The 68,725-nt window shown below is 46.2% G+C and overlaps 2 protein-coding genes across 4 annotated transcripts; one reads left to right on the plus strand and one right to left on the minus strand.

Moving 5' to 3' along the window:
• The first annotated feature begins 8,311 nt into the window (after positions 1 to 8,311).
• On the plus strand, positions 8,312 to 36,650 carry CCR6 (C-C motif chemokine receptor 6). Of its 3 annotated transcripts, XM_054493119.2 has the most exons (4): positions 8,312 to 8,683; positions 20,106 to 20,190; positions 33,541 to 33,646; positions 33,743 to 36,650. In XM_054493119.2, exons 3-4 carry the CDS (start codon positions 33,638 to 33,640, stop codon positions 34,856 to 34,858), a joined length of 1,125 nt encoding a protein of 374 aa, XP_054349094.1. In that variant the 5' UTR covers positions 8,312 to 8,683; positions 20,106 to 20,190; positions 33,541 to 33,637; the 3' UTR covers positions 34,859 to 36,650. The 3 variants fall into 3 exon arrangements, with proteins under 3 accessions (XP_054349094.1, XP_054349093.1, XP_054349095.1); XM_054493118.2 differs by lacking the exon at positions 20,106 to 20,190; XM_054493120.2 differs by lacking the exons at positions 8,312 to 8,683; positions 20,106 to 20,190 and adding an exon at positions 32,624 to 32,913 and having other exon boundaries at positions 33,743 to 36,634.
• Positions 36,651 to 52,797: 16,147 nt separating this feature from the next.
• GPR31 (G protein-coupled receptor 31) lies at positions 52,798 to 55,517 on the minus strand. Its single transcript, XM_054493005.2, has one exon. The coding sequence runs from the start codon at positions 55,366 to 55,368 to the stop codon at positions 54,409 to 54,411; it is 960 nt and encodes a 319-aa protein (XP_054348980.1). The 5' UTR covers positions 55,369 to 55,517; the 3' UTR covers positions 52,798 to 54,408.
• Positions 55,518 to 68,725: the final 13,208 nt, after the last annotated feature.

Here is a 68,725-nt window from a genome sequence, read left to right on the forward strand (position 1 = left end):
GGAAGAGGACCTGAGTGTGTTTACTTTTTGTCATAATAAGTTGCTGAAACAACTGCCCCTCCTTCTCAGTCCTTTAGTCCATCCCTAAGGGAAAGAGTGAGGGCCCCCCACCATTTGCCAAACAGGAGCTGTGCTTGGACACTCAGGGCCAGTGCACCTGCACTCTGACTCCCAACAAGGAAGTGTGGGGTATCTCTAAGTTTCTGTGGTTGCATATGAGTTTCTGTTTCCCTTGCCCTCAACCAGCCTCTCAGGAGGTCAAGGTTCTTTACTAGGTGGAGAGCCAAACTTTCATTCTCTGGTTCTCTGAGTCCTGTCTGTGTGAGTGCTGTGGGCTGAATGTGTTCCCCAAAATTCATATGTTGAAGCCCTCACCCCCAAGGCTGGATGGTATTAGAAAGTGGGAAGTGCAGGAGGTGACTAGGTCATGGGGGCAGAGCCTCATGAATGGGATTGGGGCCTTTATAAAGGAGGCTCAAGAGAGTCGGCTCATCCCTTCTACCATGTGTGGACGCAGGGAGAAGGTGCTATCTATAAACCAGGAAGTGGCCCTCACCAGACACCCAATCTGCAGCACCTTGATCTCGGACTTCCAGGCCCCAGAATTGTGAAGGCTGAACTTCTGCTGTTCGTAAGCCGCATGGTCAAAGGTACTTTGTTATAGCAGTCTGAACAGATGAATGCCACAACAGTGTACCCCAGAATGGGCAGCTTAAGCAACAGACATTTATTATCTCAGTTTTGGAGGCCAGGCCTCTGAGGTCCAGATGTCAGCAGGGCTGGTTCCTGCTAAGGCCACAAGGCAAGGATCTGTCCCAGGCCCCTCTCTTAGGCTTGCAGCTCACTGACTTCCCCAAATGTGTTTGTGTATCTGTATCCAAATTTTCTTTTCTTTCAAGGACACCACTCATATTGGATATTAGGACTACACTCATGACCTCATTTTAACCTGATCATCTGCAAAGACCCTATTTCCAAGTAAGGACACATGCACAGATACTGGGTGTCAGGATCTTGACATCTTTTGGGTGGGGGGCACATTCAGCCCATAATAATTCTGTTCTAATCATCTTCTAATCATCTTTCATTCACCTTTTCCATTGCACATGGCAGTGCCTCCGGGGATCTTCCCCACCAAAACGTCTACTCACATTGCTTCTAGATCCACTTTGTAGAGAAACCCGATTTTCTCCATGGCAGCCAAGGGCAAGTCCCTCAGCCTGCAGAGTGACCCTCCACGGGGCCTTTGGAGAGCAGCGTGGGCAGCCTCAGTGGGCACCTCAGTGGCAGCCTCAGCTCCAGACTTGTTGGAAGCACGATGGTGTTCCAGGTGGAAGGACTCTGCCTTGGGAACTAAAGTCTTGGAGACCCCAGAGATTCAGGAATGGGATGCAGCAATTTTGAGGATGTTTTAGCAGATGTAATTTCATGAAGAATTACCCTCTTTTGGTTCCTGGAACCATGAATTCTAGCCATGGATATTGACTTGGAGCATTTGTGTGTGATACAGACTGCATCATAGCATTTCAATGTGCTGTGCCCCAGTTAATCCTATAAATAAGTCTTCCATAGTTGATTCCAGCATTCTTTAATGCCAGTCGCTTGGACTTGATGAGGATGGGATAAGCCTGCTGGCTGTCACCACATGGCTTTGCCCCTTTCACGGGGAGCTGGATTTCTTGGAAGCTACATTCAATGGGATATCATCACGGTCATCATGGCATTCAGGGACTCTGCTGAGATGAGCAGAGGCACAACAGGCAGGAAAAGCAAATCCGAACTCAGAATCAGGGTCTATTGTAGTGAGAGCAGAGATCTGCCCTTCCATGCTGGAAGAAGCCCATGTAGTCGGCCTGACTCCAGGCAGCTGTCTGGTGTTTCCTCCATTGCAGTACCACAGCAGGGGCTCAGGTTTGGCAAGCTGAGCAAAGGTGTTAGTCAATCTTGGTGAAGGGAAGCCCATTCATAACTGAATCCCCTGCTTTGCCCGCTGGCATGGCTAGCAATAGGGGCCAGCTGGCACGGTCGGAGCAGAGCCTGCTGTTCCAGTGATTCCGTAGTGGGCCTCTCCTGGAGGGCATTGCATGGGATGGTTTTTTTTGTGTTGGACCCATTTGAAGAGCAGCAGTCCATCCACACACACCCTTCTCCAACCATCCTGAGCATCTCTCTGGTGAAGCCACTGACCCTGAGCAGGTATAAACTGAGGTTCTCACGGGAGGCCCTGGCAGGCCAACCATCACATGTGCTCATCTTCCCCGAGGTGCTCTTTCTCCTCTATTGTGCCTTAGAATGGTCTGAACTGGGCTGCATGTCCACTTCCAGCTTGGGCCAGCACAGTGCACTGGGAACTCTATGAGGCCAAGTCTTCTCACCCTCATCAATTTGCACAGAAAATGCCCATGGAACCATGGGCTTGGGTTGAGATAGAGCTAAACATGCTGGAAATGTGAGCAAATTGTGTATGCAACCGATGCTTCCAGGCCTGCTCAGGTCCAGGCCTGAATGTGCTACTTAGTTGATGATGAAGTGGAGTTAAGCGCGCCCGACTTTAGGAGCACATGGGTCATGCAATACCTTGGGCGCGCTGTGCATGATCAGCAACTCAGGCTCACGCATGTTTGGTCTTCAGTGGACAGGCTATAAATTCCAACAAGAGCTTGACCCCCAGATCCAGGGACCTGCTCTGTGGTTTCCCAAATGGGGCCTCCTTAGTCTCCTTTTGATGTTTCCCTCTAGTGCCCCATAGCCTCATTCTAGGGATCCTGATCCACAGAAGCCACTTGGGGCTCACAGCACCTCTGGTTGTCAGAGCCTGGGAGTAGGGTTATCTAGCCTGGGCCACTCTGGGAATTCTTATCTTGTCCTCAGACCCACAGAAAGCTGGCATCTTTTCAAGTCATCCAGTAAATGGTTTGAATAAGATAATCAAATATGTTGCTTAAAAATCCAAAGAAGGGCTGGGTGCAGTGGCTCACACTTAAAATCCCAGAAGTATCACTTGAGTTCAGGAGTTCAAGACCCACCTGGACAATATGGTGAGACTCTGTCTGTAAAAAAAATTAAAAATTAAAAAAAATCCAAAGAAGCCTTAACAGAGTTCAGCCTTCTCCTTAATAGTAAGGAATTTCAATTCTAGATGCCTGGATCTGCAGGAACAACTCCAAGAACACAGGCCCCTTTGAGGCTAGAGGATTTATTTCCCACCCTCTGACCCATGTGTGTCTTTTCAAAACAACACAACTTTCTAATCCTGTTTTCTCAGCAATGAAAGCTTCACTGTAGTGCCCAGTGTGATGTCTGAGAGGCTGCCCCTTGATTAGCACTCTTCCTTTCCGTGGACACAGATGACTAAATTACCCCAGTTGGTAAAAAGGCCAGTGAGCCAGTATAAGGAGAAGAGCTGAACACCTCCCTCCAACTTCACACTTACTGGGAGAGCTTCAGAAGCTCTCACTGGGATGTGGAGCATGGAAAGACACATTTCTAGAGAAATCAGGTCTCACGCATTAGTGTGGAGCTTGGAGTTGGGGATATCTGATACCTGGTGTTTGCTGCTTGTGTGCTGCTGTTCCCCAGTTTCTAGCATCACTCTTGGCCCCTAAGCCACACTTCTCTTTCCACTTGGGGTGCCTGATTATGAAATTCACTCCTCTAAAGCCCCTCTAGCGTATGTCTAAATCATGCAATAGCCTTTTACTTAATGTGTGGGGATGGTGGAGGGCTGGCTATGTTGTAGCAAAGGCCAGGACAACCTGAAACTAAATATGAGAAATTTCTACCTCTAAATTCCTGTTATTATACTATGCCAGTAATATCTCCCCAACTCCAGCCTAGATTGACCTGCGGGCCTACATTAGCAGATTCAAAAGCATCCATTAGCAGATAATCCTTATCAATAAGGAACAGATAAGCCCACAATTACTTCCCTTATTTATTGTACCACCCAAGGATACCCAAGAAACTTCTTAGTTTTTGCTTACCATTTTCGCTTTTCCACAAATATAGTACTCAGTAAAGAGAGACTGGCAGCACTGGTTATTATCTGGTCTCTGACTACACTGAGTGTGGGCTTGCTGACTAAATATCAGAGTATTAGAATGGACTTGGTGTGTGAGTAAAGTAAGTGGGGGTTAAAAGGAATGAAGTGCTGCATTCATAGATGATAGTATTAGGTTGGTGCAGATGTAATTGCTGTTTTTGCCATTACTTTTAATAGCAAAAAACTCAATTATGTTTGCACCAGCCTAATAAAATTTCATAATTAATTTTCCTGAGAAGTGGCAGGGGCAAAATTAACAAACATAATGGAAAATTTAAATAAATCATGGTGTTAAAAACCACCATCGATTTTTAAAGGAAGCAAGGGTTTTGATGAATAGTATTCTTACATTTGTAGTTGACACCAAGGACGATGACATCCCGTCCTGACATAGTCCTTGGAACCAAGTTAGAGACAATGCCCTGGATTGGATAAACCCCACATCTGAAATCCGATGGGGCGCATCCTGCTGCCTTTTAACTAATCTGTCACTGGGCCACCGCTAGAATGTTCTGGGGACCGAGTAATCTTTGGAGGGTTAGAAGGCAATGCAATACATGTATCGCCCCGCCCACAGTCCCCAGCCCCTTCTCTGTCTTACTCAGTTGGCTAAACCACAGCCCTTGTTGAATTCACCTCTCCTCCTACTCAGCTACTGCACCTACATAACTTAATGTGTCTGAAAAGAGACGAGAACATCGTGGCGACTGCTTCATATTAAGTTTATGGCTGCTGACTGGGCAGTTAGAATTCTCTAGCCCCTTGCTTCTCCCTCTTCCTGGATGGCTAATTTATTCCTTTTCCTTTTTTCTTAAAACTAGGATGCCTCTTTTTCCATCTTCCCTCTCAGTGGATGCCTTGGTTTCCTATTTCCCTAAGAAGATAGGAGCAATCAGAAGAGAGCCCCATGGCCGCGTACCAACGCACCCACCTGTCTCCCGGCCTCTGTGCCCCCGGGCTCCGCCTCCTCACCTGTCACCAGGGAGACCAGCTCTGTCCCTGACACAGCCCCTTCTCCAGGGGGTACACTGAGTGCCTGCCCCTTTGTCTACTCGACAGACACTTCTCCCTTCTCTTTCCTTCACAGTCAGCATTTTCCTCTTTATGGGGTCATTCTTAACCAATATGACCCAATCTTAAACAAAATATGTTTTGCTCCAGTGTCATCTCCAGCTGAGACCCATGTCTGTTTCTCTTCACCCAGCCTCCCTGGAATAAATGTTTGCATTCTCTCCTGTGTTTATCCCTCTCCCAGCCAGGTATCCTCCCACACCACTCCACGCCATTGAGCGTGACCCCACGTGGCATGAGAAGCTCATCTGGTTGCCAGGTGTGTGCCAGGTGGAGCGGGGCCCAGATGTGCCCACTTTGGGGGTCTCCAAGTCCTCGAGGGCTGCCGGGTGGGGGCTCCGCAGCTTGATCTTACTCCGAGACCACAATGATCTCCAAGTTGCTACATACAGTGGTCAATTTTCAGTTTTGTGCTGCTTGTGGTCAGCAGCATTGACATAGCTGGACATTCTCTTCATCTGGAGGCGCCTGCTCCTCTCGGCCGTCTGCTCTCGCTGCCTTGGTGACCTAGCTGGTGGCTCCTCAGTGCACACCTCCTGCCTGAGCTCCACCCTCAACTCCATTTCTCACTGAGAACACCAGATATCTGCACTGGAATATTTTTTTATTCTTTATTTTTTTATTAATTCATTTTTTGACACAGAGTCTCACTCTGTCACCCAGGCTGGAGTGCAGTGGCGCAATCTCGGCTCACTGCAGTCCCCACCTCCCAGGTTCAAGCAATTCTCCTGCCTCAGCCTCCTGAGTAGCTGGGACTATAGGCTCATGCCGCCACCCCCGGCTAATTTTTTTATTTTTAGTAGAGCTGGGGTTTCACCATGTTGGCCTGGATGGTCTCGATCTCCTGACCTCCTGATCTGCCCGCCTCGGCCTCCCAAAGTGCTGGGATTACAGGCATGAGCCACACCGTGCCCGGCCTAGTCTTTATTTTTAATCGACAAATAATAATTGTACATATTTATGGTGTACATAGTGATGTTTCAATAAGTGTAATGTACAGTGATTAGAGGAGGGTAATTGGCATATCCATCACCTCAAACATTTATCATTTCTTCGTGTTGGGAAAGTTCAATATCCTCCTTCTAGCCATTTGCAGTGATATGATATAAACTCTGGTCATCCTGCAGTGGCATGGAACATGAGGACTTATTCCTCCTGTCTAGCTGTGATCTTGTGTCCTTTCACAAAACCCTCCCTATCCTCTTCCCTCTCCCCTTCCCAGCCTCTAGCATCCTCTGTTCTACTTTTTGCTTCTATGAGATCCACTGTTTTTTAGCTTCCACACATGAGTGAGAACATGAGGTGTTTAACTTTCTCTCCCTGGCTTAACTTAGCGTAACATCCTCCAGTTCCACCCATCCTGCGGAGCATGCCAGGAGTCCCTTCTGCTTTCTGACTGGGTAGCATTCCACGGGTATAGACAGCACATTTTCCTTACCCATTCCTCTGCCGATGCACACGTCGGTTGGTTCCATGTCTTGGCTCTTGTGAATATGCACCGGGATGTTCTAGTGGCTGCTTTAATGTCTCAATTTCCTAACCGGCTTCCTGTGAACACTCCCTCCCACCCCAGACCCACCTCCTCCTCATATTCCCATCGCATTGAATGAGCAGCTTTCACTGCACAGGCCAGACACCTGGACCCATCCTCTGCGCTTGTCTTTTTGTCAAATCTCACATCCAGTCTGCCAGTAAATCCTGTTGACTTTGTTTCCAAAATATTCCCCTCATATCTTACCCGGGTGGTCTTCTTAATTCTGCCTGAAATCCCTTGAATCCATTTCCAACACTGCTGCCAAAGTGATCTTAGAATGGAAGTCAGATAATGTCACTCCGAAGTCCTAGTAACATCCAGTCTCCCCTGGAGGAGGTAAAGTCACGGCGGTGGACTGTGAGGCCCTGCGACCGGCCCCTCGCCTCTGATTGCAGCTGTCATCCCTCCCTGGCTCACCTCACCCTCACTGAGCTCCTTCATTGCTTTGAACATGTCAGGCAAATTCTGCATCGAGGACTTCACCCAAAGTGCTTTTCCTCCAGGTACACACGTGGCTCACTCCTTGCCCTCTTCTGGGGCTCTACTTAAATGCCACATTTTTAGTGAAACCTCCCCTGTTCACCCTCATTGAAATTGCAACTGCCTCAACAATCCCCACCCACTTCCCTGCTTGACTTTTCTCCATAGTATTGGCCAACTTCCATACTACGTATCTTTTCATTCATTTTTTTTTTTTGGTTGTTACCTGTGTTCCATGACTAGAATGGAAACCCCAGGAGGCCAAGACTTTTACTTGTTTTAGTCACTGCCGTATCCCTTGTGCCTGGAGCAGTGCCCAGCACGTGGTGGGCATCAGGAAGTGTTTACTGGAGGAATTGCTGAACTGCCGTGTGGTACAAAGAGGACGTGGAAGACCTAGGGCTTATTTTCTGAATTCACTACTCCTGGCTCATACATTCTTGAGAAGTTACTCAACGTGTTTTGTGCTGGTTTCTTTCCACCTACAAAATGAAGGTCACAATGTCCATTTTCCCAAAATTGTTTGTCAGGATTAAATGAAATAATAAACATGAAAAGTACTTTCTAAATTGTATTACACATACATTAATTAACATTTAACAATGCTATTTATAATCATTTGAAAAAGGAAGGAGAGGGGTGGATGAACTAGAGTTGTAGACTCTCACTTCTGTCCCTGCAGAAGCCGTTGGCGTTTCCTATTAAGCAACAATTTTGGACTTTCCTTAGGGGATTTGTAGCTTGTTTATTATAGACCTAGGTGGAGAAGGTAACCTAGATTTCCCCTCAAATTACGAGGTTGTTCTTATACTGAGGGCTGACAGTTGCCTTGGGGGTATGGAAACTCAGGGGTTTCTGCGTCCTCAAATTGGTCATGTTGTGACATGTGGCCACAGATTGTAGAAAACGGCTAACAAAACAACATGAGTATTTTGAGGGTGGAATTTCTCCTTTACGCTTGGGGTATGCCTTCTTTTATGGCTGCCACTGACCTGCAGTGGGATATTGGTGAGATACTGATTCTCTATTCACTGTGTCTTTACTCATAAAGGATATGTCATATGGTATTTTCAGGTTTTTTTTATTCTCTTAAGAAATATGTAGAGCCTTTCAGAGAACTTTACAATCATTTGAATTAATTTGTAATTTCCAAGAAGAATCAAGAAATATTCCACAGATCAATAATTCTGAAACAAAGAAAAATTTACATCTGAAATTGAAATTACCAAGTGACCTAGTTACATCAACCCATCTTCCTTCCTCCACCTTATTTGTCTCCTTTCTGTGATCTGAAGTGTGTGCTGAGGAATAAAACTTGTGGTAAGGAGGGCAGCCCAGCACACCACCCAGTGTATGGGTGAAGGAGGCAGCAGTGTGGCCGGAGAGGAGAGCTGGGCTGGGAGCACAGGAAGGTCCCCAGGACTCTGTGGTCATCAGTAAGAGAGGGCCCACGTGTATATGCTGGTGAACAGAAATCTCAACCTTTTCAAAGTCTGACATTTAAGAGAAAAAACTGTGGCTGCTGGTTTGTGGAACAGACAGCTCCTTCTTTATTGGTAAGGTTTTTTTTTTTTTTTGTCTTGGAACTTAGAAAATATTGTATTTCTTTTGTCTCAATAATTGTTTTATGCTTTGGAGGTAACAGAATATTACAAAAGTTTATGTTATCAAGTCATGCATTGCGAATACTTATTTATTTAGGCTACTTTAGTCATGCCAAAAAGAAAGAAGAGATGCTGACCTTTGTTGAGTCTATTATGTGACATGTTCTATTCTAGAGACTTTGGTACGTGTTATTTTATGTAATTCTGAAGACAATCCTGGCAGGTAGGTGTGGGGCTATTTTAAAGAGTTAGGGGGGTGAAGTCACACAGCCAGAAGATGGCCATGGAGGGTTGGGAGGCAGATTTTTCTGCTCCTAGTCTGTGTTCTTTCTATCTCACAAAGACATTCCATACCATCTGCAAGTCGCTTTTGACTAGCACTCGAGAAAGAAGTATAGGGACATTGGAAACGCTCTAATAGACCACAACCACCTTTGAAAGAGCAGTCATCTCTATGAGCCATAACTGTAAGGAAGAAATGCAGATCCCACAAACCAAAATGGAACATGTCTCCCAAACTTCTCACCCTGGGGGCTGTGGCTGCTGCAGAACAGGGGGTGCTGGTGGATCTAACATGAACCAGGCTCGGTGGAGGGGCTGGCTTTGTGCAGGGAGGTTGGGATGAACAAGGGCAGCAGGCGGCGTCACAGGTGAGAAGGACAGGCCCAGAGGGAGGAAAGAGCCACAGCGGGATGGGGTGAGGTGGGGGAGACACAGAGAAGCCCAGAGCCAGCTCCGTGGAATGCACAGTTGTGTCTGGAACGTGTGTCCCTGGATACACTGATGGGTCTGCTTCAAGAGAATTCTTGATGCTGCAATGCATCAGAAGGAGTTCTAGTGATAGCGTTGTCTCCCAAGTGAAAGTGATAAACCAGTGACAATCAGTTTCACTGTGTTGTGAGTGAATGTATTTATGGCATTTAACAATATTGCGATTCCATTTGTAGGACAATCTTAGAGGCACTTGCTTTAATTTTGCATTATGTCTTCTCTAATTAAACATCTGAACCCTCTAAGGCCTGACTTACCTGGAGCTCTCTTATCTAATAATATCAACCTCTAAGGCAGCCTGAGAAAGAGGAAATGAACCCAAAGAGACTCTGCACCAAAATAGATACCACAAAGCCTGTACCCAAACTTGGTGTGTTTTTCTCCCAGGGGAGACCCTCAGGTGCACATTCAGATACACTGGCTCTTATTTTAGGCACAGTTCTGATAAGGGGAGCTGTTTGGTTTCCCAGCCCAGAGCTTATTGGAAGTGGCACATTCAGTGGGAATGTGACCTGCTGGAGTCAGGCACACTGGAAGTGATGAGGAATGGCAGACGGCCAGGTGCAGTCAAGAGGTGGGCTGGAAGAACCCCAAAACACAGAGAGGGCAACTCAGTAGACCTCACATGGGCCCATTTAATGCGGAAGCAGATACTGCAGTTCCAAGTATTGGAAGGATCTCAGTGTGGAATTTGGTGTGCTGCTGCAGATGAGAAAGCACACGTCCCCAGCGGCTCCACAAATGGGGCCCAGGCAGGGTTGGACAATGCCCAGCTCCCCTGGAGACGGCCAGAAATCTCATCACATGTCTTCGCAATATTTTCACCCATCAGATCCCAAGTTTTAAATGTTTAAAATGATTAGTTGAAAGTTAATTGGGAATAGGCTTCCCCAAGACCAAAATGTTGGTTGGACATTGCTGTGTTGCTGAGTAAAATACAGTAAATATCCAGCGCATCCTTCAGCATTCAGATGACTGTGTCAGAGAGGACGGGGCATCTAGGCAAGATATGCATTCCTCTTTACTTTTTAAAGCACTCCTATTTTACGGGGTAGAATGAGAAGATGGATAGATGAAGAAAGGGAAAATGGAACAAAGAAAGGAGAAAGGACAGGGCAAGGAAGAGGTTGCAGGATAAAATAGACATGAGATCTTATGAGCAGAGGTTGTTAGGGCAGGGTGGGGTGGACTGGCCAGCCATGACCAGGGTAAGGGCCAGGTCACACAACTGTGACAGACACGGCTCTGGGCTCTGACAACCGCATTGCAGCAGACAGGATCAAGATGCAAAGCAGGGCCCTTCGGCAGCCAGCGCATGACCTAGAGCTGGGTGTAGGAGGTCTCTCCGGCAGCTTCTGTCTCTCCCTCCTCACCTTCCCTTGATCGGGCTCATGTCATGAGGACGTCATCCTCCCTGTGCTGTCCCCACCTCCTGCCGCATGAGCTGCCTGAAATCCTAGGGGCTGGTGAAGATGGTGGTTTGATGGGTTATAAATCACGTGACTTAGCTGAGACGGTCTAGCTCCCTCCTGCTCCCAGGTGGTCTTCTGAGCAGTGGTAGACCTCAAGAGGAGTTCAGAATCACAGGACCGCAGGACCCAGCCCTGGTCTATCCAGCCAGAACCTACATTTGAACCCCAAGGAGAGCCAATTCATAAGCACAGTGCACTTGGAAACCCTTCCTCCAGGCATAGGAAACCCCAGTCCAGAGGCATCACTTCATACTTCGGAGGGTTTACTGCCATTGAGTGGCTTAAATTTCAAACCCTGGCACGGAGATGAGCAGGGCCCCCTTCTCTATGCAGAGCCCCCTAGCTGAGGCCTGCTGTGACGGCTGCTGTAACCAGCCTGTGGCTCTGATGTCACCGAGCACACGTCACCCTTTTTCATTTCTGTAGCAGTTTATAAGTCAGTGGGGCTGTTCCCAGCAGACAGAAATGGAAATTAGCACTCTGAATCTGGGTCACCGAGCAGCGCTGTAAATCCCAGGGGAGGCCCCGTCCTTAGCTCTGCATCCAGTGAGGACCTGAGGTGAGGATGTCTTCACAGATCTAAAGGAGGAGGCTTTAGACACATAAATCTGTGTGATTATCCAATGGCAAGATCATTTGATAGGAGACCCCCAACCTAAAAAGAATGTGGCTTTCAGGTTTCTTTCTGGTAGACAAACAGATGTTTTAGTAAATCAGCCTTGTGAGTGTAATTAAATGACTACATAATAAAATCAGTCATTTTCCTTTGGTCTTTTTGTCAGAATGAGTCTTTTCAGGTTCTGTAAAGAATCTGTCTCCTCCCGCATACATCGCCAAGACAGCGGCGGGCTAACGGAGGCTGTGCTGCCCACTCCTCCGACGCTGGGTGGGAGTCTCACTGGTCCACCCCGCAGTTGGCTGGTGGGTCAGAGAGTGTGCCAGCCAGAACCCAGCGCCCAGCGCCCTCTAGATGTTGCAGAACGGCGAGGGAGGCTTTCTGTGGTCCTCATTCTGTGAGCGGACCTGTCCTTTCCGGCAGTCAATCATGCCTTTGTGAATACGATTGCGAGATTTTTAAGTAAGTCAGAGGACACCTGATTCCGCTGCAAGTCGGTTTTAGAGCTGCTGAGAGCTATTTCATTAATCATAAAAATCTTGTTGGTTCAACAATACCTCTTTTTCCACATTCCTGGTGTTTAAGCAGGGTGTCTTGTCCACAAACCTAGTGTGTTTTTCCCATTTTCTGTATCTGACTTGAAGCAAAATAGTATTGTCCACTGTTCTGGAAACTAACACAGAAAGAAATTGTGACTATGGCAGCACTCACACAATAGTTTATCTGGAAACCTTTAGAAGGTGTTATTTTTCCAGCAGTGAAAATTAGTGATATCCATAACAGTCACTATAATTAGTCCTTTTGCTTTTCTTAGAAATTCTGTTTCATTATGCAACCAACTTATTTTGTTATTAGATGAAAGCACAAAGAGAAATTTTTAATAATTACATTTCTTATATTTCTACCTCCTTATACAAACACCATTATGATTTTCATGTCTCTTCTCATACTTGTGTCAGTTTCTCACTTTTTTTGCTAAAATTTTGCAAAACTGAGGCTGTATCTAAAATGTCATGGTCAGGGTTGGAAGTTCAAATTTGAGACCTCAAAGAAGATTTTTCAAAGGGGATGCTATGGAAAGCTCCCCATTTTCCTCCTAGTTCAAAGATCCGCAGACGTTATAAAGCGAATGACTACTGGTTACGTGGAATTCATTTCTGAAGCCGTAGCTGCCACCAGGAGGAAGCACACCAGCAGGCGTGGATGGGCGTTGTTGTTCTGTCTCCTTTCCTGAAAAGCTCCAGGGTCCAACTGCCAGAAGAGATCACGAGAGAGAATGCCAAACTCCTGGCTCTGTCTCTGGAGAACATTCCAGAGGTTGTGCTGGAGCCAGAAACAGCACTTTCTTATGCCTCTGTCTCCTTCCCGAACTCTCCAGAGCCTCTGGAGTCTTTCACAGTGGCCTCCCCGCCCTCGCTGCCCCTTGGGAATTCTCTCTCTCCAGCACCCCCGACGCTTTCTGTTTTAGATCAAATTGACCTTTCTGGCTTGACACCATTTCCAGCACAGGAGGCAGCTGGGCCTGTCTCTGAGGCCCTCCTCTCAGCCCACGGCGCGGCAGATCCCTGCGGGGAAACGTGTCCTCCCTCCTCCCTCCTCCCAGCCCAAGCCGCCTCCTCCCACCTCCTCCCTCCTCCCAGCCCAAGCCGCCTCCTCCCACCTCCTCCCTCCTCCCAGCCCAAGCCGCCTCCTCCCACCTCCTCACTCCTCCCAGCCCAAGCCGCCTCCTCCCACCTCCTCCCTCCTCCCAGCCCAAGCCGCCTCCTCCCACCTCCTCCCTCCTCCCAGCCCAAGCCGCCTCCTCCCAGCTGCATGGCTTTTGGCCAAAGTTTTCCTTTTGCTTCAACTGAGAGTAGAGCTGCTCTTTCTCCCTGCAGGCGCCCTTCACATACTGACGGCAGCCGCCCCCTCGGCCTCCCGCTGCACCCCGCCCCTCATTTCCAGCGGCCCTCTTGCTTTCTCAGGTGTCCGGGCTTCCCGCCTATGCCACCCCCTAGCAGAGAGGCACCCAGGGGTACCCTAACCATTGCAGAGGAGAAAGGCGACCGCCTCCCAATCCCGGACGCCTGCACATCCGTTAGGCCCAGAGTGGCTGGCCTTCCTGCTGTGGCAGCACTGTCCTGATTTTAGCACAGACGTTTCTACTTTCCGGGAAGTCTCTGGAAAACTGGGAGGGTTTGCCCCTTAATCCTGGGAGTCCAACAGGAAGAGCCAGTAAGATAATGCTGCAGGAGATGCTGACCGGTCCCGTGGGTGAGGGTTCCCTCCCCTCCCGCGGTGGGTGGAGGGTGACTCCTGTCGTCCTCCTGTGGCCGGAGGGCTGTCCATCATCTGTCACTGATTCCTCTCCACTTCTGCGCTGTTCCTGACGGCTGAGCACAAAGCCTTCTTAGAAAACCAGAGTTCAGGGTGCTTAGATGGAAAGTGTCCAAGAATACTGCTGCATCTCCGACCACCACAGCCTCTTTATCCCTCCCCATCAGTCCCCGCATCCCTCCCCACCACAGTCCCCGCATCCCTCCCCACCACAGTCCCCGCATCCCTCCCCACCACTGTCGCCGCATCCCTCCCCACCACAGTCCCCGCATCCCTCCCCACCACAGTCCCCGCATCCCTCCCCACCACTGTCCCCACATCTCTCCCTACCATCGTCCCCGCATCCCTCCTCACACTGTCCCTACATTTCTGCCCACCACAGTTCCTGCATCTCTGCCCAGCACAGCTGCATCTTACGTCAGAAGAGTGTTCGAGGGATCTGGGTTGAGGGAAATGGAAGGTGTTACCTGCTTGTTTTCACAGTTAATGAAATAACCTTTCTTCTGTGTTTGCTGCTTACCATAACTCTATTTCCTTTTTTGAGTCTCCCTGTCAGTCCTTAAATGTTTTCCACCCTTGTGGTCTCTATTTCCTCGATGTATTCTTCCTTCTTAAACCCTTTAGTTAAGCTTTCACTTGGACATTCTTAAAGAAATTTTGTCTCAAAGAGCACTGAGAACAGTAGTAACGAAACGCACAGGTCACTTTTCAGTGCTCAAATTCTTCACTCTGCAGGTTTCCTGTAAGCACTTTTCTGGTTTTTTTTTTTCTTTTTTTTTTTTTCTTCTTTAAAGACACTGTACTAATATTTTAGGACCTATCCTCTGGCCACTTCTGAAGTGTCACTTTTCCAACTTCAATCTGTCCTTCTGCTTTGTAAACATGAGCCCAACATCCCAGCAGTTCCATCTGTGTCTCTGAGTTTAATTACAACCTCTCCATGCAAGACTGTTCCTGCATCTCTTGCTAAGCCCCTTCTTTATGACTCAATAGTGGTAACTTCCACCCCCACCTCCACCACCACAACAATAATCATAATTACAAAGCTGTCCCTGTGCACCTAATGCTGTGTGAGGCATGAACTTTGTCTTCGATCTTCGCATGAATCATTTACAAATCTAAACTCCTTATGTATTGATTAGGAGACAGACATTTAGAGGTTAACTTGAAAAGTGACTTTCGATTCTCGACATGAGTCTAAAGTCATGTCAAGAATCTCCAAGAATTTTCAGTTACACGAGACATCAATCTCTTCACATTCCAGGTACTTCAAATGACATCCATTTTCTTCCCTCTTAGACCAGTTCCTATGACTGTTCTTCCATGTAGAAATAAATTAGTAAATAAAAAGTAAGCTTTCAGTTTAATTTCCCTATTTCTGTCCCGATGTAAAATTTGGCATCATCTTGATTCCCCTTTTGCTTGTTCCTTACTGATATTTTCCAAAACATCTCCCCAAATCATTTTCTCTTCACATGTATCCCAGAAAGGTATGAACTTTTGGATCAGATGACATGGCTTTGAGATTGGCTCTTCAACTTATTGGTGTATGAACTTGAGGAAGTCACGTTTTTCCTCTGAGTTTCAGTTTTCTCATCTGTCTCTTGAGGAGGACTGTGACAACTCCTGGGCCCCTGGGCCTGTAGTGAGGATTAATGAAACTGAATGGGTGAAATGGTGAGGGTCAGCCCCACATGCTGGACACCCGTGGTCCCGGCTCCCTTCCCTACTCTGTGACATCAGGCAGGGCTGCCGCCAGGAGGAGGGTGCACCTGCCCTGTGCCCTGCTCTTCTCCCTACTGTAAACTCGCTCCCCATCCCTCCATGGCCCACAGACATCTATGTCTTTGCATTGCCACCAGCGTTCCAGTCCTGTAGCCACCCTCCCCAGCTCCCCACTGAGGGCTGGTGCCCCCACCCATCCTTACTGCTTTCCACCTCGGTGCCTTTCTGCCTCCCTACCCAGGCTCAGCTGTTTGTCCCCGAATTGCCTTCCTCCCCCTGCCTACCTGGTCAGATCTGAGTCGCCTTCCTGGCTGAGTCCCAGCCTTTCACAAAGAGCCTGAGGTCCAGGAGGCTGGAGCTGGAGGGGCTCCTGTGTGCTCCCTCCTGTGAACTGGACACTCCCAGTGGCATTTCTTCACTGATCCATCACACTCAGGCTCTCTGCACATCACATGTTGCTTGTAATGTTATGTATTTAGGCCTCAACTTTCCAACTGCATGAGTTCCCAAAAGGTGGGAAGTAGATGCCATACTTTTAACTATTTCTGTAGCTTGTGTGCTGTACATAGTAACTATCTGAAAAAATGATTTGTATCTGAAAAATAATTTATAACAGGTGTTCTCCTGGCTATTTGGGAGAGTAATTTTCAGGCCAGCTACTTTATGGGGTGGAATAACACACAGTGACTCCCCAGGCCCAAATGTATTAGCATATACAGTGAGCATTGAAGGATACACCATTTGACATCTTTGTAAACTCCAAAATTCAAGGTGTCGGCACAGCTTGTACTTCCTCCTATAAAATGTGTTTTTGTCCCTACTAGAGAATTTGCTGACGTAATTTGTTAAGTAGCCTTTTTTTACTTTTTTATGAAGAAAAAGATATAGATCCAAACCACATGACACAGATCCAAGCACTGCTGGGCTTGGTAGTCTATGTTTTTGCAATGTATGTGAGCCTGTGGCTGCCTGCCAGCTGTCACTGTTGTAGGTTTCTTCTTCCTGTCCCTCCACTCCCAGCACCTGTGCTAACTCTAGGCTTTCCTGGGGAGGGTTTTTAAAAAACAAACAAATGACGCTTTTATTTTAATTTGTTTTGTCTTTTAAAAACATGTTCATTACTTCAGAAGTTTTGTGCGCACAATGAGAGTAGAAAACTGCCCCAGTTATCTACCACCTTGAGTCATGGTGGCTTTAACAGTGATTTATTTACAATCTCTCGTGGCCCTGGGGATCAACTGGGCTCAGCTGAGTGCTTCTCAGTTGGGGCCTCCACTGCAGGTACCATCAGAGAGTGGGTGGGAGCCATGTCATCCAAAGGCTCGATTGGGCTGGGGGGCTCCCCCCATGTGACCAACAGGTGGTGCACTGCTGCTGCCTGGTATCTCAGCAAGAATTCCCAACCAGCTCACCACATTGACTTCCTCAAAGTTTATACAGAGTGTTACTTTAGGGGTTAACAAAGCATTTACTATCTTTTCAACTTTGCTGATAATTTCAAAAGATGACTGACACCTACATGACCAATGTCCACCAAGTGGTGTGCTGTGGCCTCCAGTGTGTGTGTGCCATGGCCTCCAGTGTGCATGCCGTGGCCTCCAGTGTGTGTGCCGTGGCCTCCAGTGTGTGTGTTGTGGCCTCCAGGGTGTGAGTGCTGTGGCCTCCAGTGTGTGTGTACCGTGGCCTCCAGTGTGTGTGCCGTGGCCTCCAGTGTGTGTGTTGTGGCCTCCAGTGTGTGTGCCGTGGCCTCCAGTGTGTGTGTTGTGGCCTCCAGTGTGTGTGCCGTGGCCTCCAGTGTGTGTGCTGTGGCCTCCAGTGTGTGCAGAGCCTGTTTGTGAATTAAAGGCAATCACGAGGAGAAACGGTCATGGTGACCCGTTCTGAGCCGTACACGGTGTCCTCTGTAGGATTGTAGCCAGAGGCAGATGGCTTTCCCAGAAATGCCTCAATGTGAGTTTTAAAGCAAATCCTTATGACTGTTATCTGAATTTACCAAACTGTCCCTGGCTTTTCTTAGGAATGAACTTCTGATGTTACTGTGGAATTTTCTGCCTGGAAAATTATTGTTATGAAACATGTGACTGTAAGCCACATTCCTCGCCTTTTATGCACCTCACAGTGTCTATGCAAATGAACAGTGTGATTTTAAATTTGAGGAAGTTTCAATAAGAGTGAGATCTAAGAGATTCTTGAATATAGGGGCATTTTTAGAGAGATAAAAACCAAATGGGTCTCAGCTTTCTCAGGGTGACATATAATTTGGATTTGACTTGGAACTACGGAAGGAATATGGGGCAAAGGACATGAGAAGCATTGCAGAGATCAGTGCCATGTGGAGCTTCCGCCTCAGCTCTCGAAGTAAAGGCAACCAGCCCAGGCTGGGAGCCAGTCAGCAGCAGGGTCTCAATCTCCATCCACTACCTTCCCCTCTGGGGCAGGGAGGGTGTCGCAGGGAGGAGGCCGCTCTTGGAGACCTCCAGATCCCTGCCTCTGCGCAGTCTAACTGAAGGGGCCCCCACAGTGGCTGTGAATCTCTTTGTTCTGCAAGGAAGGGGGTGTCATTGGGCCTCCTGGGTCCCTCAGCATGTGCATGGCCACATAACGCGGTTTTGTTCAACACATTACATTTCTGCTTAATTAATGTTCATTTTTGGTCCCCAGCAAAGTCCAATCTGCTTTTCATTTTCTTTCTTTTCTTTCCAGGCAGGCATTGCCAGGGCTAATCATCTATAAAAGGGCTTACTTTCTTACCTTCACGCTAAGCAAGACCATCCAAGGGCAGTGTTAGAGGGCACCTGAGAATGCACGAGGGGTGTGTTACCTGGCGGCCTGTTTCTTCCTCCCATGGGCAGCCCTTCTACAGGAAGCAGAAGCCTCAGGGCCCATGGTAGAAATGAGGAGGAGGGGATGGAGCTGAGGTAGCAGGGGAGGGGTCGGAAGAGCAGAGGGAAGGGTCTTGCTTTGTTCGCCATCCACTAATCAGCAGGTTTCGGGTTAGGGTGAACTATTGGGGAGCAGCGCCCCAGGGCTTCTCTCAGATGGAGGAGGGACAGGTCATGCAGAGTGAAGGAAGTTGTGAGCTCTGTTAGAGGAAAACAGCCAGGACTTAGTCAGGAGAGGCTTTGTTTGGAAGGACTGTTGTAAGGCAGGGAAAGGAATGATGGCAGCAAGAGGACCCCATGACCATAGGTCTGCAAGCGCTTCAAACAGAAAAGGCCCTTCTTTTATCCAGTAAGGAGGAGCCACTGGGGCCAGCAGGGTCTTTGGAGTGGACCCTGGACAAGTCCAGGAAAATGGCCAGTGGGGTTGAGCAGGACACAGGTCCTGCTGTGTCCAGCTGGTTTCCCAGAGAGATGATAAGGGGTGCGCTCCAGCTTCTCAGGCTCGCTCAGGCTTGGGGACGTGGAGCTCAGGGCTCTGCAGGATGGAGAGACCCAGGTGAGGTGTGGTCAAGACAGAGCAGAGCTGGGCAGCAGGCAGTGGAGCCTCGTGGGCAGCCTGGGGTAGGGAGGGACAGTGCACTGGGAGGTGGAGAAAGTGTGAGTCCATCAGGCTGGCTGAGAATTGATCACGAACCTCTTGTCTGTAAAACTTTTGTTATTTCCTGAGATGTGGTTCACAGCAACCCAGGTGCGAACAACCTTATGATTCTAGGGTTCTTTTCTATTTTGTAATCACTTGCATCTGAAAATAAATTTCTGAGTGACTTGTCGTCAGCTGCTTTCCTTGATATGTCTAATGACAGGGCAGTGACCCCCACTGTCACCCAGAGATTATGTCTCTGTGCCACATGAAGATTAGGTGCCCGCTTTTGATTGAGGGGCTCCTCTGTTGCTCTCAAAGTGTCTTGTAATAATAGCTGACATGCATGGAGAACCACCTCTCCTTCAGGCACTGCTCCTTGGCTTCCGTGGATGGGCATGGCTATTTCTTGGAACCCTCTGAGGTTAGAGCTGTCATGGTCTTTCTTCTGAAAGAGGAAACCGAGGCTTGCCGGGGCTCAGTGGCCCTTCTGTGGCTGCACAGCTTTCAGGGTGGGGCCAGGACTGACTGACTCCACACAAAAGTGCTCCCAACCCATCTCTTTAACTCACACGGCCTCTTTCAAACATTCCCAAATCTTCCCAGTCGGCTTGCAGAGACTCCTTGCTCCCAGGAGATAACCAGGTAAAGGAGTATGAAAGTTTGGGTACAAACTCATAGCTGCAAATTGAAAACCATGCAAAGGCTGTCTTCCTCTGGGGAGCTACAATGCCTCCCTTTTTCTTACCACTTTACCATTGGTTGGACTTTGATTCCAGGGATCCTACGATTACTCAATACCCTACAGGATATACGTGGTTAACCATTTGCATTTGGGCAAATAGGCGTTACTTTTCAATAGGAAGTGGCAATCCAGAACTTGCTTTTGGGCAATTCTAGTAGCTCACAGCTTTTTTCTTAATGGCCACTGGAAGCTGCATCTTATTGACAGATGGTCATCACATCGGTGAGCTGGAGTCATCAGACTGAGGGGCCCGGAGTGAGGCTGAAGGGAGTGGATCAGAGCACTGCCTGAGGTGAGCATGCCAAGGCCCCTGAGACTTTTCTTTCAAAAATGTAACTTCTTTGATCCCCTAGTCTGACAGGAACGGGACTCTTTTACTCATGAATCTTCCAGAATGCTGGCATGTTGACCATGTTTATGCTTAACGACACAGACTTCCTCTCCTGAAAGCATTGACTTGATGGTTTTAGGAAGCCCACTTTTCCTCTAAGTGTATAGTAAGGGATTTCATACTCACTCCCTGAACTGGAGCTTGGGTGATGGTCTGGGTACTTGCTCCTCGTACAGGAGATATCTTCAGGGCATCAGTCTGGAGAGGAATGTGATTCTTTATTTGATCAAATACACTAAAAGATTTTGGAAAACAAAAAAATTAACTAAGAAATATTTTGGAGGCAGTAAGTCATTTATGCAATGAAGGCTGATGAGTGGGCATCCCGGACAGCCTAAGATCGAGCAGGAAGGAGCTTGTGAGGGGGGTTAAGAGAAATTGGCAAGGTGGAAATTTCAACAAGTCTCAGTTGCAAAGCTCTCATGAGGGCTGCCAATGCCACTGGGATTATGAAGGCAGTATCTTATGACCAGAAAATAATACGCAATGATATGAAAGGGAGCCAGGCTAGGTGCAGTGGCTCACACCTGTAATCCCAGCACTTTGGGAGACCGAGCTGGATGGATCACCTGAGGTGCTGGGTGGATCACCTGAGGTCAGGAGTTCGAGACCAGCCTGGCCAACATGGTGAAATCCCGTCTCTACTAAAAATACAGAAATTAGCCAGGCATTGTGGCATGTGCCTGTAATCCCAGCTACTCGGGAGGCTGAGGCAGGAGAATCACCGGAACTTGGGAGGCGGAGGTTGCAGTGAGCCGAGATCACACCACTGCACTCCAGCTGGAGATCAGCTCCAAAGTCTACTTAGCAGCAGGACATAGATATTGTAGAGATCAGCTTTATAAAGAAAAACAAAAATGCAAGGCCATAACTAAAGCTATTCTTTAAATGGTTAAAGATGTAATTTCTGCAAATAAAACAGAAAACATAAAAGCAAACTTCCAAAGAAATTAAAGGAACTGAAAAAAAAAAAAAAAAAAAAAAAACCAACCCACAGAAGCTTAATAAACAAATCACCGGGGGAAAACAAAAAAAAAAAAAATCAAACCTCCTGGTCTCCTCCGTAGCCACTCTCATTCAAAAGCAGAAGGAAGCCAGCCTAGAGTTTCAGCTCCACTGATGCTTATCTAAAAAAGTATAAAATGTGGTGGGCCCATGATTCAAATAAACTTAGAGAACATAAATGTATTGAACACCTACCATTATAGTATGTGAAACTCTGATATCAATAAGATGTTTTAAAATAAATATATTATTTAAGATCTTGTGGGAATTCTATGGCATTTCACTAAGACCTGCTGGTGGCAAGGTGAATTAGAACGGCGAGTAAGAGACAATAATGGAAGTCTCACCAGTACTCACAGTCCTAGATGAGCTACAGGCTCGCTATCTGTAAAATGGGTATGTCTACCTTAAAGGGTTTTGTGAGGTTAAAAGAGATAAACAGCTGTAAACCAGTGATTCTAATGCCCAGCAGGTAACTAGAACTTAATTTACAGCATATGCGCGCACACACACACACACACATACACATATGCGTGCATATATACATACACACATGTCCATATGTACACACACACAGTTATACACATACTGCACACACATGCATGCATACACACATGTATGTATACATGCAGGCGCCAATATACACCCATGCACACACATGCAAATACACACATACACATGTATACACATATGTGCACATCTATATACACACATGCACACGCGTGCATATACACATACATGATACAAACAGGTGTATGTATGCAGGCATATGCATACACACATACACACACATACACACACATATGCACACATACACACATACTCTTATTTAGTTCTTGCTCCTTGTTTTGCAGGACCAATACTATTTATGAAAGTAAGCACAAATTTAAAACTGTCTGACAACTTAATTTTAACACACTGTTAAGCTAGTCATTAAATGTTTTTAAATTACAAGTTAATACAGTTTTTATTACCAGTAATATTTTCATAACTATTACTAATGTTTTCCCGCTATTGAATTGTCTTGGGCAGAGTCTGTCCTTGGCCAAAGGGATGAAAATGGCAGTCGGTCTGTTGCTTGGTCCCCCCAACTCCTGCTCCTCTTGGGGAGCCCCCCCACAGCTCTCACCGGCCTTCTCTCTTTGCTACCACCACAGAGCCAGCCAGTATTGATCTCCCTGAGAGTGTGTGCTGTGGCTACCCACCTCTTCTGGGGCCATTTGCCTGTGATTAGAGGACTCTCAATGCCCTCAAGGTCCAAAAACATGGTTTTCTCTAAGGTAGAGGCACCGTGGAAGGCTGGGGGGAGATGAGTATGGCTGTGTTTGCAGAACTGAACACAGCCTTAAATCCTATAGTGGGGGCAGCCCCTCCCTCTTTCTTCTGGTTCTGCTTTTTAGCAGAATGTATAATTAGGTGTTCTTTTCATTTCTAAATGAATTAACCAATTAATTATTACTTTCTGAGATACTCTATTGCATATTGTACCTAATAAAAGTTGTACTAGGAAGCCACATTACTTTATTGCAATAAAAATTGCAAAAAAATGGAACATTTTAAATGCTATGTAAGAAATATTATTCTGGAATTACGTTTTTATTAAAGTAACACTTTAAAAAATGTGTGATAACAAGATCTTTGAAATGTTAAAATGGAAATTCAGAGGCTAAGTTATTACTTACCATGTGCATATATTTAATCTTCATGAGATCCTGGTAGATTTGCATTTCATTTAAAAGAGTAGGGTGGTGGTTTGTAGTCCCAGCTACTCTAGAGGCTGACATGGTAGGATAGCTTGAGGCCAGGAGTTCGAGGCTGCAGTGTGCTATTATTGTGCCTGTGAATGGCCACTGCACTATAGCCTGGGCAACATAGCAAGACCCCATCTCTAAAAAAAGGTAGTTTATTGATATGATTTCAAGCCTAAAATACAAAATACATACTGAAGTATAGCTTATCATTATTTGCCTCTAAGTAAGGGAAGAAAAAGCCATTAAAAATATCTTTTAATACAAGTTTATTTCTAAGTCTAACATATGTCCACAAAGAGAAGAGAATCAATCAGATGTGTGGCCTGCACAACTTTTGTTTCATGCAATTGCTAGGGGAATGGAGGCACTTCAAGTCAGAGGCTGGTGTGGGGACCAGCACACTATCTAAAGATTCCTCATGTGTTTGCCTTGGTGGCACCCCTTGCCACATTCCCTGGGTCAGGCAATGCCAGCCCTGGGGGGCCTGTGAGCTGCTGCAGTCAGGTGGTGGGTGCATGCAGCCATCTTCTTGTCTTCCCTCTGCTGTTGCCTCGAACAGGGATTGGCCCCTAGGAGCTGCTCAGACCTGTCTTTTGATGAATGAATGAAGAGTCCTCTAGGTCAGTGATATTCTTTGGCTGTGTCCCCATCCAAAACTCATCTTGAATTGCAGTTCCCATAATCCCCGTGTGTGGTGGGAGGGACCAGGTGGAGATAATTGAATCATGGGGTGGTATCCTGTTCTCGTGATAGTGAGTGAGTTCTCACGGGATCTGATGGTTTTACAAGGGGCTTCCCCCTTTGCTGGGCACTCATTCTTCTCCTTCCTGTCATCATGTGAAGAAGGATGTGTTTGCTTCCCCTTCTGACATGATTGTCAGTTTCCTGAGGCCTCCCCAGCCATGCTGAACTGCGTCAATTAAACCTCTTTCCTTTATAAATTACTCAGTCTCAAGTATGTCTTTACTAGCAGTGTGAGAACGGACTAATACAGTCAACTTATTGATTATATGGTTTATATAATCATATATATAATTATATAGATTATATAGTCAGATTATATGATTTATATCATCATATAAATAAACTACCTTTTTTAAAGAGATGAGGTCTTGCTATGTTGCCCAGGCTGGAGTGCCGTGGCCAGTCACAGACACGATAGTCACACGCTGCAGCTTGGAACTCCTGGCCTCAGAAATTTCCCAAAGTATTTCCAAAGAACAGGAACTGAAAAGGTTCTGTGAGTGAGAAGTTTTGGGAAATAGTGAGTTATTCCAGCAGGGCTCTGAAGGGCCATTGATAAACAAGCTCTAATGGGAATAAACTAGGGAAGGATGTAGTTAGCATCTTTTAATGTCTTAATATACTAGCCACAGAGAAATCATTTCCCACCCCTGTCTGTCTCCCTCCCTTCTTTCTATCCAGAGCATCTGTTGGAACTCACTTTTAGATGCTGAATGCATGAATTCCCTAAGAAGCAACAGCTCCTAAATTGAAGTATGTATTAGAATAATACAGAGATTGTGTTAATGCAAGGATTTGAATCTTCAAAGCAGACATCCATAGGATCTATAGATCTTACCTAACGTCAAACTTTACTAATGATTCAATAACAGAAACACTAGGCAGAGAGATGCATCCCATGTTGGCTGGGCTGTTCTCAAACTCCTGGCCTCAAGTGATCCACCCACTTCAGCCTCCCAAAGTTCTGGGATTACAGGTGTGAGCCATTGCTATTCTGCTCTTTTAGACAGGTGTGAGCACCCAGCTATTCTGTGCTTTTAGATAGGGGTTCCCAGGCTTCTTTCCACTAGTAAGTACTATCTGCATGTTTACAAGGAGATCTGGTCCTCGCCCAATCCAGTCATGGGCAGAGTGCAGTTCTTTGTGACTGTAGGACTGAGATCACGTTGGCTATCAGCAGAGGGCCTTTTTAGCTTCTCAGGGCAACCACATGCCTCGGCTTGTGGCCCCCTCTTCTGTCTGCAACTCCAGCAACAATACATTGAGTCTGTCACCTTTGAATCTTTTCTTCTCCCTTCTCCAGGGAGAAGGACTCTTCACCTCTAGGGACTCGTGATTGCAGTGGGTCCAACTAGATAATCCAGCATGATCTCTGCTTACCTCGAGGCCCTTAGATCTTTAACTTCATTGCATACGCAAAATCCCTTTTGCTGTGTAAGGCAACACATGCACAGGTTCTGGTGCCTGTGTCAGGGCCTGGGCAGGGGGCCATGATTCTGCTAACCACAAGTGTGACATGGGGCCATGATTCTGCTGACAAGTGCTGTCCCCTGTGTCAGGTGCCTCCATACTCTGTATCATTATTGGGTTGGAAAGCCTTAGTGACCAGGGTGGAGAGTACCCAGAGGTGAGCAGAGCTGGCTGGCTTTCCAGCTGGCTGGATGTCTGCACCCACATAGTACTGATTCACCAGCCTCTTGGTGAGCTTACTAGAAAATACAATTCTTAAGATTTTTGCTGCTGCTGCACTTTCATTTTATATCTGTGTAGTTGCTTATTTATTTTTGTATTTTTATTTTTTATTTTTGAGAAGGAGTCTTACTCTGTCGCCCGGGCTGGAGTGCAGTGGCACAATCTCAGCTCTCTGCAACCTCTGTCTCCCAGGTTCAAGTGATTCTCTTGCTTCAGCCTCTCGAGTAGCTGGGATTACAGATGTGCGCCACCACACCCAGCTAATTTTTAAATATTTTTGGTAGAGACAAGGTTTCACCATGTTGGCCATGCTGGTCTCAAACTCCTGACCTCAAGTGATCTGCCTGCCTTGGCCTCCCAAAGTGCTGGGATTACAGGTGTGAGCCAGTGCACCCGGCCTGCTTATTTAAATCTACGTGGAGAAGCTTCTATTTTCCCCACTGAATTTTACAACATTAGATTTACCCATTGCTTGATTCTGTCCAGAATATTTGTACATTGATTCTGTCATCCAATATATTAATTATCTTTTTAGGCTTCTTGACATCTTCAGACCTAATGAATTGCCTCCTCTCTTTTTGCCCCTCTCATCAATAGAAGCAATGGGCAGGACACAGCTGAAGGCCGAAATCAGTGCAGTGTCAATAGGGCCTTGTACCAGCATGCCAGCAAAGTGGTATCACAGAGCCAATTGTCCAGACACCTAGCAAGCAACCTAATTGTACTTGCACCTGGATCATGGTTCCTCTTCTTGATTGCTTAGAAGTTTCAGATTTTATCGTAAGTGTTCTGTGTGTGTAACACCTCCCTGATCTGCAATTTAGTGACTGTGACCACCAAGGCTTGGAAATCAGTGTGACAAGACTGAGCGTTACCAAACCCACGCTGACCCCCAAGGGCTCACCACTTCCATTCCAGATGCTCCTGCGCTTGCTTCGTAATGCCCTCAACACCCTGCTGAGAACCAACACCCAACACTGTACCTCATTCGGAGGCATTTATCTTCTTTCTCTCTGCAAATGGGTTTTGAGCTTCCTTTGAGTCAGCTCTGTACTCCTGCACCTCACAGGCACCGTTCGCTGGAGTCAGGCAACTTCACTGCAACATTCTCTGAGTATTTTTGAAATGATTTTTTTAAAAAAGAATAGAGAGGTGCAAAACAGGAGTCAAGAAATTCTGCTTTCTCTTGTCTTCAGAACATGTGATAAAGCTCAGTCAATGAGACATGCCTTCCTGATGAAGGAGATACTCAGGGGATGAGACATGATGAGTCTCTCATTTGGTGTCATGCCATAGTGTGCCCGCCCTACAGGGTACCCCAGGTCCTGTGAGAGGCTAACATTCAGGTGGGGGGTGACAATGAGTTACTGAGACAGCAACAATCGACACTTTACTTGAGGCAGCTGAATATTGGAAAGAAGCCTCCTAACTGCAAAACCAAATTGAGTCAAATGACATTTCTAAAGTGTGTCATTAGATGACTTTTTCTTAGAGACCCTGAAACTCCTCCTCCAAAGAACAGAATGTCCTACAGAAGCTCTAGAAGTATTCCTCTGCCCACTTGTTTGGGAAATATCTAAATTCCAAAGACAAGAAAATTACACTTTAAGAATCAGTTGGGCTGAATGTATTTTACATGTGATTTAATGACATCAAAGTGAGATCTGGTGAGAATGGTGGTCATAGGGATTACGTGTGAGACAGGAAGTGCTGAACCTCAAAGAGACAGCATGAGATGTGCTGCAGGTGGCTGCTTTGCAAGGGTGGGTTCACTGGTTCACCAGGAACCGGACACAGGACTCAGCACGTTTCCCTGCATCTCTCATCTGCCACTGGTAGATAATAGGGTGGCTTGTTGTCGGTTCATTAAAGAAGGAACAGAAATATCTACTAAAAAACTTCTTAGTGTCTTCACCATCAACATTTTCTTAATAGAAAACCTGCAGCCTGTTTCTCCAAGGAGCTGGTGACTGCTGCCTGAGATGTGAGATGATAGAGCAAGTTGTGAACAGGATTCTTTACACGTTGAGGTGACACCCATGCCAATCTGTCACCAGAACAGTTTCCTTAAAACAATTCACACAGTTTTTCCTGTGAAAACGGTGGCTTGGGGAAGCCCGAATCATTTTCAATGGCTGTGGCTGGCATACGGGTGAACCTGAACCTGACAACCATCTTTGTTATTGAGAATCCTGATTCTTAACCACAGTAACATTAAATTTGTCATTATCTAGAATCGTACATTGTTTATAACTAACAGGTGCATAACACCATCCTAAGAGACGTGGAATTTATAAATTTTGGTTCATTGACTTACTCTGACATGAGAATAAATGAAAGGAAATTAAAGTAGCGTCTTATGAACGGGACGGAGTAGGCCAGCTTCTCACATCTCTGCCGGGAACTTCCTGCCCTGCGGCCTGTGTATCTGGCTCCCTCTGGGCCTCCTTCTCTCAGGGACCCCACCCTCTGGGACCACCCTCCCTCCAGGACTCCTCCTTCTGGGCCCCCCTCCCTCCAGGACTCCTCCCTCTGGGCCCCCCTCCCTCCAGGACTCCTCCCTCTGGGCCTCCTCCCTCTAGGACTCCTCCCTCTGGGACCACCCTCCCTCTGACCCCTTCCCTCTGGGACCTCTCCCTCTAGGACCCCCCTTCCCTCTGGACCCCCTCCCTTTGGGACCTCTCCTTCTGGGACCCCCATCCCTCTGGACCCCTTCTCTCTGGGCCCCCTCCCGACTCCTTCTGCTGACAGGGATCCATCATACAGGCTTCCCAATGCTGGCCTTCTATTCGCCAAGAGTTACACACTTTTTGGGGTGCATCTCATGATGATTGCTAGAATGGAACTGTTTTATAATTATTTGTTTACCTGGCAGCCTTTTGAAGCTCAAGTATGCGTTTGAGTCATCGCTGTACTTCAGTGTCTCTCCTCAGTAGACAGTTCATAAAAATTTGTTGAACTGAGTTAAATTCAGAAAAGACTGTGTGTCATGGGGCAGTTAAACAAATATTTACCTTAAATGGGGGCCCTGTTGGGCATTGAGTGCATGGCATGCTGGGCCGTGCCTCCCTTTTTGGCCCCTGCTGCCCTTCTCATCGTCATCAACTCAGCCTCCACGTGATGGGGAGGTCACTCCCTCCCATCCTGTCCCAGCCCCACTCACCTGGGAACCCGTGCAGTTGGTCCCGCCTTGACCTGGCATCCGTCCAACCCTACAGCGACCGCTCCCCACAGCCCCTGCTCCCTTGTTCTCCAGAGCCGCGCACCTGCTGCAGGTCTCCCCCTCGCTGTCCCCAAGCCCCTGCCTTCCACCCACACTGCCCACTCCTTCCCACCGTCCCCTCCTCTGTCCTTATGGAGTCCTCAAAAGCTCTTCTTGCCCCAGAACCTCCCATAACCCCTCAGTGCTTAGTGGCAGATCCTTGCTTTGACTGTTTATGGCACTAAGTGTCTGTTCCAACACATTTGCATGGAAGAGTACGCAGGTACTTTTAAATTAACTTTATTGAGGCTAATTTATATGCAATAAATGTCACCGATTGAAGGGTACAATTCAACAGGTCTTGACAAGGGCACACAGCCATGTGCCACCCCCACAATCAGGATAGAGGACATTTCTGCCACCACAAAATCCCCTTGTGTTGCCCAACCCCAGCCAATCCCTTCTTCCCGTCCTGATGACAATCCCTGATTTCATTCCTGCCACTGTTATTTTGCCTTTTCTAGAAATTTTAGGGATGGAATGATGCAGTGCATGGTCTCTTCTGTCTGGATTTGTTACCGAGGGAAGGTTTTGAGTCACCCCCGTTGGAGCATGCATTAGTCGCCCGTTCCTTTTCATGGTTGAGTAGTATGTTCTATTGTATGGATACACTTCAACTTGGTTATCGGCTCACCAGTTGACAGACATTTGGGTCTTTTTCAGTTTGGGACGGTTAAGAATAAACCTGCTGGGAATGTTCCAGTGTTAATCCTCCCATGTCTCTTGGGTAGACATGTAGGAGTCGGTTGCAGGTTCCTATGGTGGGTGCATGTTCAGCTGTGCAAGAAAGGACCCCACTGTCTCCGTGAAATGACTGTGTGATCTTGCAGTCCCACCAACAAAGTGTGAGAGCCCCAGATGCACCATGTCATCTCCCAGCTTCCTGCCCCCTGTTTAATCTTAGTCCTTCCAGTGGGATCTCTGTGTGTGTGTGTGTCTGTGTGTGTGTGTGTTTTGGACGGAGTCTCTCTCTGTCACCCAGGCTGGACTGCAGTGGTGTAATCTCAGCTCACTGTAACCTCCGCCTCCCGGGTTCAAGTGATTCTCCTGCCTCAGCCTCCCGAGTAGCTGAGATTACAGGTGCATGCCACCATGCCCGGCTAATTTTTGTATTTTTAGTAAAGACGGGGATTCACCATGTTGGCCAGGCTGGTCTCGAACTCCTGGACTTAAGTGGTCCATCTGCCTCGGTCTCCCAAATTGCTGGGATTACAGGCCTGAACCGCTGCGCCCAGCCTTCATTGTGGTTTTAATTTGCATTTTCCTCATGATTAATGGCATTGAGCACCTTTTTTGTGTGTGTATTTGCCATCCATGTATTTCTTTGGTGAATTGCCTGTTCACATTTCCCCCTGTTTCTTATTGAATTGTTTATGTTTTTGATAGGGAGTTGTAAAAATGATTTGTATATTCTGGATATAACCTATTATCAGATATAAGCTTTAAAATACTTTTTTCTATTCAATATATATATGTTTCATTTTCTTGAATGTCTTTCAAAGAGCAGAAGTTTTACATTTTGCACAATCAAGTACAATTTATCAATTTTTTTATAGTTTATTCTTTTTGCAATTTATATAAGAAGCTTCTTTTTCCAGGGTCACAAAGATTTTCTCCCATTTTTCCTTCTAGATGTTTTATGCTTTAGCTCTCACATTTAGATTTATAACTCATTTGAGTTACCTTTTGCAAATGGTGTGAGGTAAGCAGTAAGGATCAACTTTTTGTTCATGTCATTCCAGGACCATTTATTGAAGACTGTTCTTTTTCCACTGAGTTACCTTGGCACCTAAGTTAAAAATCAGTCCGCCATCTATATGTGGGTCTATGTCTGGACTCTGTTCTGTTCCACTGATTTACGTAACTGTCCTTTCAGAAATCCAACACCGTCACGGTTAGTGTAGCTTCCTTGTCGTCTCTGAGATTGAGTAGTGTGAGTCCTCCAATTTTTTAATCTTTTTCAAAATTGTTTTGGCTGTTTTAATTTCCTTGAATTTCTATATAAATTTTGGAATTGGTGTGTCAATTTCTCAAAAAAAAAAAAAAACCCTACCATGATTTTGATTTAGTTTATGTTGTATCTACAGATCGATTTGGGGAGAAATTATATCTTGAAATTTAATCATTGATAAATTTGAACATGAAATGAGTCATTGAAAATTGAACATGATAAATTTCTCCATTAATTTAGGTCTTATTTAATTTTTCCCAACAATGTTTTGTAGTTTTTAGCATATAAATCTCGCATAAATTTTGTTAGATCTATCCATAAGTATTTTACATTTTATGATATAATTATATATATAATTGTTGATACTATTATATATGATATATGTGTGTGTGTGTATATATATATATATATATATATATATAGTTTTAACATCCAAATGGTAATTCCAATTGGTGTATTTTATTTTACATATTGTATATTTCACCTCTGATGCCCTCCACCCCTGCCATGCTCTGCAGCTTAGAAAGAGTGTGTATCATTTCTCACTGTATTTGTTCTCCTCCTGCCAGGAGCCATAATCTCGTGATGCCTAGTGCCAAGGTCTGAAAATTGTTGTTACATTTTGTAGGTTTTTCTAGTTGTTTAATGCAGCAGGGTGCCTTTGGTCTCTGTTAATACACTGTGGCTGGAAGCTGAAGTTTAGCAGTGGTGTTCTGATTGCTGTGCTTCTTCTGATTGATATGATTACCTCTCCACATGCTTTTGCAACACAGGGGTCTATACTATGCTTCTTCTGCATACTCTAAAGCACTCAACTGTATACCTGCTGGGATTACAAAAGTGCAGAGGTGGCTCCATGCCTTCCTCCAGCTTTTTAGGCCCAAAGCAGTGACTGAGGGGCAGTGAAGAACTGATCTCTGAGTTGTGATTCCAGGCAGCAGAGAAGGAATGGGGTGGAGTAAATAATGAAATGAGAATCAACATTATGTAAGAAATAGGTTTGGAAAATAATTCAGGGTGAACTTTGTGTTACATGGGCTTCCTCTCCAAAAGGTCAGTATCCACGTGGACTGGTAAGTGAGGACTGATATGGCCCAGTGTGGGGGCGAGGAGGGCGGTTCCACTTTCTCTGCCTGTGCACCTGGGGCTGCGCTTTCCTAGCTGCTCCGGCTTGGCATGGCCAGGCCCACGTGGTGCGAGAGCAGGGAAAAGAGGAGGAAGATGGACGATTGGCTGGGAAGCACATCCAACGTTAATATCAGAGTGTTTCAGGCCATAGATTTTACTGGGGGTTATCCAGGGCGTGTTAATAAACAGGATGATGGACAACGCTGGAAAGGAGCAGTGAGCCTGAGAATAGCGAAGAGTTTTTCTTTCTTTTTAAGTTTGCTTCAAATGGTGGATTTCAAAGCCCTTCGTCCTCAGGCCCTCCACAACTGCTCCAGCTCTTCCTGGTCTCCTGCTAAACTTCTTCAGCCTCGACCCATGCACCGCCACTGCTGGCGTTCCCAGCACATGGTATACGCCACGTGGACCCATGCACCGCCACTGCTGGTGTTCCCAGCACATCGTATACTCCATGTGGACCCATGCACGGCCACTGCTGGCGTTCCCAGCACATGGTATACTCCATCTGGACTCATGCACGGCCACTGCTGGCATTCCCAGCACATGGTATACGCCACGTGGACCCATGCACCGCCACTGCTGGCGTTCCCAGCACATGGTATACTCCATGTGGACCCATGCACCGCCACTGCTGGCGTTCCCAGCACAAGGTATACGCCACGTGGACCCATGCACCGCCACTGCTGGCGTTCCCAGCACATCGTATACTCCATTGTTTCCTAACAATCCAGTTGATTCGGCCAGGCTGGTTGCTCAGCTGTTTCACAAACATACAGGGCTCATGACTCAGGACTGCTCTTCAGCCTGTGATGAGCTGGTCACCTGAAGGAGACGGCCGTTCTCTGTCAATCATTGGCCCATAGCCTTGCCATTCTCCAAGGACCCTGATCAGAGCCTCCTCCTCCAGGAAGTCTTTGCTAACTATGCCAGCCTCCACCTTTCCTCTGGCACTTGGATTTCTGATGATTAGGATGCCTCTGCCACAGCAGATTCATGCTCGTGTCCTGGAATGTCTACTGGAAATGTCTGCGGCTGTGGAGAAGCAGGTGCATTCCTCTCCAGCGCCTTCCCAGGCTGGAGCAGCTTGTTCAGTACGTCTTAAGAACGGCACTCATAGTCAAACTTTAAATTCTACCGGAGATTCTCACATGCTCACAGGGATGAACATCACTGACATATATTGTGAAAGATTTAAAGCCCAGGACCATGAATTATACATTTTCTATGCACATTCACACTTCTATAGATCTTGTTCAGTAAAATCTTGTTGAATGTTTTTAAATTTTGCGTAAGGATTTTTGTGCAGATCAAAACTTGTGGATTTCTGAGAGCACCTTATTTAAACAATAGATCAAGGGTTGGCAAATTATAGCCTCTAGCCAACCGAGCCCGGCGAGGCCTGTTCAGTTATGTAATTGTAGATGCTTTCAAGCTCCAAAGGCAGATTTGAGGAGCTGTGACAGGGACCATATGGCCTGCAAAACCTAAAATATTTACTATCTGGCCCTTTACAGGAAGAGGTTGCCGATGCCTATTCTCAATAAATATTTGTATGTAAAATAGTGTGCTGTGCACTCTGTTCACACGAGATGGAATGCTGGTCACTTAACTGTCTGGCTCTCCAGGAGTACCTGTGTTAACTGTAGTGCATTCTGCCTTCTGGCTCTCCAGGAGTACCTGTGTTAACTGTAGTGTGTTCTGCCTTCTTTCGTTCTTAGAGTCATTTCCACTTTCCTGCTACCGCTGCCTGTGAGCTGAAGGGGTTGAACCCTACACTCCTTTTTCTACAACCAGCTTGCATTTTTTCTGCCCACAATGAGCGGGGTAAGATTTTTATTTTTGGCAAGGAGTATAATTTGGGTTCACTGTGGCTACTTGAACACTGCACTGCAGCTAACTCTATCTTTGTTTCCTCTCCAGGAATCAATGAATTTCAGCGATGTTTTCGACTCCAGTGAAGATTATTTTGTGTCAGTCAATACTTCATATTACTCAGTTGATTCTGAAATGTTACTGTGCTCCTTGCAGGAGGTCAGGCAGTTCTCCAGGCTATTTGTACCGATAGCCTACTCCTTGATCTGTGTCTTTGGCCTCCTGGGGAATATTCTGGTGGTGATCACCTTTGCTTTTTATAAGAAGGCCAGATCTATGACAGACGTCTATCTCTTGAACATGGCCATTGCAGACATCCTCTTTGTTCTTACTCTCCCATTCTGGGCAGTGAGTCATGCCACCGGTGCGTGGGTTTTCAGCAATGCCATGTGCAAGTTGCTAAAAGGCATCTATGCCATCAACTTTAACTGTGGGATGCTGCTCCTGACTTGCATTAGCATGGACCGGTACATCGCCATTGTACAGGCGACTAAGTCATTCCGGCTCCGATCCAGAACACTACCGCGCAGCAAAATCATCTGCCTTGTTGTGTGGGGGTTGTCAGTCATCATCTCCAGCTCAACTTTTGTCTTCAACCAGAAATACAACATCCTAGGCAGCGATGTCTGTGAACCCAACTACCACACTGTCTCGGAGCCCATTAGGTGGAAGCTGCTGATGTTGGGGCTTGAGCTACTCTTTGGTTTCTTTATCCCTTTGATGTTCATGATATTTTGTTACACGTTCATTGTGAAAACCTTGGTGCAAGCTCAGAATTCTAAAAGGCACAAAGCCATCCGAGTAATCATAGCCGTGGTGCTTGTGTTTCTGGCTTGTCAGATTCCTCATAACACGGTCCTGCTTTTGATGGCTGCAAATTTGGGTAAAATGAACCGATCCTGCCAGAGCGAAAAGCTAATTGGCTATACGAAAACTGTCACAGAAGTCCTGGCTTTCCTGCACTGCTGCCTGAACCCTGTGCTCTATGCTTTTATTGGGCAGAAGTTCAGAAACTACTTTCTGAAGATCTTGAAGGACCTGTGGTGTGTGAGAAGGAAGTACAAGTCCTCGGGCTTCTCCTGTGCCGGGAGGTACTCAGAAAACATTTCTCGGCAGACCAGTGAGACTGCAGATAACGACAATGCGTCGTCCTTCACTATGTGATAGAAAGCTGAGTCTCCCTAAGGCATGTGTGAAACATACTCATAGATGTTATGCAAAAAAAAGTCTATGGCCAAGTTTGCATGGAAAGTGTGGGAATTAAGCAAAATCAAGCAAGCGTCTCTCCTGCGGGACTTAACATGCTCATGGGCTGTGTGATCTCTTCAGGGTGGGGTGGTCTCTGATAGGTAGCATTTTCTAGCACACTTTGCAAGGAATGTTTTGTAGCTCTAGGGTATATATCCGCCTGGCGTTTCACAAAACAGCCTTTGGGAAATGCTGAATTAAAGTGAATTGCTGACAAATGTAAACATTTTCAGAAATATTCATGAAGAGGTCACAGATTACAGTGTCTTTTGGTTACAGCACAAAATGATGGCAGTGGTTTGAAAAACTAAAACAGAAAAAAACAAACGGAAGCCCACACATCACTCATTTTAGGCAAATGTTTAAACATTTTTATCTATCAGAATGTTTATTGTTGCTGGTTATAAGCAGCAGGATTGGCTGGCTGGTGTTTTCTCTCATTTCCCTTTGATACAGTCAACAAGCCTGACCCTGTAAAACGGAGGCGGAAAGACAAGCTCAAGTGTTCACAACCTGGAAGTGCTTCGGGAAGAAGGGGACAATGGCAGAACAGGTGTTGGCGACAATTGTCACCAACTGGATAAAGCAGCTCAGGTTGGGCCATTAGGAAAGTGTCAGTTTGCTTTGATTTCCCTGGGAGCTGTTCTCTGTCGTGAGTGACTCATCTCTAAACGTCCATTAGGCTGAGAGTGCTATGAAGACAGGAGCTAGAATAATCTTGCTCACAGCTGTGCTCTGAGTGCCTAGCGGAGTTCCAGCGAACAAAATGGACTCAAGAGAGATTTGATTAGTGAATTGTAATGAAGTTGTGGTTTATTGTACAGTTTAAAATATTAGATGTTTTTAATTTTTTAAATAAATAGAATACTTTTTTTTTTTTTTTTAAAGAAAGCAACTTTACTGAGACAATGTAGAAAGAAGTTTTGTTCCATTTCTTTAATGTGGTTGAAGAGCAATGTGTGGTTGAAGACTTTTGTTATGAGGAGCTGTAGATTAGCTAGGGGACAGCTGGAATTATTCTGGCTTCTGATAATGATTTTAAAGGGGTCTGAAATTTGTGATGGAATCAGATTTTAACAACTCTCTTCAATGACATAGAAAGTTCATGGAACTCATGTTTTTAAAGGGCTATATAAATATATGAACATTAGAAAAATATCAACTTGTTTTACAGAAATACAAACACGTGTTAGGAAGTTACTGTCATGGGCTAGGCATGGTGGCTCATGCCTGTAACCCCAGCATTTTGGGAAGCTAAGATGGGCAGATCACTCGAGGTCAGGAGTTCAAGACCAGCCTGGCCAACGTGGCGAAACCCCTCTCTACTAAAAATACAAAAATTCACCAGGCGTGGTGGCGGGTGCCTGTAATCCCAGCTACTTGGGAGGCTGAGGCAAGAGAATCGCTTGAACCCAGGAGGCAGAGGTTGCAGTCAGCCGAGATCATGCCATTGCACTCCAGCCTGGGTGACAGAGCAAGACTCTGTCTCAAAAAAAAAAAAAAAAAAAAAAGGAAAGAACTGTCATGAATTACAAAAGTATTGACATGTTTAAACCTGACAATGGTGTTATTTGAAACTTTATATTGTTCTTGTAAGCTTTAACTATATCTCTCTTTAAAATGCAAAATAATGTCGTAAGATTCGAAGTCTGTATTTTTAAAGCATGGCTTTGGCTTTGCAAAATAAAAAATGTGTTCTGTATATGAAGTAGGAATCGTATTTCAGCTTCAAGGTTCAGACTGAGGGGCCCACTGTTTGGAGAGGGTGGTATTCAGGCTTTCTCATGTCCTTCAAATCTGTTAGCATTTGACTCTAGGAATCAAAGCAAAGGAGTGGTTACCCAGACACTTCTTTCGGTGTGATCCATGCGCTGATGTGATCTATGAAGATGATTCATGCTTGAAAACTGGCACAGAAACATCTTGCTTATCTGCCAAAGCTGGGAGATGAGCTTCTCTGCATAATTTAAATGTTCAGATAAATGAAGCTTATTTAAGCAATAACCTTTTAAACATTTTAGCTAAGATGTATAAAAATGTTTCCAAAATATACCACATACTTTATTTCTTCTTAAATATAGTACATTAGGTTACATCATTTTTCTTGCTGTCTTGGGCATCAGAACAGGTGCCATGGTAACCTGACACTCTCAGGAGACATTAAGATAGAAGGGACTAATCTTCAGTGGTTCCCATTGATTCTCCCCATATCTTTTTGCTCTCAGGCTCTGGCCGTCTCTTCCTGAACCTTAACTGTGTCTGCCCTTAGTCCTTCTCTCCACTCATTGCAAACATTATTCCATATGTTTGGTGGGGAAATCAGCTATCTGCGCTTGTCAGAATTGTCTATTAATAGGGGCAATGTGTTAGAACCTCCAAGTATTCAATTATTTCTGGATACATGAGATCTTACTGTATGTAAATCTCAACATTTAGGTACTTAAGTATTACCTTGCAAACTGTACATGATTTGCTTCTAAGGACAGACAGACTGGATTTTAAATGAGGCCAGAAAAACACAATATTTTCAAATCCTTTTAAGACTTGTGGTAATGTGTGCAAATTACAGGCATTCTGGAGATATATGTACAGAGAATGTGGTCTCAATGAACGCAGTATACATGCTATAGTATGCTAGAACATTAGTTTGCTGGGGCTGCCCTAACAAAATACCACAGACTGAGTAGCTTAAACAACACATTTATTTCTCACATTTTTAGAGGTCGGTTAAGGTGTTGGCAGGGTTGGTTTCTCCTGAGGCCTCAAATGGCTTTTCCTCTGTGAGCTGAAACTTCTTATAAGGACACTAGACAGATTGGATTACAGCCCACCGAAAAGGCCCTTTTAACTTAATCACTGGTTTAAAATCCCTGTCTCTAAATATCACCACTGTCTGAGATACTGAGGGTTGGGACTTTGACATATGAATTTTAAGGGGACACCATTCAGCCCCTAACATCTATTTCCCTCAAGGTAGGGCATATTTTCCTATGAAAGTTAACCTGAAACATGTGAGAATTTCTTTGTACATAGTTTCCTCCTTTCCAATAAGTTATGTTCCAAACATTCATTCCCATTTCGGCTTTTCAGGTGCAGATCTCACAGAGAGATGACAGAGAAGGGTTGTGGTCCCTGGTGAGACAACACCTGCCTATCTAACCTACACAGCCTTGAGCTCCAGCACCCACCCGTGGTGCAAGTTTCAGTATCTGATCCCAGTGGTTCACCTCCTGCCCTGATGCCTGCCCTGGGGTGTGGCATCTCCTCCCTTCCCAGTTCTCTGACAGGGAAGTGGGGAATTTCCCCAAGTCTGAGTGACCTCCGTATTCAAAGCAGAGACATCCCCCTCTCAGCTGTGGACCTCAGGATGGTGATCTCAGCTGTGGCAGCAGAAAGCAGCTGTGATAGCCCAGCGGAGGCCAGGCCCTATTCTGCCCCCTATTTGTATAAACAGAGCATTCAAGGCTCATGACTTCAGCGGGGCTATCTGTTGTCTTAATCTCATTCTTGGGGCACATTCTCCGGTAGGACACAGAAGGAGGTGGCATTTTACATTTACCATTAGACGATTTGAGTCATTGCAGCCTCACAGAGCACAGCTGCCCTGATGCATTCTACATTCTGCTGGCTGCTCTGTGGAGAACCTGATGTGTTCATGGTCTTTGCGCTCAGGGATTTCATGGAATAAAGAGGCTGCAGCATTTGGTTGAAGGCCACCCTCGCTCTGGCATGTTTGCAGAGCTTGGGGTGGTCGGCATTCTACTTTCCGCTGGCTGCTCTGAGAACCTGACACACTCAGTCTTTGTGATCTCAGAGAATAAAGAGGCTGCAGCATTCAGACGAAGGCCCCTTGCTCTGGCGTGTTTGCAGAGGTCAGGGTGGTTTGCTGTGACCTGATTTTATTCTTATGACTCGGTATGCACAGCTGCAATCTTCCTCCTTGTGTTGCATTTGCCAATAACATGATATTCTGGATGCCTTATTTAGGTAAATCCATATAAAAGCTAAGGCAGGAACGATTTATTTTCTACTTCTTGGCTGATTCCTCTCTTCATTGAGAGTCCAGGTGGACAGTCAGGGATGATGGGCAGAGTGCTGTTCTCCTCACCTCGAGGCTGTCCTCAGCCCAAGGGAGCTGCTGTACCTCCTTCCGGCCCATTTCCATTCTAGACAACAAGAAGCAGGATGGGGGAAGCAGGTGGCCTTAAAGACACAACTGGAAAGCTGTGGAAATCATTTCTGCTCCCAGTGTGGGAGCCTTCACTTATTCACATGGTTACAGCCAGGTGACAGAAAGTCTGGGACGCTCTTCAGCGGGTGGCCATGTGTCCACACACATGCAGTAATCACGAACATGCCTGGGAGGCTCTTCAGCGGGTGGCCATGTGTCCATGTGCACGCAGTAATCACAAACACACCATGTAAGAGGGGGGAGAGATACTGAGAAAATCACTTTCATGGAGGGGAGGCAGCCGGACTCCTCTCTTTAACCAGAGGGGAGGGTCTGCATCTCCCCAGCTGTAGATGAGGGGTAGCCGAGGCAGCCCACTAGGCCAAGGCCACTCAGGAGATATGGCTGCCCTGTGCAGCAAGGCTGGGGTCCCCTGGGATATGCCCTGTACACAGGGTCCTCTTCTCCTGTAGCCCACTAATAATTACCACAGTGCCCAAGGCTGGTCCATCTAAACGTTCAGAATATTGTATTTAGAATTAGTGTTAACATTTGACTAAGGTTTCATTTTTCTGCCTAACATTGAAAGATGAACTGGATTCTTGGATTTCACATAACATTTTGGGGTCCCCTTTCTGAACCTAGAATGTAAATAGATGAGCTAGCACTTCTCTTCACGCCAGTGGGGAGCAAAGGTGATTCCTAAAGTCCTGGCTTCACCAGGAGCCGAACTCCTGAGCCGGCCGGGGTGCCTCTGCCCTGGACAGGGCACTGCTGCCCTCTGGTGTGCGAGCTGCCTCCCAGCGCCAGCACCTGCTCCTGGAGATGCTCACCTTCCTGGCTGTTGCCCTAATTCTGCAACATTTCAAAGGACAAATGTCATATGTATGTCTTAGTGGGGAAACTCTACAGTTTATTTTGGATAACAAGTAGGTGAAATTAATAGAATCTTATACTGTCTTTTTGCACCCGTGGCATAAAATCTTCAGAAAAATATCACTGCACTATTGCTGCTGTTCATTTTTTTCCTTGTTGCTTTTAACATTCACAATAGTAGATTGGCTCTTTCTTTTTTATTTTATTTTATTTTTTTGCTATGTGAACATATACATAGCAGAATAAATATATGTATAAATCAGGAAATACAGCATCTATATATTTTTATGGCAGATAATGTAGAATGAGTTTTAGGATATTAAGTTAATAAAAAGAAGATATGTAAAATGATGTAATCTCTACTCACCAAGAATTCATTATACAAGTCCAAAATTAAGGAGAAATGTAAATAAACATTCCAGGCAACCTGTCTTTTCCAGCTTTGTGAATCCTGGCACATAGGACTCTGTTTTCCTCTGATTGTGCACTAGGATGGCAGAGGAGTGTGTGTGACCCTGGGCGAGCTGGCTTTCACGGTTGTCCTTGCTGCCTTTGGGCCCCCAGGTGTCCAGGTGGGGCAGGAGAGTTGGTTCTGCCTGGAGGCAGCCTCTCCTTAGGAAAAGCCTTCTCAGGACCCCTCTCTCTCTAGTCCTCTGCAGACCTGACTTGACACCATCTCACACGGATGCATGAGAGGCCGTGACCAGGGGTGCCCTCTGAAAACCAGTCCCCTGGCCCTGCCCTTCAGCCTTCTGGGCCTCCTCACTTACTTTTCTCCAGGGAACATGGTGGAGACAATGTGGCTGGCGGCGGGGCTGGCGGTGCAACTAGGAGAGTGCTCGTGCCCTGAGATCTCTCCTGTCAGCTGTTTGCTCTGCTCACCGCTCACCCTAACCAGCTACAGAGCGTCTATTCTGCAGTGTGGGCAGCTGTCCACCACCCTTGCCTCCTGGGCCCATGGCTGAGCCACCTTGCGCAGCCCCTGGGGACTCTGTGGGGCATGGGACTGAGGTCTGGCTGGAGATGCCTGAACACAGGTGAAACGCGTCTTTTCCAGGTCTGGTGCACAAAACCACTTGCAGTCTCCTGATGGCCGAAGGGAGCAGGCACAGGAGACCTTGGGAGCAGCTGCTGGAAACAGCAGAACCTGAATACACTGACCCTCCATGGGCCTGGTGCTCCTGTGTGAGCAAGAAATGAACTTCTGTTGGGTTTGAGTCAACCTACATTGAATTTTGTTTCATGATTTACTCATCTGAGGCATGGGCCATCGTTCTGAGCTGTCCCCAGGCCTGACTTTCCATGGCTCTGGCTGGGGTCCCTCCACCCGCACTTCTTACTCCCCACTCATGTGTGCCCATCAGCCTTGTTGGAAGCTTTGCTCAGGAGATGTGGCGTTGCAGGGGCTCTGCCATCTTCTGTGGCCAGTTCCAGGGCCCAGGGCATTGGCTCTCCCCCGACCCTTTGTCGCCAGTTTCAAAGGTGGAAGCCGCCCTCCCCAGCAAAGGTGGACCTGGCCTGGGCTTGGATGGACCTGTGGTGTCTGTTGATTGTCCTAAACTCCACTCCCAGTAGCGGTGCTGCACACCCATACCCCTGCCCTGGGCCTGCCGTGGGTCAAGTGGAAGATTGTTCCCATCTAATAGTAAAAAGGAAAGTGAGATGGATGCAAACCCCAAACTCCACTTCCGTATTCTGCCCTCTCTCCACCTGGTCTTCTGCCTGTTTCCAATGCTCCCATTCACTCTGGAGCCCCTGAAGTTTGGCCCCTGCCCCAATCCCACCAAGCCGTCTTCAAGAAGGCTGCTCTGTGCCCTATGCAGCCAATGCAGCAGACGCCTCTCAGCTGCCTCCTGCAGGTAGCATGAGCCCCTCTCCAGGGCTGGGCAGTGGGCTTTGCGCTCCTCCCTCTCAGGTGGGCAACTCCATCTCTGCCTCACTTCAGACCCTCCAACTTTATTTGATCCTGACATGCAGTGGTGCTCCTGACACCAGGCTGGGTTTCTCTTTCTCCTCTCCCTGCATGCTCTTCCCAGGCCATCCTATCACCCCTGGACTTCAGGACGGCACACAGACCGATGGCACCAGCATGTGCATCTCAACTCTAGATCTTCCTCAAGGACCCTGCCAGGCCTGACCCCGTGCAGTCCTCACTGCCCCTCTCCTCCATCTCCTTCCCTTCCTGCTGCAAGTCCAGCCCCACGGCTGTGCCCCTTCTTCCCTAGGTCATGTCTTCCCTGCCCTGGGACAGCCGCCTCTGCCAGCACTCATCTCTGGCCCCTTGGCATGGATCAGGTGGGCTCACCCTGTAAGGTTGTACATGTGGACCCTCCTGCCAATGCTGCACCCTCTTCTTGGCCTCCTTGCTTCACATACACTCGCCTATCTGCCTGTTCTTGGATTTGTCCTGTGCATCTTACCTTCCATAGCCTGTGTCCCCCATGGAGGTGAAGCAGAGTTAGGGATGCATTGTGTCATGCAGAGTCATGCACTCAAGACCTATGTCCAGTTAATATGCAGGTAAAGAAAAGGCTGTTAGTACCACTTCAAGGGCCATGTCCGTCCAACCATCCTTGACTTCTTGGTTTGGGCTGCACTTCTGATTCCATTGTGCTTTGTAAATAAATACCACCTAGAGTGATTACAAATGCATCACCTTTATTTTTGTTTGCATGATAAGAGTCCCCTAAAGTGAGTTCTTTGGCAGGGAATAGCTTTTCAACTCTGAATCCCTAGTTCGAGAAACGTCCATCGGGCATATAATTGTCACTCAGATGTTTTCTTCTCCGTAAACTCTTCAGTCCAACCTACAGCACCAACATCGCTGTTCCAGGCTTGTCTCGGTAAGATGAGTCATAGGGGCGGGTGAGATGTCCTGAGGTTGCATCATGGAATAAGCAGTGAATTTATTAAGCCATGGTTAGTAGTAATAAGCTGAGTGCGAGGTGGGTCAAAGCAACATGTGCTATTATCTGAGTCTGTTTTGATGCCATATTTCTCGGAGAAGCAAATGTGTAACCCACTTTTTGGGTATTACATAGATCTTGTCTTTTAAATGGCAGGTTTGGCTTCCTTGACTCTCGCCTGGAGATTTTCAGACCATGTCAATATTTTGCAACTAAAGAAGGGATGCTGGGCCGGCCGGCTGCCAACCATGACTACCCCGAGGCTCCTGCTGGCTGTTACAGTTGTCAAGGTTCAGAGGGCAGCTGGGGCCCCACAGGGTCTCAGTGAGGGTGGGCCGGGCTGAGGGGAGGGCGCCCACCTACCCGCCACCAGCGCCCAGTGGGGCCACTCCATCTGCCGTCTGGACATGAACGGGTGTTGCGCCTGTGGTGGTTCCAGATCAATCTGTGTCATCTTCCAGCCCCACCCCTCTGCCACCCATGAAGGGTGGTGGGTGTCCTCTGCCCCGTCTGCTAATGAAGCTATTTTCATCAGTTCCCCCACCCCACTCACTCCTTACGTACCAAGCAATTCGATGACGAAGTCACTGGTTTCCAGTACATTGCCTACATTTTAATTCTTTGTTTCCTTTCTTTTTTTTTTTTTAAGCAGGCTTTTATTTGTAACCTTCATATTTGCAAAAGAAACAACTAATGCATTTTTCTAGACAGCAAGCTCTTAAAATTGTAGGATTCTGGTGTTCGAAATTTTTTGAAACATAAAATGTTTTGTAATACGATAAAAGCTCTAACTGCTTTTAGTGTGTTGTAGGTAAAATAATGCAATCACACGTGTGCTCCAGGCACCGTGGACTCATTATGGAACTGGATTGGAGCCTTTTGAAAACAGATGTGTGAGGGCTTCAGAGTTTTAGTAAACATGAGAAGAAGGAGTCATTAAAGACGAGAGTGTTTCCCTTCCCGGAGGAATTTTTCTAGCCATTCATGTGCACATCAGAAACCAAAACCCTGCGCGCAGGTTCTTCTGCGCGCTGCGCTGCCCCCAGCGCAGAGGTGCCGTGTTCTGGGAACACGTTTCTTGCTCTAAAACGTCCCGTGTGTTCTGGCCCAAGTGCCTGCTCAGGTTTAAAGGGGGTTTCTTTTGCCAGTACGTAAAAAAGTTAAAAATAATCACTACTATTAAATAGATCTTTAATGTGTTTTAAATGGCAAAAGCACTTCACTCAGAATTGGTGGTTCTGTTTCATGCAGGTGTTAAGTGGGGATAGGTTTGTGGCAAGAGTTGGCTGCTTTTATCTTGCTGAATGGAGAAAGTATAATATAAATATATAGCTAACAGAGCAATTTGAGTTTCTGGGCCCTGTCCAGAGGTCAATAGGAAATCTGGTGAATTTTCATTTTTTGATAGCACTATACAAATATACGACTGGTGTGGTGTTGCGTGAGAACGGTTTGGTTTGTTGTAGAACAGAGCCCATGCCACAGCTGTGGGGGCCGCAGAGCACAGCAGGATTTAGTAGGGCAGTCTGGGGGTCGCCGTGCTGTGTAATGCGGGGGGCACTGGGAGGGAGGAGAGGAAAGCCTGAAAGTAAGAGGCGCAAAGCACACGAGGGTGAGAGAAGCTGCAGGTGGTGAAAATGGAAATAAAGGGTTAAAAGGAAACCTTTTGAAAATCTGCACCGCCAGCCATCCCCGAAATCGCTGCCTCTGGGGAACTCGAGAGCACAGCACATTCCTGACTGTCAGCCGCGGCTCCCCAGGAAGGCAGAACCACAAGCGGTGCATGTAGATTAAGGGATTTATTTAAAGGCATTGGTGCCCAAGCTTAAGGCGGGAGAGTCTGAGACCCGTAGGGCAGGCTGGCAGGCGGGAAACTCAAGCGCAGTTTGTACATTACAGAATGGAGGCGGGATTCCTTTTCCAGGAACCCGCGGTTTTTGCTCTTAAAGCCAAGGGATGGGATGAGGCCCACACACATTGTGGAGGGTCACCTGCTCTACTCAGAGTCAACTGAGAACAGGCGCTCATCACAGCCTCAGTACCCCCGCAGCAGCGTCTAGACTTGCGTCTGACCATCGGGCACCATGGCCCAGCCAGGTTCACATATGAGATTAAGCATCACACTTCCCAAGGAAGGGACACCAAAATTATGTTTGAAACCCAGTGAGGTGTGGTCCACACACATACATGCCTGCAGGGAGGAGGCAGGGACCTGAATGGGAGAAGGGTGAGCACACCCCACCTCTGGGCGCCAGCTCCTTGGCCCGGCCAATGCAGAGGGGAGTGAGGGCCCAGGGCTTGCGAATCTTCTGGTGTTCAAGAAAAGCTGAAAATCTAGCCTTTTAAAAATGCAGAGCCTCACTTGAAAGTGGGTGATATAATATAATTTTAATATGTTCAGTAAATATAATGTGAACATTTTAAAATTATTTGTGAGCCAATCAAAATCTGTCAGTCAGCTGAATTTAGGCCTTGGGCAGCCAGTTAAAGGGTTGTGAAATGAACGGTATTTGAGTGGTCAATACACAGCCGCCAGCTCGGGAGCTTGCTCCCCACCCTAGCTGCCAGGTCTGTGACGGCAAAGCAGGTGTTCTTGGTCTAACAGAGAGTGCATGTCTCGGTCTAATGCCTTCTCTCCTTCCCTCTCACCTGCTTCCTCCTCCTCCCTCTTCTCCCTCCGTAGACAGAGATGCCTCTTGCCTGGAAGGGCTGCCTTGGCATCTAGGAGCAAAGGGAAACTCTCTGGGGCTGATTTCCATCCCACTCTTGTCTCCAGAAACTGCTAGAGATGTAAAGTGAAAATGATAGCAGAAATGTCACAGAAGGAAAACTCAATTCCCTTGTTGACTCAAAGTGGCACTTTAAGCAAACTGTCCCTTTTGATTGAAGATGTGGGGAGCATTTTGTTCTCCTTTCCATGGGCTGAGCTGGGCTGACAGAGAGGATTCCTTCCCGTGCTCCAAGTGGCCACAGCCTGAACTGGCAGCCACATCCCAGGGGAGGAGGTTGACACACACACACAAAGTTGGTGGTTTTGGCCCAACTCAGTTCCTTGGCAAACTCAGTTTTTTTGTCCTTGTATGACTTTTGGAAGCAGGTGGCTGCTGGGAAATGCAGTCCCTAGGTTTCACCAGCAGATAGGAGAGAGGGCAGAGCCATCCCCTAGAGCCTACATCTGGCATTTGAGTCCTAGTCTTGTCCCTTGCTAGTTGTGTGAGTTTGTGTGAGTTATTCCAACCCTCACATTCCCAGTTTTCTTACCTGTAAAATGGGCGTTAATGATAGTACTTATCCCACGTGTGTTTAAGATGAAGATGGGGTATAGGCAAGAAAGCCAGGGCAGGCAGGGTGGAAACTGGTTATCATCTGCTAATGAGCCGTGGAGGAGACCCAGCTTCTTCCCCAATTTCTACAATTCCTACCATGTTGGACTCAGTTGGCTTAACTTAGGAAACAAGAAGTAGTTTGGGCCCAATATTAATGCTGCTATCCTTTATTGGAATGTTAAATACAACAAAACAACTGTTTCATGTTATTGTATACTTTTGGAATAAAATCTATAAAAGAGAAATCCTGTAGCACTTTTTGGTTGCTAACTCTTACATATATGTTTTCTTTTCATTTAAAATATTCTGCAAAAATAATCTTAATTTTCCATATCTGTAGATGCATTGCTGTTTTATTCACTCATTACAAAAAGACAGAGTCTGATCGATTGAGGGTACAGAATTCAGTGTTTCCCAAACATACTTCAGCATGGAACTTTTCTGTGGGGCATCTCCAAGGACAAGCATTGGCATGAACTCACATTGAAGGAGGCTGCTTTAGCAATTCAATGTTTCCAAGAACCTTATTGGGTACAGATTAGTATGACCTCCTTTTTATAGACATGGAAATAAGGTGGTTATGTGACTTGCTAGAGGGTGTAAGTTACAAGTGACACATGGAGAACCTGGAATTTTAATCCAAGGATGTCTGGTTTCATGCACCATCTACCTCAGCCTCTTGCCTTGTTTTAGTTCTTTGGAAACCAAAGGACTTGTCTTTGTCATCCTCCAGTTACTAAATGATCATGCTGTGAAGCATTTCACTGAGTTTCTTCTGGGCGCCTGGATTTGGTGACCATGTGGTGGCCTTTAAGAAGAGAGTTCACGGTAAGATGTTTCTGAAAGTTTCCACCAGGTGCAGGTGATGCATTTGAGTTGACAGCAAGCAAGCGTGCTGCCAGGGTCAAACGCTGGCCAGGACCACAGGCTTCCAGCCCCTTCCCCAGCCCAAGCTCAGCATCTGTTCTCCTTGCCAACACTTGTAGATGTTTTTCTATTGGGGTATGAAGGAAATTATTCTTTGGATGGCTTTAATATATTTCAGTTCTGTCCTAGCCTTCTATTCTGCATGGGTGACAGCAGGTAGAGAGCGGCAGACACACAGCTCTTGGGGACTGATGGCATGGCAGACAAGGGGGCATGGGCAGTGACATTCTGGAGAGTTGGCTGTGAAATATTCAGGAATTTGGACAGCCAGTTGTTAAAACTGTTGGTAGCTTATCAGCCATGCTGGGAGTATATATACACTGGAAATTGGAAAATGCTACAAGTCAAAACTTCTGCTGCTTTTCTTTTTCCACAGAGAGTCAGTTTTGCCAGTACACCTCTGGATATAAAGAAAATCAAAATATAAGTGAGCAAAAATAAGCCCAAAGACAAAAGTGGCAAGGAGGAGAAAAATGGGGGCTACAGTCTGAAGGTTAGTGTTCCCCACAAAATTCATGTTTAAACTTGTGGTGATAGGGTTGGGCATCATGGCCCAAGCCTCTAATCCCAGCACTTCAGGAGGCTGAGGTGGGTGGATCGCTTGAGGCCAGGAGTTTGAGACCAATCTGGGCAACACAGCGAAAACTCCATCTCAACTAAAAATACAAAAATTAGCCAGGCATGATGGTGCACACCTGTAATCCCAGCTACTTGGGAGGCTGAGGTATGAGAATCCCAGAGGTGGAGGTTGCAGTGAGCCGAGATTCTGAGATCATGCCATTGCACTCCAGCCTGGGCAACAGAACAAGACTGTCTCAAAAAATAATAATAATACAACTTATGGTGGTATTAAGAGGTAGGGCTTTTTGATTAGGTCCTGAGGATGGGGCCCTCATGAATGGGGCTAGTGCTCTTATAGAAAGGGCTCAAGGAAGTTCCCTGGCCTTTTCCACCATGTGAGGGCACAGCAACATGGTGCCATTTTTGAAGCTGAGAGCAGCCCTCACCAGACACTGGATCTGCTGGCACCTTATCTTGGACTTCCCAGGCTCCAGAGCTGCAATCAATGCGTTTTTGTTATTTATAAATTACCCGGTCTACAGTGTTGTGTTAGAGCAGCCCAAAGGGACTAAGACAAGAGGAGACCAGAATGTCACAGCGCCGGAGCAGTTCCAGGAGGTCTAGGACTGCATCTCAGTTTTGTCATTTAGTGGCCGTGTGGGCTTGGCCAAGCTCCTGAGCCTCTTGGAGTATCAGTTTTCTGATCTATAAATGAGGATATTGATCCTTCCTTGCTTACCTCACAGGTTTTGTCAACAAGAACTACTTATTATACAACTACCTTGGGGCTTTTTGCATTTTGGCTGTGCTGGCTTATGGAAGCAGGCATACACTGGGTGTGTGAGTGTAGGCTGTCTACACTCTCGAACCATGTGTCTGATTTATGGAAAAGTATGCCAGTGTATGAGTCAGTTTTCTCTTGCTGCAACTGAATACCAGAGACAGGGTAATTTATAAAGAATAGAGGTTGATTTAGCTCATGGTTCTGGAGGCTGGGAAGTCCAGAATCGGCAGCTGTATCTCGTGAGAGCCTTCTTACTATGTTATCTCACAATGGAAGAGTAGAAGGGCAAGCAAGTGTTTGTGAAAGAGAAAGCACAAGGGGCCAGGCTCGGTTTATAACAACCCATTCTTGCTATAACTAACCTATTTATTCATGTGGGTGGGGCCCCGTGACCTAATCACTTCTTAAAGGCCTCACCTCCTGCACTGTTAGAATGACAATTAAGTTTCACCTTGAGTTTTGGAGGGGACATTCAAATCACAGCAGGCTGATTATGAGGAAGTGAAGATAAAACAGCCAGGGCCGTGTAGGAGTGCCTGTCACATTCTTGTAAAGGAAGGTCATTAACTGAACTGGGTTTTGAAATGTCAGAGAGTGAAGGAGTAAGGGAGCATTACCTGCAGAGAAAGAAGAAAACAAGAGGGCTGGGCTCTCTGTGTAACAGCAGCATTGCTGCAATGCTGGGAGGAAGGAAGGAGAAAGGGTCCTACTCAAGGAAGACAAAAGAGAAGATATTTTGCTCTTCTATTTTCACTGTACTTTTGATTTCTCACCACAAACCACACAGTATTTTTTAAGGGTCCCCCTTTTATTGAAAAATCTTGCACAATTTGTGGAGAGGAGAATGTGGCCTTCTAAGTTACACCAAGGGAAACGTTGATCACTCCTCTGCATGTCGGGCAGGGTCTGGCCTGCAAGCAGCTGAATTCCCCTGGGTGGTTTTGAGTGGTACTTTCGTGTGTTTGTTCAGCTGTCTCCACAGTCCCTTGAAGAAGGTGCAACTATCTTCATTTTTTCAGATAAAAAAGTAAACATCATGTGGTGATGTGCCCAAGACCACACAGCTAAAGAGCAGCAGAGATAAGACCCAAACTAAGGGCCTACAAGCTTCCAGTCCAGTGAACCGTAAACCAAAATGTGGAGTATGAGACGAGCGGAGGTGCTGCAGTTTCCTGGACTCAAAGACTGTAGGCCTTTAGTTTGAGTCTTATCTCTGCTGCTCTTTAGCTGTGTGATGGAATGGGAGGTTCAGGATCCTGTTCTAATTGCAGAGCTTGGGGGCAGGAGAGGAGATGATCCAATGGCACATGGAGCTGTCACGAGGACGCTCCGCCACTGATCACGGTCGCGCTGACAGAATTCCTGGATACACTTGTCCTCTAACCTGCGATTTCAGTGACAAAGAAGACTTAAAAATGGAAATGGCCTGTGAGCTCATGGACTAGAGTGTGGTGTGGCCACATCACGCACTTATTGTTGGCCTGGTTGTAGTGTCCAGGGTCCAGCTCCAGAGATTTCTTCTTAGTTTCTGAAGATACTAAGCATTTCCTGATTTTCAAAGAAGCATTTTTCCACTTCACACCCATTAGGATGGCTACTATAAAAACAAACAAACCAACAAGCTGGAGAAGAACAAGTGTTGGTGAGGATGTGAAGAAACTGGAACCCTTGTTTGCTGTTGGTGGGAATGCAAAAAGTGCAGCTGCTGTGGAAAGAATATGGCAGTTCCTCAAAACATCAAACACTGAATTGTCATATGATTCGGAAATTCCACTCCTGGGTATATATGCAAAAGAACTCAACTAGGTCTCCAAGAGATGTTTGTGCACCTGTGTTCACAACAGCTCTATTTACAACAACCAAAAGGTGAATGTAACCCATGGATGAGTGGATAAGCAAAATGTGGTGTATGTAAGCAGTGGAATATTATTCGTCCTTTAACAAAAAGGAAATTCTGACACATGCTGTCACATGGGTGAGCCTTGAGAATATTATGCTAAGTAGAATAATCTAGCCATAAAAGGAAAATTCTATAGGTTTCCAGTCATGGGAGGAACACACAGTGGTCGAATCCATAGTGAGAGAAAGTAAAGTGGTTGTTGACAGGTGCCGGGGAAACGGAAGTGGGGGGTTGCTATATAATGGGGCACAGTTTCAGTTTTACCAGCCGAGGAGAGTTCTGGAGGTCGCTGGTGGTGGTGGTTGCACAGCAGTGTGAATGTACTTAATACCACTGAATTGCACTTAAAAATGATGAGAATGATACATTTTATGTGTCTTTTACCACACACGCTAAAGAGGCATTATGAAGATGGCTATTATTTGAGGACCTCACAAGCACTTAATGGAATGTTCTGGAAGCCCCTGAGAGTCACGAAATGCATTTCATAGTCCCCAGCCATGCCCACAGGCAAATGCAGAGTCCTTTTATTGTCCTGACCTTTAAATAAACTGAAAGTGTTGATTTTATTACTGGCAGAAATGATTATAAGAAGACATAGGACGAGATTTCTCTAGGTGTCACCCAGTAGATTTTAGAAAGAGAAACAACTAATGGAGTTTCCCAGCTGATAGCATTGCCTCCGTAAGGAGAAGAAATTCATCACTCCCATGGAAACTGAAGCTCCCGGCTGTCCTTCCTGGATCTGCCAGGATTCTGACGGTGATTATTTGCGTGACTTTCAGACATGATGGTGCCCGTGCCTCATCACATCAAGTGAGTCACAGGAGAAAAGAAATTGGAACTTGCTACTGGCAGCAAAACAGTCGTGGCCCTGAGACTCGCCATTCACCGTCTGTCCACACTTCCCTTTTGAGTCATTTCCTTATTCAGAGACAATAACCTGGAGAAGAATAAGACCCTTGTTATCTCATCTCCTTGAAGAAGAAACACCATCTATGTGCAGTGCTGTGGATGCTCCTTTGATGAGATGGGGCTGGACACGTGAGAAACATCCCCAGAGGTGGGGGCCACTCACGTGATCCTCAGCCTCCCAAGGGACAAGAAAAGTCCCATTTCATAGATGTGAGAAGCGAAATGAGGCACACAGAACGGCCATAGAAGATCCCAAAAGGATCTGCTACACAAGAAGAATGATAATCAACCTTTGATTTAACAGAACTTTTCAACTGCCAGTTCATAAAACACCCTTCCCATGCCAGGTTCTGTGTTGAGAATACAGAGGGAAAAACTATGTCCCCAAAGGCCCCACAGTCTGGTTGGGGAAGTAAGCAACGAAAATAGAATTGTGTGATCACTTAAAAACAGCAAATTAGTATTTACTGAATGCTTATGACATACTGTGCTAAATGTTTTGTGTTATTTTACTTAATCCCCACCATAATCCCACGAGGTATGTTTTACTATCCCCATTTTACAGAAGGGGGAAGTTGAGAGCAGTGAAGTGATTTGTCCCAGGTCACAGAGCTAAGAAGTGATGGGGCAGGATGTTGTTGCCCAGGCCCTGAGCCACTCACCCGGTGAGTCTTAGACCTGGCTGCCCATTGATAGAATTAATGAGGGGACTTCAGACCTACCAGTGCCTAGGCTCCTCCCCAGGCCAACTGAACCAGAACGCCCGGGGCTGGCCGAGGTATCAGGGCTTCCTAAAAGCTCTGGACCCCCCAGGCCTGCAGCGCTGCATCAGGCACACCTGTGAGCAGACTGGAGGGCTGCCAGTTTCACCCAGGAGATGTCAGAACTTGAGAGACAGCGGTGTGGAGCTGAGACCTCCCCAGATATAGGGGGATTTTGCCCAGGCTAAAAATGCACACAGGGAAGGCAGAGCGTACAGAAAGTTGCGGCATCCTGGAGGAAAGACAGTGCATCCCCGGGGAAAAAGCCATAGATCACGGGGTTTGGGAGAATCTGTAGCCCCATGATGTCACCGTGCACAGTGCTGGACTGCAGAGCTTTTCCTGTGAGTGGAGGGGTGGGCTGTATCCCTCCAGTGGGGGCCTATTCCTACAGGGCATCTGTCCCCACCTGTGGGGGTCTATTCCTACAGGGCATCTGTCAGGGGACCATGCCACTTCACTGTGTGGATTCCACCTGCGCTGAGAGTTATGGATCTCAACATCCAACAGCAGAAAAACAGTTAAGAAACACCCATGGTGTCGACTATTGTGTAATCGTGCAAAGAATGCTCATGGGGCATTTATTATGATATGAAAAATGATTCTGTTAAATGTTAGGTTTCTCAAAGCAGCATTTAAAATTATATATGCATCAAGATCAGGGGAAGAAAAATGAAGATATTTCTTTTCTGTTTCAAGGGAAGAAAACAGGCACAGTGTAGAACGAGTCCACATTAAAGAATTTTATTCAGACATCTCACAACTATCTGGTCACTGTCCCCTTCTTAGCCCTTTGAAATTCTATTCACTTAGGAGGAAATAAAACCTCAGACAGTAGCAAAGTAATGCTGGTAGAATTCCAAATTATACTCCTTTTGTTAGGCAGATTTTTACATCCTTCCTTAGCAGAACAGGCAGAACCCACTCCCACATTTCAAATTTGGTTCTGATAAGGAACCTCCCTAGCAGGCTGTCAGCTCTGCAGATGGGAGATTTGCCATTTTCTGTTGCCTAAAGCCATCATTTTTGACCTCGAATTTGACAGAAAGCTTGGGACTACCCCTGTGGGATAATTGAAGGCATCAAAACACCATAGAACTGATATTTAGTACAAAAGTGTTTTATCGTGTTAGGAGATAAAGAATAGTTTCTGCACACGAATAACATGAGTACAGCTCCAGGGAGGCTGAGGGGCAGCTCACGAGGCCCATGTCATGACAAGGCAGGCCTCCCGCCTCCTCTGGGCATGGTGGTGGCTGCTTTTTGGCCCTAAGCAAACTTCTGGGTTTGAGCAGAGAATGAGAGATAAGGCAACAAGGAAAGTGACTTTGGAAATCTTTTATCATCATTGTGAGACTCAGTTTTGGAATACAATTTACAAGGAATGAGATGAAAAGATGCAGCCGTTGTAACGGCATCCAGAGGCTGGGGCTGGACGCCTGCCCACCTTCACACTGTGGGCCATGGAGCCCTGGCAGGTCCCGAGCACCATTGTCCACCAGCTGTGCCAGCGGGGTTGGAAATGACCATTTCAAACGCCACATGATAGCTTACATTGTGCACTTCTCGCAGGAGGTATAAAGTTCTGTGACCTTTTTTTCACATCAGGGGAAGCAAAATACATTTCAAAAGTCTTTTAGACATTGAAACTTAAAAAACAGCTCTAGAGGCAAATTCCAGGAAAGCATTTCTTACAGTAAACTAGGGAACTCACTACATTTTCCTTAGCATAATGTATAATCTAGAAAAATGTAGCAAAATTTTATGAAAACAAAAATGTTATGTTCCAAATAAAGGCTAGCATGTACGACAGTACCTTATATACAGCAGAGTCTCTTTTTAGAACCAGGGCACTTTCTGATGTTGGTCATCCCCAGTCTGCACAGCAGGTGAGAAGAAAACATAGTATTTTTTTGTATTTAAAACTGAAGCATAATAAATGAAAATGACTTGCTGAGACCAAGTAGAGTTGGAAAGATGCCATCACCCGGCTTTCTTCTCTTCCTTCACTGATTTAGCAAATTACATTTCTTCAAGTGTGGAGATGCGGAAGCTGCCCGACTTTTCAGTTCAGCAACTGAATCTGCATCATAGTTGGGTAGGAGGAGGTTCTGGCTTGTTCATTTTGATTTGCCACTCTACAAGGTAAAATCACAGAGGACCATCCTGGTCAACAAAGTGTAAGACCACACCTACAGCAACTGTGCCCATGTTTATGCTCTGATCCTTGTATTGCAGTCTTAAGATTTCTTCTTCTTCCAGAATCCCAAAGTAGGAGTAATTATTATTTAGGTCGCAGGTAGTTCCATAAACACAGGCGTTGAGGACGCTGGCTGTTGTCAGGAATAGGAGTCTCTGGGGTTGAAACCTGGGGGTTCTGCTGCCTGCCCTTTGCCTCGAAGGGTGTGGAAGACCCTCCGATAGGAGCTCCTGAAGGTGGGGCTGGAGAAGCAGTACACCACCGGGTTGAGTACACTGTGCAGGTAGGTGAGGCTGCCCGTGACATCCGAGGTATGAGCCACTGCACACAGGGCCCTGCAGCTCCCCAGATTCTGGAAGATATGCATCAGGACTCTGGCCAGGAAGCAGGGCAGAAAGCACAGAGCAAACAGCACCACCACCAAGGTGACCAGTGCCTGGGCCCGCTGAAGCTTGGGCTGTTTCTCAGGCTCCCGGAGTCTTTTCTGGAGAGCCCTGATGATGCCTGCATTGCAGAACACGATGAGGCCAAAGGGGAGGACAAACTGAAGGCAGGAGAGTGCTTCCTGCCAGATGATGCTGAAGGAGCCGTCTGCCCTGGGGTAGAAACTGTGGCACCTGGTGGAGTTCTGGGCGGCCTCAGAGATGAGCAAGCCCGGGCAGGTGAGGGCGACCATCAGGAGCCAGACGAGGCCCGAGACCCCCAGGGCCGCCCGAGGAGACAGCAGGTTGACCTTAAGCCGAGGGTGGACCACACGGAGGTACCGGTCCAAAGCCACGGCGGCCAGGAAGCTCATCCCCACGCCGCGGCTGAGGTCCAGCAGGAAGCGCAGGGCCCAGCAGCCCACACGGCCCAGATGCCAAGCCTGGAGGCTCAGGTAGAAGGCGGCCAGGAATGGCAGGCACGCGGCCAACAGCAGGTCAGCCAGGGCCAGGTTGAGCAGGTAGACAGCGTACGGCTTCCACACCCTGACCCGGAACAGGAAGGTCCACAGCGCCACCGCGTTGCCCAGCAGACCCAGCCCACACTCCAGCCCCAGCAAGACACCCACAGCTGTGGCCACCACAGTGCTGGGGGCTGAGCAGTTTGGGAATGGCATCACCCGGCCGTGCTGGGCTGCAGGCACAGCTGGAGCAGATACAGGAGGAACTCTGTGCTCTTTCTTACAAAATGAAAGAAACGGCCTTTTCCTGCCACAGACGAGACAAAATCTGCATTTCCCCAACAAGAACAGCTCCTCAGCAGAATGGAGTCCACAGCAAACCAAAATTCATTTGGGGAAAGAGGATGAGCAGGGGAGGGAAAAGCCCCTTTGCAGTCGTGTTCTGTTTTCTTCCACCATAAAAAAGGGGAAATGGTGTTTCGCTTCACATCACCGGGCTGCAAAGCTGAGGAGTAATGTCCTACAACGTCTGGGGGACCAGGGCTTTGCATCCACAGTCATAAAAGAAGGAAAAGTCTAATTATGCAAAGACTCCTATGTCTGTATACAATTAAAATAACAATGGAATCAAAAAGATTGTTCTCTTCTTTGAATATGTTTCATGGGGAAATTTTCTTCTTCCTTTTCATACATAAAGGACACTTGCTGGGATCCTTCTGCATGGGGCTTGATTTTACACACTGGTCAGATGTAGTCCCCACACTTAAACTTGAAAGGGGATTTGAGACAACCTGCTCATTCCATAGCCGATGGTTTCACTTGTACTTGTATTTTGTTAAATACAAATGTATTTTATTTTCTCTGCTGGAGTCTTTCCTACCTAGTACACCACTTGGATTGGGATCTGGACCAGCAGGGCCTGGAGTGGGCCCTGGAAGCATGGAAAAATCAATGGCTTGTAAAAATGCATAGAATCCACTAGAAAGTTAGGTTCATCAGCCAGGGACATACTACATATATCCATGTGTCGCTAGTGACAGACAATGCCTGGCACACAGCGTTATCAACAAGCATTTCTTTGATGAATAAACGTGTGCAGTCATTGTTACCCTCTGGTGACCCTAATACATCTCAGTCCTTACCCATCAGTGACCCTATTATACTTGGTTCTCACCCAATGTTGACCCTAATTTACCTTGGACCTTACCCAATATTGACCCTAATTCATCTTGAACCTTACCCACTATTGACCCTAATTCATCTTGAACCTTACCCACTATTGACCCTAATTCATCTTCGTCTTCACTCAATGTTGACCCTACTTCATCTTGATCTTTTCCCACTTTTGACCTTACTGCATCTTGGTTCTTACCCACTGATGATCCTAATTTATCTCAGTCCTAACCATTCTTGATCCTACTTCATCTTGATCCTTACCAACTGGTGACCCTACTTCATCATGGGTCTTACCCACATTGACCCTAATTTAAGTTGCTCCTCTCCCACTGTTGACTCTAATTTGTCTTGGTTCCGTTCAGCCTGGTTTGAATTTTGGAGTTAAGTTAACTTTAGTTATAATTTTTGTTTCTCCATTTATCAGCAGTGTGGTTTTGGGAAAGCAAATTAACTTCTCTGTACTCCAGGCTTTTCACCTGAGAGGTGAAGATGGTAACATCTTCTTGCAGAGTTCTTTTGAGTAGTCAAGGTACTATTACAGGTAAAGCACTTAGTGCCATGTCTGGGCATTGTGAGAGCTTGATGCTTTTACTAGAGTATTTATTAATGCCTCTCTGATGCACAGGCTTAGAAAAACTATTCTTTATCTCCTAACACGATAAAACACTTCTGTACTAAATATCAGTTCTATGGTGTTTTGATGCCCTCAATTATAGTATCCAAGTTTAAGGCTTTAATAATTATTATTACTAAAGTATACTGCATGTTTATTGCATGTCAATCATTGTTAGTGCTGGCCTAAGTTATTTCAATGAACTGTACAATAGTGAGGTGAAGTAGATACAATGTTAGGCTCTATTTTATGAATAAAGAAATGGAGGCATGGTAAGATTAGGTAATTTGCTCAAGGTCACAGGCAGGTAAGTGGTGGGACCAGGACCCTCCCAGCCCAAATTTCAACCAGAACTGGGTTCACAGCTTCCCTATAGTCCTATGGCTAATGGGTCAGGCTTCGCTCCTTTTCAAGTCCCATAGGGCTGTGATTTGTATGCTATCAAGGTAATTTGACTTGCATTCTTCTTGCTTTCATTATTCCAGTATTTTTTAAAATGGGACTACCAGCCCACATATCATCCCATTTCTATGTCACACAAGTCCGCATGCCTTTTTGTTTTCTAAGGAGGTGAATTTGGAGAGTCCTCCAAGCATCTGGAATTGTGGAAATGTCCCAACTAGTCTCTGTACAGTGACACCTTCTATGAACGAGGATCTCTGGTTGCATGCTCATTACAACATGGTTCCTGGGGAACTAGAGGATAGAGCACAACACTGACCTGTGGGTGGTGTAGTTAGTCTCATTTGGACGAACGCTGTCAGGCACACAATGACCCTCAGAAAAGCTGGCAGCAAATTCAACTCTTTAGTGATTAAAGTTTCATAAATGCGGAAAGAAATGGATTGAAATATCTTTCTTGTGACACACTAAAAACTTTAACAGACCTTAAAAACTACTCCTTAATTTCAGATTTCAGTTTATACCAATAACTTCCTAAATTATAAATATTTTAGCTCAACTGGCATGTGAACATTAATAATTACATATTTTCCTTTTTAAAAACTTCTGCCCCTTTTTAAAGTACTTTGATTCATCTTCTTCACTTCTGAAAGGCATTGAATTGTTTTTCAGACCATCTCTTTTAAAGTTATAGTATTTGAGATTCTCCCTTAGGGATCTTGATTTATTAAACCTTATCACCCCTAGAGACTATTTTCAGTCATTACTACTATTTCTTCAATACTCTACTTGTTTAGGAAACTTCTCTGTGTTCATTTCAATTTTTATGGTGTATGTTTTATTTACACGTGTGCCTAACTTTAAATGAAAACTGAATTATTGCTTAAACCCACACATACATTTAAACATACATTTAAAGGTTTTTTGTTTGTTTGTTTGTTTAGAGACAGGGTCTTGTTCTGTTGCCCAGACTGGAGTGCAGTGGCACTATCATAACTCACTGTAATCTCCAACTCCTAGGCTCAAGGGATCCTCCTGCCTCAGCCTCCTGAGTAGTTAAGACTACAGGTGTGTGCCACCAGACTCAGATACAGAAATTTAATTCTCTGCATTTTTCCTTTCTAATTTTTCTGTTATATCTTACAATAATCAGAAAGATGGTTTTTCATAAAGACTGAATGAATACTCAGACTTAGATTCTCCTGCTACTTATTGCAAAGTTAGCCCGCTGTGAAGTCTAGGGAGACAGTACAGTTCCCACAAGACCACCTTCTGCCTGACATTAACTTAAAGTTTGGGGGTCCCCAAGACCACTCTCAGGTTAGATAATTCTCTAGAAGGACTCACAGAACTCACAGGAAGCTGTTACATTCATAGCTGTGTTTTTTTTTACAGTGAAAAGACACAGGTTAAAGTCAGCCAAGGGAAGAGGTGCATGGGACAGAGCCCAGGAAAATTGTAAGCTTGGGGCTCCCATTGTCCTTTCGCTGTGAGTCAGGACAGTGTTACTTTCTCAGTATCGATGGATGACAGTGCCCAGACCACTGCCACGCCAGGAAGCTCACCTGGGTCTCCTCATCCAGAGTCTTCATTGGAGTCCCTCATCCAGGCATAGCTGGCCATCTGTGAGGCTGTGTTTAGTCTCTAGCTGCTCTGGGGGCTGAGCTAAAGCGGCAGGACCAAAGCCCCCACCCTCAACCACATTATTACTGTCTGTCTGGCTGAGGGTCCCCAGGCAAACAAAGACATCTCCACTGGACATGACATCCTAAAGCCTGGGAGATGACCTCCTGGCTACTGAGGGCCAAGATCAGACCTCTTTAACTTTGCCTTTTGGGAAAAATTTAGCTCTTTTCTTATTTATTCAACAAATTTAAAACACAAGAGATGACCTCCTGGCTACTGAGGGCCAAGATCAGACCTCTTTAACTTTGCCTTTTGGGAAAAGTTTAGCTCTTTTCTTATTTATTCAACAAATTTAAAACACAAGAGATGACCTCCTGGCTACTGAGGGCCAAGATCAGACCTCTTTAACTTTGCTTTTGGAAAAAGTTTAGCTCTTTTCTTATTTATTCAACAAATTTAAAACACAAGAGATGACCTCCTGGCTACTGAGGGCCAAGATCAGACCTCTTTAACTTTGCCTTTTGGGAAAAGTTTAGCTCTTTTCTTATTTATTCAACAAATTTAAAACACAATGCGTGTTACTCATTTTATACTGAGAATACTAATGCTTATACTGTTACCAGAAAGGGGTCCTGATCCGGACCCCAAGAAAGGGTTCTTGGACCTCGTGCAAGAAAGTATTCATGATGAATTCATAGAGTAAAGTGAAAGCAAGTTTATTAAGAAAGAGAAGAGTGGCTACTCCATAGGCAGAGCAGGCCCAAGGCCTGCTAGTTGGCTATTTTTATGGTTATTTCTTGATTATATGCTAAACAAGGGGTGGATTATTCATGATTTTTCTGAAAAAGGGGTGGGTAATTCCTGAAACTGAGGGTTCCTCCCCTTTTTAGACCATGTGGGGTAACTTCCTGATGTTGCCATGACATTTGTAAACTGTCATGGCGCTGGTGGGAGTGTCTTTTTAGCACGCTAATGTATTCTAATGAGCGTACAATGAATAGTGAGGATGAGCAGAGCTCACTTTTGTTACCATCTTGGTTTTGGTAGGTTTTGGCCAGCTTCTTTACCACATCCGTTTATCAGCAAGGTCTTTGTGGCCTGTACCTTGTGCTGACCTCGTATCCCATCCTGTGACTAAGGACGCCTAACCATCTGGGAATGCAGCCCAGTAGGTCTCAGCCTTATTTTCCCCAGCCCCCATTCAAGATGGAGTTGCTCTGGCTCAAATGCCTCTGACAATAGCACACTCTGAATTTAAGGGGCTTATGTGCTAGCGGGGAAGACCAAGGTGGGAACAGACTTGTGGAGAACAATATGATACAATTAGCTAGAAGGTGCATCTGCAGTGGGGGTGGGTGTCATGAGAGAGGTGTCATGGAGACAGGAGAGCAAAGAGAAGTCAGCTAAGGGGCTGAGGGACGGGGGAAGCTCTGGGCAGGGAAGGTCCAGTTGGGCAGAGGGGACTGCCCACTGTGTGTGACCAGTGTTAGATTTTGAAGGAAAGGCGAGGGTTAAAGAAAGACACACACACAGAAAGAAGGTGGTTTGACAGCAAACGCAGACTTTATGTCCAGCATAAAACCTACAGAAGTGGGGGACCAGCCCAATGCCAGTGCCCACTGCGGCTTACAGGCTGGGGCAATGTAGAGGTATGGGCAGGAGGGGTACGGGCAGTATGGCTTGCGCCCGGCAGGATACTGAGCAGATGTTCCCATGATGAGGCAGTTCTGACCCTTGTTCGGGCAGAATGTGGTGCTCCTTGCACTTTCTTCCAGAAGAACATGATAAGAGGCGTGCTGTTTCTTCAGTTGGCCTTTGTCCACCCTGTGGTCAGGAGGTTAGGCAGCATGCTTCTCATGGCCCAAATCCCTGTGAAATGTTTCACTTTGACGAAGGTCTGCAAAATAGCGGGGAGCTTACCAAATGGTGCAGTTTGGACTGACACCCAGTTGTGAGATATTTATAGCGAGCTGGAAGGGCTCCCCATTTTTTTCAACCACAGTCAGTAACTTTCTTGTCGACTCTCACAAGTTCATTGCATTTCATTTTCTTTTCTTGCTCTCATATCCAAACTATCGTCAGTCCCTTTAATGCCACAGTTTCCTTTTACTGCAGGAACACCTGATTTTCCTAAACCTGGCTCCCCTCCCAGGTCCAGGTCTTGCTAACCCCTCATTTCTCTTGTCTTGTTTTCACCTCCAGCCACAGGGAAATTGAGCTTCAGGAGAAAGGAGCTATGGTCATTTAAAAAAAAAAAAAAAAAAAAGGAATCATTGTAGAAAAAGAAGCTGGGAGTGGTCAGAGGCGATGTACAATCTCGGAAGTTAGAAGTTGCAAGTCCTGTGACGGTTCTGAGCACATGTTTGAGTTTCTGAAACCATCTTGGCAAAAATTAAATCAGTGAGAAAATTGTGACTGGGGGAGATCTTGATCTAGCCAGCCCCCTCTGGCCTTTAGCTTTCATGCTGCCTTAATTATTCCTGGGCTCCGGCTGGGCTAGCTTTGGGAGATAAATAGTTTGTAATTGAAATGATAATAGCCCTTCCCCAAAGCTCAACGACCTTTGTAAAGCTAATGAGTGACCACCAGGCTAGGGGAGAGGAGGAGCCTGAATTCTGCTAAGGTGTAGACATGAGTGATTCTGGAGGTCACACGGTATGCAACTTCCCCAGTTACTCCTGCAGGTAACATCACTGTTGTAGAACCTAAGATTGTCCCTTTGAGATATCGTTTTAAGTTTTTCTGCATGTGTGACACAGATGCCTCCGCCTGGCTCCACCTGGATTGGAGACTCAATCCGGCAACAGCTCCTGTGGCCCCACCCAGAAGTGACTGAGCACACAAAAGGACCCGTTCCCACATGCCTATGACTGCACCCCCCAGTAAGCAGCAAGCCCCCGTGGCCTAGCTACCCCACCCCTTCCCGCCAAGCTACCTTTGAAAAACCCGTAACCTCTGAGCTTTCCGTGAGACTGATTTGAGGAATAACTCTGTCTCTTGCATGGCGTTGGGGGCCTTGTGTCAATTAAACTCTTTTTTGACTGCAATCCATGGTCTTTGTGTAGTGAGCAGGAGGAACCCATGAGGCAGTTACATGTATAGTTTGGAATAAAATAATTTTAGCAGCCTCATAATATTTCTACAATGTGAAGACAGTCAAAGAAATGAGTTACTAATGAAATCAGCATTTCATGTATAAGAAATCATTTTGAACATAATTATATTGTTATAGAAAAAATTTCAGTCCTACAAAATAAAATTTTAATGAAAGTTGAATAATTGTATTGGGACTCCAACACTGTTGAAACGTAAAATGTGCAAATGTGCTTGTTAGTAAAAACGGCTTTTTTTTTCATATTTTTTTCAGTTTTATTTCAACAGGGTTAACATAAACATAGTGTTTTAAGCTTAAAATAATGGAAAACCCCTACGTAGATCTTCCAACGTGGACATTCCAACAGGAAGCTATAAAGAGAAGTAAAAGTGATAGCACATTATCAGTGAACAATAAGAGTAGGTTTAAAAAGGTGAGTTCTTGTTATGTTAATTGCTACTGGAGAATTTGATTTAAGACATCAGAAAATTGCATTATATTTTTGGTGTAACATGGATACTTTAAACAATATTTTGTTCATTCATTTGCTTGTTCATTAACTAAATGTATCGAATAGCTCCTCCACGCAAGCACCTCTCCCGCCCTGGGGGTGCAGTGGGGTGTGAAGCAGAGACCCTCTGTCCATGGAGCCACATTCCGCCAGGACCCACAATCCATGAACGTGGAGGCAGGAGCACCGGGAACAGCTAGCTGGCCGGGGCCTTCTCAATAGGGAATGTCTTAAGCAGTATTTGAAGGACACCTATGGGTATAGGGAACATACTGGGAAAAGGAAAGACACAGTATTTTTCTTAGAACTTGAAGAAATTTCTGTAATTGTGTTTTGGAAGAAGAAGTAAAAGTATGGAACACCATCATTTAAAATGAGATACTAAAGTGTACTCTTCGGTTATAAAAATTAAAACACTCTCATCATGATGCAGAAATAGGAAGATCCATGGAAGAGAAGAAAAAAGCAAATAAAGTTGAGGATGTGGAATATGATAAAGGCGCCTCCACGTACTTTGTACTTCTGTTTTAAAGAATGTATTCTGCACATTATTTTCTGTTTTGCAATACAGAATTACAGACGCTCTTCCAGGTGGCAGACCCGAGTCAGCCAGGAACTGTCAACCTGGAGATGAAGTGCCTCCCTGGGTGGCCTGTGCATCATGTGTGATGAGAGAAGTGCCCCTGCTGTCCCTCAGTCATGAATTCCTGTGTGTGGTGGGTTCCAGCAGTCAGCCAGAGGCTATTATCAAACTTGTTTTGCTTTGTATTAAATTAAACTCACTAGAAACAGTGCACGGTCAGGAAAGGCAGTCATCAAGGCCTTCGACCTCTAAGACTTTACATTTGCTGTCAGTAGACCTTAGCATGCCAGGAGAAGTTTCTCATCAAAACCCAGCTTCCATCAGCAAAGACAGGAGGAAGCCAAGTCAGGACCAGAGCCCCCTCTCTCATGTAGACGGAGGATACATTCAGGAACTCAGAACCTGGAAGAGAGGTGAGCAGGGGGTTAGCAATGATATGGTTTGGATTTGTGTTCCCGCCCAAATGTCATGTCGAATTGTAATCCCCAATGTTGGAGAAGGGGCCTGGTAGGAGATGATTGGATCATGGGGGCAGATTTCCCCTTTGGTGCTGTTCTCGTGATAATGAGTGAGTTCTCAGGAGGCGCAGGTGAGGAGGCAAAGGTGACGAGGCGCAGATGAGGAAGTACAGGTGACGAGGCACAGGTGAGGAGGTGCAGGTGAGGAAGTACAGGTGACGAGGTGCAGGCGAGGAGGCACAGATGAGGAAGTACAGGTGACGAGGTGCAGGTGAGGAGGCGTGGTGAGGAGGCGCAGGTGAGGAGGCACAGGTGAGGATGTGCAGGTGAGGAGGTGCAGATGAGGAAGTACAGGTGAGGAGGCGCAGGTGAAGAGGCACAGATGAGGAAGTACAGGTGACGAGGTGCAGGTGAGGAGGCGTGGTGAGGAGGCACAGGTGAGGAGGCACAGGTGTGACGAGGTGCAGGTAGGGAGGCGCAGATGAGGAAGTACAGGTGACGAGGCGCAGGTGAGGAGGCACAGATGAGGAAGTACAGGTGAGGAGGCGCAGTTGAAGAAGTACGGGTGACGAGGCAAAGGTGAGGAAGTGCAGGTGAGGAGGCACAGGTAAGGAAGCGCAGGTGCAGAAACACAGGTGAGGAGACACCCACTGCTTCCTCCTGGGCTTTGGTTGACCACCTTCCTTTGGAAATATCCCTTCTCTGTCTCTGATCCTACAGAAAACTGCCTCAGCTCAAGACCTGAAAAGGTGTCCCTTCTTGTGTGAAACACTCTGCTCAGCACCATGCTATTAATATCTAGGTGCTAATTGTCCTAGTACAGTCTCTTCATCTCTCTCACTAAACCCTGACTTCTCAGGCACCCGGAACCATGTCTCATACTCGTCTTTAAGCCTTGCAATGGCTGCACAGTGCTAGGAACTGGAGGTTGTTGATTAGTTTACAGTTAATGAATTAGAAAATAACAAGTAACAGAATAGAAACATGTTGCATTAAGCTTTTACCTTCACTGATGACTGAAAAGTCCCATGATTTTGTAGTATTTCAACACTAATATTATGAACATTAGTTTTCATTTTTCTTGCAACTATTTGGTTCTGGCTAACAGAACTCTGACTGGATAAGCATCAGGTCACAGAATATTTACCACAGGTTCATATGATGCAGTAAACCTGTGTCTTTCCTGGGGGCTTTTAGCTAAAGCAGTAATTAGAGGTATATGTCAGATGAACCCCTTAGCTAATTGTTAAGCTGTACCTGACGTCTCCCATGAAGACAAGCAGTCAGATCCTGACGTCTCCCAAGATGACAAGCAGTCAGATCCTGATGTCTCCCGTGGTAACAAGCACTCAGATCCTGACATCTCCCAAGATGACAAGCAGTCAGATCCTGACGTCTCCCGTGATGACAAGCAGTCAGATCCTGACGTCTCCCAAGATGACAAGCAGTCAGATCCTGATGTCTCCCGTGGTGACAAGCACTCAGATCCTGACATCTCCCATGAAGACAAGCAGTCAGATCTTGACGTCTCCCAAGATGACAAGCAGTCAGATCCTGAAATCCATGACTGGTGACTTGTGAAAGTCTAGTGGATATTCTGCAACGACATGCCATGAGCCTCTGTCATTTCACCTCACCATCATGCTGCAAATTACTACTCACAGCTGAGGGTTTAGACCTAGAAGGGGCAATAAATTAAGTTCAAATACTGTATTAAGGGACTTGTCCAAAATTACATAATTCTTTTGTGTAAAGGCCAAATTATACAAATCCTCAGATTCTGAGGTCAGAGTTTCTTTTCCTATAACATGTTTCTTCAAACATAGCTGTATCCACATTTCATATCAAGCAGATCCAGGAAAAATGATGAATAATCAGATAGCATGATATGGACACAAGGTCATGAGCAATAAAGGGTTCCGATAGAGCTATGAGGAAGAGCATGACACCCACGAGCAGCAGGAACATTGTTCAATGTATTTATTGGCATTGTAACTATGGTTTAGAAGTGGTAGGACTCCACAGAGGTACACCTACAGAAAGATTTAAAAGAAATAAAACTCCCAGCCTCAACGTGGTATCATCCCACCCTCAGTACCACTATCTCAGTCTTGGCCTTCATACACATATCAAGAAACTTTCCACTTCTTTTAATACAAGAACTTTCAGATATTAAAAATCTTCTCAGGATCCTGTCTCCTCTGTGGCCTTTTCAGCATTGGTGTCGGAAGTCATGGGTTGACGTTATCTGGCTGATGGGCTTATCTAGAAATGTCTCCTGACCCCAGGTCCCTTTAGGTCTAAGTTACCTTCTTCCCCTGTCCGTACTTAGTCTCAGCTGATCACTGACTATGTGATATCCTTTCTGATCACTTGGGTCCTACTGCAAAAACAAAATAACACAACATAGAGTAAATACATTATCGGGATGGCTAGCAATCATTGGACATTTTTCTCTGTTCATTATCTTGAAGAGCATAATGTACTCCCCCAATCATTTTAAACAAAAAAACTTTAGAATGTAATTAATGGAAGTATTCACTAATGTGTATTGAGTAGTTTTTATATGTTGCCTTACCACCTTGTTTAAAGGGGCAATGTCTTTCCTTATTCTCAATTTTTACAAAATATTGTACAGAGAACATGTTTAAAGAGTGTGTAATCTCAGCAGTTTAAGAGGCTGAGGCAGGTGGATCACTTGAATCCAGAAGTTCGAGACCAGCCAGTGTGGCACCTGAGAGGAGCACAGAAACTAACACAACCCTCACACACCTCAGGACACACACACAACACCTCACACACCTCAGGACACACACAACACCTCACACACGTCAGGACACACAAAAACACCTCACACACCTCAGGACACACACACAACCCCTCACACACCTCAGGACACACACACAACCCTCACGCACCTCAGAACACACACACAACACCTCACACACCTCAGGACACACATACAACACCTCACACACCTCAGGACACACACACAACACCTCACACACCTCAGGACACACACACAACCCCTCACACACCTCAGGACACACACACAACCCCTCACACACCTCAGGACACACACACAACTCTCACACACCTCAGAACACACACACAACACCTCACACACCTCAGGACACACACACAACCCTCACATACCTCAGGACACATACAACCCTCACACACCTCAGGACACATAACCCTCACACACCTCAGGACACATATACAGCCTCTCACACATCTCGGGACACACACACAACCCCTCACACACCTCAGGACCCACAATCCCATGGTTAGAATGACGTGCAGGGACAAAAGTGCCTCGTTTCCTCTTTGTGGTAGTTTCTTCGTTCATTCACGACATCGGTGTTTACTGCCTGTTGCACGCGAGTCGGTTGCGGAACTATCCGAGTGACACACAGCACAAGCAGGCTCAGAGGAGCCCCAGGTGTGTTCTCCACAGGCAGGACCGTGGATGAGAAGGACGGCCAGGGCTTAACAGGAACATGGACTCTTGCTTGCTCCTCATTCTCTTCTCTAACACAAAAAGCACACGACAATTCAGATGGAGATGCATTTTGTGAAATGATGAAAATTTGAATCCTGTCTCCTATTTAAACTCACATATATTATTTTCCCTTCATAAAAATGTTTTTTCTAGTAAATAATTTGACATCCAAAGAAAGTTTATATTTCTTCAAGAATGTATGCTCAGAGAAATGAGCTCTTACTACACGTTGGGTATTGAAGACTTGATATTAAACACATGGTTTTTGTCAATGGGGAGGGGCAGTTTGACTGTCTCCAGTGTCCTTTGTGGATGGAAGGATTCCACTGACAATGAGCTTCTTTGTTAGAATTGCAGGTTTGGGATGTTTAATTATTATCTGAGCTGGTCCAGTGCTGACGTTGAGTGACACGCTCTTGCCCCTTTAGGACAGAAAGTCCGTTGGAACTGTCTGCTGCTCTCTGGTCTCTGGAGATGAGGCAGGAGAACTTGGTGACAGCTGTGGGGACACGGCCCAGAAGATCCGGTCCTGGCAGAAGAGACTGGCAGGGACCAGGTGAGGTGACGAAGTCTAGTAGTGGGCCTGAGGGAAGGGGTCTTCCCCGGACTGAGGGGGTCACGAGTTTGGTGGGGCCGAGGACACTGGGGTATCCCCTCAGAGGAACAGGAAAGAAGAAGCTTTCTCAGGGCTGTGAGGACCGGGGACCCCCGCCCATTTCCACAGAAACTGTCTCAATCCCCGCGGGGAAGGAACGGCCAGGGATCCGGTTACTGGTAGGTCTTGCTCTTGACCTTTGATTTGCTTCCAGAGACTTTCTTTTAAACACCATTTCTCCGATCACTGTGGTTAAACTGCTCATTCTCAGGTTTGTATACAGTGAGAAGTTTATGAATAAACAGTCGGGGTTTCTTTGGGGGCCACTCGCTTCCTAAAACCGAGAGGGTGAGGCAGGGTTGGGAGCAGCTTTCAGAGAGGACCCTGCAGGCTTGCAGGAAGCTTTACGTTTTCTCTTTTGCTTTAGTTTTCTGATTGCTGTGAGCTTCCTAGAACTGGCATAAATGCTGTACCTATAAAAAGGTGTTTCCTTTCAACGTCTTCACCATGAATTCACAAATGTCATCCTGATGGTTCAAGACTCAGACTCAACGCAGTGTGGGGTCTCCCTGTGCCCCTCCAAGTGGGTGTTGATCCAGTGGTGCTGATTAAAGGGCTAAGAGTTCCCTCAGGGCCACACGTGACCATCCACACACATCCCACTCACACCCCGACACCATCCTGCTCACATCTGCTCACACCCATTCACATTCCCCTCACACCCGCTCACACCCCACTCACATCCCACTCATGCCAGCTCACACCCCGGTCACCCCCTTCTCTGGATGACCAGAGTGCATTAGGTGTCAGGCTGATCTTCTAGGATCTAAAGCATTTTTCATAGAGGATGATGGAGAGCCAGGTGTGGACCACTCAGTCCCTCTGTCTGTGGGTGATGAGAGTGTGTTAGGTGTCAGGCTGATATTCTAGGAACCGAAGTGTTTTCCATGGAGCATGGTGGAGAGCCAGGTGTGGACCACTCAGTCCCTTCCACTGTGGTGTCCTTTCAC

This window comes from Pongo pygmaeus, chromosome 5, assembly GCF_028885625.2.
Source record: "Pongo pygmaeus isolate AG05252 chromosome 5, NHGRI_mPonPyg2-v2.0_pri, whole genome shotgun sequence".
NCBI lineage: Eukaryota > Metazoa > Chordata > Mammalia > Primates > Hominidae > Pongo > Pongo pygmaeus.

What these genes read in the sequence shown, in the direction of transcription:
- GPR31 (XM_054493005.2), bottom strand. Translation starts at nt 55,368, where the DNA reads ATGCCATTCCCAAACTGCTCAGCCCCCAGCACTGTGGTGGCCACAGCT.